The 71,536-nt window shown below is 36.1% G+C and overlaps 1 protein-coding gene across 1 annotated transcript; it reads left to right on the forward strand.

The window, feature by feature from the left end:
* Window positions 1-17,054: 17,054 nt before the first annotated feature.
* Window positions 17,055-59,546, forward strand: LOC117324867 (zinc finger protein GLIS3-like). The gene is made up of 11 exons (XM_033880695.1): window positions 17,055-17,268; window positions 20,666-20,955; window positions 30,091-31,310; window positions 31,342-31,692; window positions 40,099-40,260; window positions 43,595-43,705; window positions 47,138-47,282; window positions 48,497-48,581; window positions 49,314-49,480; window positions 51,688-51,753; window positions 53,266-59,546. Exons 1-11 carry the CDS (start codon window positions 17,237-17,239, stop codon window positions 53,403-53,405), a joined length of 2,769 nt encoding a protein of 922 aa, XP_033736586.1. The 5' UTR covers window positions 17,055-17,236; the 3' UTR covers window positions 53,406-59,546.
* The last annotated feature ends 11,990 nt before the right edge of the window (window positions 59,547-71,536 follow it).

The following is a 71,536-nucleotide window of genomic DNA, read 5'->3' on the forward strand; positions in this document are numbered from 1 at the left end:
ATAATGACATCATTCTCTCTATGTACCTTAAACATGTTTTAAGCTTGCGACATCTGTCTTATAAAACCCCTATCATACTGGGCAGATTTAAAGGACCATATTTTGTCACACACCAATTTACTACATCACTGCTTTTGCTAATTGAGTTTAGTGCCATACTTTATCTTAATGGCACTGGGCTAAATGACAAGGCTATATTTCGGGGATTTCCATTAGAGTTATAAAGCTACAACCTAATGCTACATCATAATTCAGACTCACGGCTTTTGAACAGAAATTAAATAATTAAATTTCTCTCTGAAAAGCTTTTGTCAACTTCCAAAACATCCTGCCCCATCAATCAATTAGTTATAAAAAATGTGCTGTGAAACACTGACATACCACATGGCCCACAAGTGGGCATATACATGTGTGAAACACCAACATACCACACGGCCCACAAGTGGGTACATGTGTGACACACTGACATACCACACAGCCCACATGTACTAGTGGGTTAATGTGTGATACGCGACATACCACAAGTGAGTACATGTGTGGCATTTTTTATCCATTGTAAGATTAGATATCCAAATACCTCAATGACCATTCATTACTTGCCAATTGAATGTCTAGGTCTATTATTATGAACATAGTCTTTCATTTTGGTTGTTCTATTCTTCTGTTTGTGGAATTAAAATTAATTCTGTCTCAAGTTGTTGATCTGAAAAATAACTAAAACTTTACATGATAATATTTTTAGCTCGCCAGGACGAAGTGAGTCTGGGGAGCTGTTGTTATATCCCTAGGTCTGGTATCAGCGGTATCCGTAGAGGCTAGGTAAAAGTTTTTATAAAACAATGTTGTGGCAATACTTATCAGGATACACTCACTGTTAGGTTTTTCACATGTGCTCCCATTAACAATAATTCCTTTCCATTGGTCCTACATTTGTGAACCTGCTGACCTTGACCCTGAACTTTGACCTACTTTTAAAACACTAATTCTAAATTTAAACCTACTAGGCGAGCTATGTTGTCTTCTGACAACTCTTGTTGTTTCTTATGTTTGTGACTTACAGTTTTGAAGTTTTTACAATTCTAAATATATGTACTTTGATATTTACACAGTTTTGTCCAAAACTATGATCTACCAAGTTATCAAAATGAAGAGAAATAGAATAAAGAAACATCTATCAGTAAACATCTAAACATCTATTAGTAAATACTCACACCACAACACTACACCAGGCAGACAACACCACAACACTACACCAGGCAGACAACACTACAACACTACACCAGGCAGACAACACTACAACACTACACCAGGCAGACAACACCACAACACTACACCAGGCAGACAACACTACAACACTACACCAGGCAGACAACACCACAACACTACACCAGGCAGACAACACCACAACACTACACCAGGCAGACAACACTACAACACTACACCAGGCAGACAACACTACAACACTACACCAGGCAGACAACACCACAACACTACACCAGGCAGACAACACCACAACACTACACCAGGCAGACAACACTACAACACTACACCAGGCAGACAACACCACAACACTACACCAGGCAGACAGCACCACAACACTACACCAGGCAGACAACACCACAACACTACACCAGGCAGACAGCACCACAACACTACACCAGGCAGACAACACCACAACACTACACCAGGCAGACAACACTACAACACTACACCAGGCAGACAACACCACAACACTACACCAGGCAGACAACACCACAACACTACACCAGGCAGACAATACCACAACACTACACCAGGCAGACAACACCACAACACTACATGTACACCAGGCAGAAGACAACACTTCAACACTACACCAGGCAGACAACACCACAACACTACACCAGGCAGACAACACCACAACACTACAACACTACACCAGGCAGACAACACTTCAACACTACACCAGGCAGACAACACCACAACACTACACCAGGCAGACAACACCACAACACTACACCAGGCAGACAACACCACAACACTACACCAGGCAGATGATATGTATACTATAACACAAGAAAAGTGTCAAAAATCATTTTTTTAAGGAAGTTGAATATTATATTTGGATACAGAAATCCTGTTTCGTTGCGAAAGATGATTTTGTAACTCTGGTGGACAGTGGAGATACTACAGTCTTACACTATCATAGGTATTAGAGGATAGCTGGCTTTCTTAGTAAGTGGGAAGGGCATGCAGTGAATTTAAAAAAAAAACATGCAGGAGGAAGGTCTTAGAAAACAGAGTTTGAGTCTCATTATAAAAATCTGTGTTTTGTTTGGAGCGTTCCAGAGGAGTTGTAGCTGGTATGGTATTTTGTGTATTGGTTAAGTTTTGGGTCAGTATTGTTTTGACAAGATATTTCCTGCCAACCATTGAGGACAATGAGGTGTCATGCCTTTGACCTTCCCTACCTGAGTACATGTCCCAATAAAGTGGACAGGTAGGTATCAATAGAAGGGGATTATATATAGGTGTATGTAGGGGCGGGGATTAAACTTCAGATAATTCTTGTCCTGTACATTAAACACTGTTTTATCACAGTGAAAGCTGGATGTTTAAATTGTGTTTGACCTTGGCATGTCCTTAACCATACAGGGTCCAATCACGTTCTGGTCAGTACTCTGTGGACTACTGGAGACAGCTTGATAATGGGTCACTAAGTTATATAATATACATAATAATACATAATATATACATGCCAATAAATAGTGAAATATGCACAAAAATAATTTAACACAACATAGATATTGTAATATACACAGGAAATCGTGTAATATATTTTTTTACACAACAATAATTAATGCAATAGACACAAAAATAAATAATGCATTATACACAACAATAAAAATAATGTAATACTCACAATAATAAATATTGTAATATACACAACAATAAATACCCAATAACAAATATTGTAGTATGCACAACAATAAATATTGTAATATACACAACAATAAATCTTGTAATACTCACAATAATAAATATTGTAATATACACAACAATAAATACCCAATAACAAATATTGTAAAATGCAAAACAGTAAAAAATGTAATATGCACATTAGTAGATAATTGTATACAAAGTTTCACAATCATAAATAATAAAATCAATATGAAAATAAATCTATGTAGGAAATGAAATTTTTATATACAGTAAATTAAGTGTTCTGGATTATATATAATACAACATTACTACTAACTCAGTCATTTTCGGATACAATATGTAATTTTGAGGTAGGCCTTTTTTTTTTTTTTTCAAATTTTATGAAGAGTAAATTCTCATGTACATTATCCATCTTCTGTTAAGTCAAAATGTGGGAAAAAACCCAAACATTTCCATACAGCAAAAACATTTGAATTTGAAAAGTTATAACTGTGTATGCATTGCATATATTATAGAACTCCTGGGGCCCATACAGGCTGAGTAATGTAGCAGCAATGTTGATATATTCCTAACCACAACCAAAGGGGTCAAGGTCATTTGTATTTGACCTTGAGTGACCCTACAGGTAGTGAGAAGTTTTGATGTCTTAGTCATAAATATGGGCTACATTTGTGTTGTACACATAACAACATAGAAAATCCTTTTGCCTCAGCATGTTTGTCACCAGTTCACCCACTTAATCAAACCTTGGAGTTGGTTTTGACTGGTTCATGTACAAAGTGTATGACTGGTTCAGGTACAAAGTGTATGACTGGTTTATTTACAAAGTGTATGACTTGTTCAGGTACAAAGTGTATGACTGGTTCTTGGGTTGCTTCAATGATTTATTATCATTTGAATGAAAAACAAAATCACCTATTATTACAATGCTTCTACATATAGCTCTTTATTTTGATATATCTATAAAATGTTGTCCCACTTAAACTATCATATTGAACGCTTCATTGGAGAGAGATCTCTCATTTTAACATTGATAGAGGTTGGTGACCCTATGACCTTTTGGAACAGCCATTTCAGTGAACCTGTTTCACAGTAAACTTATATAAGTGCCATGAGGTCAGTTACCGAAGCTTGTTTCGGTTTGTAAGAAGACATAAGAAGATCACTGGATCATATTGTACCTGTTATTACTGGACCATCATCTTAGTTTTCGATCCTTGTAGATGAAGGCCACAGATCGGTCGCCAGAAGGATCTTACTCGGGGTACATGCGCAGATATATAAAGACAAGCTATAAGCCAAAGACCCTGATATTTACACAGGAGAGGTGATTGCAGATATAGAGTCAATATTGATCTTGGCCAAATGTCCCTATTCCTGTATATATATTTGATGTGTTAGATAGCACCTTTCCGTCACGACACCTGTATGCATTGTGCTGGGTTTGTATGAACCCTGTAGAAAACTTGACAGCGCACATTTGCTTTTAATAGTCTGAACTTCCAAAATTTGTTTCCACTCTTTCATGTTTTAACGGTTTCACTATAATGTTACACGTATTTAAAAGGCCGTGTTGGCAATGCTGTTTTAATTATGTAGAACCTTTGATGATAGTAGCTATATGTATAATAAAACAAGTTGCAAGTCATGATGTTAATATATGAGAAAAACTGATGTTTATTTTGTCACAAACAAACTTGTTTTGGAAGAATTTTAATGGACTGATTATAGTCACAGACATCCTAGGTGTAGAAGAGGATAGTTTCAGAATCAGATTATAACGGCCTGATGGAATGTCTTACTGAGGATAGTTTCAGAATCAGATTATAACGGCCTGATGGAATGTCTTACTGAGGATAGTTTCAGAATCAGATTATAACAGCCTTATGGAATGTCTTACTGAGGATAGTTTCAGAATCAGATTATAACAGCCTTATGGAATGTCTTACTGAGGATAGTTTCAGAATCAGATTATAACAGCCTTATGGAATGTCTTACTGAGGATAGTTTCAGAATCAGATTATAACAGCCTTATGGAATGTCATACTCAACAAATGACTTTTGTTTGATAAATCCAACTGTTTAAATTTCGGTGGATTATGAAAAATATTATATTATGTGGATTGACATGAACTCCTTTTAATATCAAGTTTTATCACCAGTTCCCCAATACCAACAATCACTGTAACGTGACAAGCAGGATACAAGACAGCTTACTTTAATTTGTTGTGTTGGATCGGTCACAGGTTCAAATGATACAATTCTCATTTAATTTTCTAAAATGTTTTCTCTTGTACCTGTTTTTGTCAGAAATCATCAGGTTTGTGTTTTTCACCAGGGTAAATACCAGGTGCCCACCTTTTATGGTACAACTATAAAGTCCAACCCAGTCATTTCTATACATACAAATTAAACCGAACACTTAGCACATGTTGTAATAATTACATTTTTGAAGTTACACAAATGGTTATTGGATCACGGGTACATGATTATCAACAAGTATCAAAGATTAATTAATTTGATAGCACATTGTTTTTAAGAGTTCTGGTGACTTGGATTGCAGGAACAATACGTAAGGTCAGTGTTAACATTGTCTGACGTCATTGGGCGGTAGAACCAGAGTGGATTTCAGTAGGAGTTTTTACCTGGTTTGTTGTTTAGTTTGCCAACATGGATAATATATTTCCTACCCTTTCAGGGACTCTCAAATCCTTGAGATATTTATTGGCTATATTCAGTTTGTTTTAACACATAGATATTGCTATTTACGAGAAATATATCATTTACAACATTCTTAATCAGGATCTTTAAACATAACCTGAATTTATTGTAGCTAAGTAAAGATCATGACTTTGAGTAATAATGATAATAATGATAATCTTTATTTTCCGAGGATTAGTACATGTTAAGCCAGAGTCTTATCTAACATATTGTCCTCTTAAATTTTTGTAGTTAAGCAAAGATCATGAGTTTGAACAATACATGACAATTTTTGTAGTTAAGTGAAGATCATAACTTTGAGCATGATTTTTGTTTTTTTTTGAAGATCATGATTTTGAACATGACATGGCAATTTTTTGTGGGTTAGTGCACTTATTTTGTATGTTTAGATGTATCTGAAAGGATTTTGAAAAAAAAAAAAAAATGCTTACAATTGCTTTAGGTATATTGTGTGAAGATATTCACCATTAAGACCAATTTATGAAAGAACCTCTCTCACCTGTAGTCGAGGGTATATCAAAGCTGTTTGGTGAACACTACACTCAGTGGTGACATTGAACGATCAAAATGAATGCAGTTATGGACAAACTGTGATTACAAATTAAAAAACATTAAAAAGAAATTGGAAATGTACCTCAATACCCTGAGTATTACAGCAATTCACAAAACGTTTAAAGAAGAAGATTATGAAGATTTAAAAGAGACATTTAAATGGTTTAATGTCAAGGTCACTGTGTTAGAGCCACAGCCCAATTTTCTTTGGTAGGATGTAAGTTAGCCTTAATCAGATGTGATACAAACATGATAAAATACGTCTCCCTCAACATCACATAACTTGAAAAATTTCCCTTTTTCAAACACATTTTTAGCTCACAAAATGCTGGAGTTTGAATGAAAATTATCTTGGATGACAGGTTTTAACATTACATGTTAAGACTCAAGATTCAAGAAGTTAATGTGCTTTTTAACCTGAATACAAATTAGGAGATACAGGATAGTTTAATGTTTGGAATACGTTAATATCACCATAAATCTTCATGCAAATAAAAATTTAAGTCACCAAAAACCAATATATACTATGGCCCCATAACCTGAGGAATCCCTCTACTATTGTATATTGGCACCACTGTCTGAGGAAGCTCAATAATCACCCTACTATTGTATATTGGTACTGCTGTCTGAGGAAGCTCAATAATCCCCTACTATTGTATATTGGTACTGCTGTCTGAGGAAGCTCAATAACCCCCTACTATTGTATATTGGTATGGCTGTCTGAGGAAGCTCAATAATCCCCTACTATTGTATATTGGTACTGCTGTCTGAGGAAGCTCAATAATCCCCTACTATTGTATATTGGCACCACTGTCTGAGGAAGCTCAATAATCCCCTACTATTGTATATTGGTATGGCTGTCTGAGGAAGCTCAATAACCCCCAACTTTTGTATATTGGTACTGCTGTCTGAGGAAGCTCAATAATCCCCTACTATTGTATATTGGTATTGCTGTCTGAGGAAGCTCAATAATCCCCTACTATTGTATATTGGTACTGCTGTCTGAGGAAGCTCAATAATCCCCTACTATTGTATATTGGTACTGCTGTCTGAGGAAGCTCAATAATCCCCTACTATTGTATATTGGTACTGCTGTCTGAGGAAGCTCAATAATCCCCCTACTATTGTATATTGGTATGGCTGTCTGAGGAAGCTCAATAACCCCCTACTATTGTATATTGGTACTGCTGTCTGAGGAAGCTCAATAACCCCCCTACTATTGTATATTGGTATGGCTGTCTGAGGAAGCTCAATAATCCCCCCCTACTATTGTATATTGGTACTGCTGTCTGAGGAAGCTCAATAATCCCCCTACTATTGTATATTGGTATGGCTGTCTGAGGAAGCTCAATAATCCCCCCCTACTATTGTATATTGGTACTGCTGTCTGAGGAAGCTCAATAATCCCCTACTATTGTATATTGGTACTGCTGTCTGAGGAAGCTCAATAATCACCCTACTATTGTATATTGGTACTGCTGTCTGAGGAAGCTCAATAATCCCCTACTATTGTATATTGGTACTGCTGTCTGAGGAAGCTCAATAACCCCCTACTATTGTATATTGGTATGGCTGTCTGAGGAAGCTCAATAACCCCCTACTATTGTATATTGGTACTGCTGTCTGAGGAAGCTCAATAACCCCCTACTATTGTATATTGGCACCACTGTCTGAGGAAGCTCAATAACCCCCTACTATTGTATATTGGTATGGCTGTCTGAGGAAGCTCAATAATCCCCTACTATTGTATATTGGTACTGCTGTCTGAGGAAGCTCAATAACCCCCCTACTATTGTATATTGGTACTGCTGTCTGAGGAAGCTCAATAATCCCCTTACTATTGTATATTGGCATGGCTGTCTGAGGAAGCTCAATAATCCCCCTACTATTGTATATTGGTATGGCTGTCTGAGGAAGCTCAATAATCCCCCTACTATTGTATATTGGCACCACTGTCTGAGGAAGCTCAATGATCCCCCTACTATTGTATATTGGTACTGCTGTCTGAGGAAGCTCAATAATCACCCTACTATTGTATATTGGCACTGCTGTCTGAGGAAGCTCAATAACCCCCCTACTATTGTATATTGGTACTGCTGTCTGAGGAAGCTCAATAATCCCCCGACTATTGTACATGTATATTGGTACGGCTGTCTGAGGAAGCTCAATAATCCCCCTACTATTGTATATTGGTATGGCTGTCTGAGGAAGCTCAATAACCCCCCTACTATTGTATATTGGTACTGCTGTCTGAGGAAGCTCAATAACCCCCTACTATTGTATATTGGTATGGCTGTCTGAGGAAGCTCAATAATCCCCTACTATTGTATATTGGTACTGCTGTCTGAGGAAGCTCAATAACCCCCTACTATTGTATATTGGTACTGCTGTCTGAGGAAGCTCAATAATCCCCCTACTATTGTATATTGGTACTGCTGTCTGAGGAAGCTCAATAATCCCCTACTATTGTATATTGGTATGGCTGTCTGAGGAAGCTCAATAACCCCCTACTATTGTATATTGGTATGGCTGTCTGAGGAAGCTCAATAACCCCCTACTATTGTATATTGGTATGGCTGTCTGAGGAAGCTCAATAATCCCCTACTATTGTATATTGGTACTGCTGTCTGAGGAAGCTCAATAACCCCCCTACTATTGTATATTGGTATGGCTGTCTGAGGAAGCTCAATAATCCCCCTACTATTGTATATTGGTATGGCTGCCTGAGGAAGCTCAATAACCCCCCTACTATTGTATATTGGTATGGCTGTCTGAGGAAGCTCAATAATCCCCCTACTATTGTATATTGGTACTGCTGTCTGAGGAAGCTCAATAACCCCCCTACTATTGTATATTGGTATGGCTGTCTGAGGAAGCTCAATAACCCCCCTACTATTGTATATTGGTATGGCTGTCTGAGGAAGCTCAATAATCCCCCTACTATTGTATATTGGTATGGCTGTCTGAGGAAGCTCAATAACCCCCCTACTATTGTATATTGGTATGGCTGTCTGAGGAAGCTCAATAATCCCCCTACTATTGTATATTGGTATGGCTGCCTGAGGAAGCTCAATAACCCCCCTACTATTGTATATTGGTACTGCTGTCTGAGGAAGCTCAATAATCCCCCTACTATTGTATATTGGTATGGCTGCCTGAGGAAGCTCAATAACCCCCCTACTATTGTATATTGGTATGGCTGTCTGAGGAAGCTCAATAATCCCCCTACTATTGTATATTGGTATGGCTGCCTGAGGAAGCTCAATAACCCCCCTACTATTGTATATTGGTATGGCTGTCTGAGGAAGCTCAATAATCCCCCTACTATTGTATATTGGTACTGCTGTCTGAGGAAGCTCAATAATCCCCCTACTATTGTATATTGGTACTGCTGTCTGAGGAAGCTCAATAATCCCCCTACTATTGTATATTGGTACTGCTGTCTGAGGAAGCTCAATAACCCCCTACTATTGTATATTGGCACCACTGTCTGAGGAAGCTCAATAATCCCCTACTATTGTATATTGGTATGGCTGTCTGAGGAAGCTCAATAATCCCCTACTATTGTATATTGGTACTGCTGTCTGAGGAAGCTCAATAATCCCCCAACTATTGTATATTGGTACTGCTGTCTAAGAAAGCCAAGGAATCCCCTACTATTGTATATTGGTACTGCTGTCTAAGAAAGCCGAGGAATCCCCCTACTATTGTATATTGGCACCACTGTCTAAGAAAGCCGAGGAATCCCCGTTCTATTATTACTACTATTTTATGTTAGAGATAAGAATCAATGCTGATTCGATAAAAAGGGGTCATTGACGGGAAGAAAACCTCTATAATTCTTTTTTTTTATATAAAATTGACGTTGTATCATTTTGTATTGCTCGTACAGGTGGCTAGAATCCAAAAGTGTGTCCCTGAGCGCGAGTTCTACCAGCTGCTGTACAGTCTATATGAGTTCTAACAAATATTGACTGGTATCGAAAATTAACAGCTACTTGAAGTTAGATGACCCTCAAAACACATTTACTTACATATTCAATATGATCAGCTAGAGATCGGAGCTATTCCAATGCAATTTGTTAGAAGTTGGCGATTTATCGATCAGTGGATATATAGGATAGATAATTCAGCATAGTTTGAGTTCCAGGCAGAGGAAGGCACTATCTAGTATTTATAGCGTACAAGGCGTGGTGACCAGGCTTTTATACTTTTATATCAACAAGACAAATCAAGAATAATGTCAACCTATGTCTTATAAATGAGGTATACAAAAACACTGGAAATTTGTATATGTACTTTGGTAATATAAACCAGAGAAATTCTAGTATGAATATGAGTGAAGCTCCAGAGGTCAAGGATCAAATCTGATCTACAATAAACACTAACACATATCTCCCCGAAAGGAAATCTTCAAGTTGAAAGGGTGCAACATATTTGTGGTCATCATTTCTACTGGGACAAAGCTGATGTCACTTTGAGTCCTTGTCATAAACATGATACCTAAACAACAGTTGTTGGCCAAGACTGTTGTTTAAACACTTTTTGTTGGCTGAGATTTGGTGTTATATGAAAGAGAAAGTTATAATTACATTTGATCAAATGTACATAATGGTGGCTGAGATTTAAATATTTGTCCTGTGTAAATATATACTGATGTCGTACTACATCCCTTCCTTATAGACAGTGGCACAATGCCTAAACAATTTAACGGGATTTACACAGTTCCATACCTGTTTATCACAGGGAAATCGTTAGTTAATGATGTTGCAATGCATCATTAAAATATTAAATTAATTTTCCTTTTCGATGAAAATTTATAATTTGTTATAAAATGTTCCAGGTGTGTAGTGACGGAGGATTAAACAGCTCTGTTGTCTCTCGCTATACTGGTAGTGACAGAGGATTGAACAGCTCTGTTGTCTCTCACTATACTGGTAGTGACGGAGGATTAAACAGCTCTGTTGTCTCTCGCTATACTGGTAGTGACGAAGGATTAAACAGCTCTGTTGTCTCTCACTATACTGGTAGTGACGGCGGATTGAACAGCTCTGTTGTCTCTCACTATACTGGTAGTGACGGAGGATTAAACAGCTTTGCTGTCTCTCACTATACTGGTAGTGACGGAGGATTAAACAGCTTTGCTGTCTCTCACTATACTGGTAGTGACGGAGGATTAAACAGCTCTGTTGTCTCTCACTATACTGGTAGTGACGGAGGATTAAACAGCTTTGCTGTCTCTCACTATACTGGTAGTGATGAGGGATTAAACAGCTCTGTTGTCTCTCACTATACTGGTAGTGATGAGGGATTAAACAGCTCTGTTGTCTCTCACTATACTGGTAGTGACGAAGGATTAAACAGCTCTGTTGTCTCTCACTATACTGGTAGTGACGGAGGATTAAACAGCTCTGTTGTCTCTCACTATACTGGTAGTGACGGAGGATTAAACAGCTTTGCTGTCTCTCACTATACTGGTAGTGATGAGGGATTAAACAGCTCTGTTGTCTCTCACTATACTGGTAGTGACGGAGGATTGAACAGCTCTGTTGTCTCTCACTATACTGGTAGTGACGGAGGATTAAACAGCTCTGTTGTCTCTCACTATACTGGTAGTGACGGAGGATTAAACAGCTTTGCTGTCTCTCACTATACTGGTAGTGACGGAGGATTAAACAGCTTTGCTGTCCCTCACTATACTGGTAGTGATGAGGGATTAAACAGCTCTGTTGTCTCTCACTATACTGGTAGTGATGAGGGATTAAACAGCTCTGTTGTCTCTCACTATACTGGTAGTGATGAGGGATTAAACAGCTCTGTTGTCTCTCACTATACTGGTAGTGACGAAGGATTAAACAGCTCTGTTGTCTCTCACTATACTGGTAGTGATGGAGGATTAAACAGCTCTGTTGTCTCTCACTATACTGGTAGTGACGGAGGATTAAACAGCTTTGCTGTCTCTCACTATACTGGTAGTGATGAGGGATTAAACAGCTCTGTTGTCTCTCACTATACTGGTAGTGACGGAGGATTGAACAGCTCTGTTGTCTCTCACTATACTGGTAGTGACGGAGGATTGAACAGCTCTGTTGTCTCTCACTATACTGGTAGTGACGGAGGATTGAACAGCTCTGTTGTCTCTCACTATACTGGTAGTGACAGAGGATTGAACAGCTCCGTTGTCTCTCACTATACTGGTAGTGATGGAGGATTAAACAGCTCCGTTGTCTCTCACTATACTGGTAGTGACGGAGGATTGAACAGCTCTGTTGTCTCTCACTATACTGGTAGTGACGAAGGATTAAACAGCTCTGTTGTCTCTCACTATACTGGTAGTGACGGAGGATTAAACAGCTCTGTTGTCTCTCACTATACTGGTAGTGACGGAGGATTAAACAGCTTTGCTGTCTCTCACTATACTGGTAGTGATGAGGGATTAAACAGCTCTGTTGTCTCTCACTATACTGGTAGTGACGGAGGATTGAACAGCTCTGTTGTCTCTCACTATACTGGTAGTGACGGAAGATTGAACAGCTCTGTTGTCTCTCACTATACTGATAGTGACGGAGGATTGAACAGCTCTGTTGTCTCTCACTATACTGGTAGTGACAGAGGATTGAACAGCTCTGTTGTCTCTCACTATACTGGTAGTGATGGAGGATTAAACAGCTCTGTTGTCTCTCACTATACTGGTAGTGACGGAGGATTGAACAGCTCTGTTGTCTCTCACTATACTGGTAGTGACGGAGGATTGAACAGCTCTGTTGTCTCTCACTATACTGGTAGTGATGAGGGATTAAACAGCTCTGTTGTCTTTCACTATACTGGTAGTGACGGAGGATTGAACAGCTCTGTTGTCTCTCACTATACTGGTAGTGACGGAGGATTGAACAGCTCTGTTGTCTCTCACTATACTGGTAGTGACGGAGGATTGAACAGCTCTGTTGTCTCTCACTATACTGGTAGTGACAGAGGATTGAACAGCTCCGTTATCTCTCACTATACTGGTAGTGATGGAGGATTAAACAGCTCCGTTGTCTCTCACTATACTGGTAGTGACGGAGGATTGAACAGCTCTGTTGTCTCTCACTATACTGGTAGTGACGAAGGATTAAACAGCTCTGTTGTCTCTCACTATACTGGTAGTGACGGAGGATTAAACAGCTCTGTTGTCTCTCACTATACTGGTAGTGACGGAGGATTAAACAGCTTTGCTGTCTCTCACTATACTGGTAGTGATGAGGGATTAAACAGCTCTGTTGTCTCTCACTATACTGGTAGTGACGGAGGATTGAACAGCTCTGTTGTCTCTCACTATACTGGTAGTGACAGAGGATTGAACAGCTCTGTTGTCTCTCACTATACTGGTAGTGATGGAGAATTAAACAGCTCCGTTGTCTCTCACTATACTGGTAGTGACGGAGGATTGAACAGCTCTGTTGTCTCTCACTATACTGGTAGTGACGGAGGATTGAACAGCTTTGTTGTCTCTCGCTATACTGGTAGTGACGGAGGATTAAACAGCTCTGTTGTCTCTCACTATACTGGTAGTGATGGAGGATTAAACAGCTCTGTTGTCTCTCACTATACTGGTAGTGACGGAGGATTGAACAGCTCTGTTGTCTCTCACTATACGACAATTATACGACCAACTATTTGACGTGAAGTTGTATCTCAAACCCTTCTCTAATGAGAAGGAATATCAGGCAGCACACCCCTCCAGAACAGTATGGAATAGTCTGTATCAATGAAAGTGTCAGTCTACTTTGAAAATTAGGTGTAGTAATTAATTAACCTTCAGTTCAATGATGAATTAATCCGTGATGATATGCATGTTTTCTGTTAGTTTGTTGAGAGCAGAACACTTTTGTACATGATCAGGCCATTTTGCATGCATCGTTAAATCAGCAATTATCCACTCTTCTCTCAATTCAATTGCTATAAATCAAATATCACGATTTCTAAAAGGTAAAACTTGTCATATCTACTGTAATCAATATATTACATGCACTTAGTAAATACTTCCACACTTCTGAAAGTTCTCATAAAACCTCAATGATCTGTAGAAGGATTTTCTTTATCAAATTCGTTCAGCGTCCGACTCTTCTGCATGATTGGAATGAATGAAAACAGGACTGATAGCTTGTGTCTGGTTTTATAGGAACTTGACATGTGAGGCAGAACTCTTTAAAACTTTGTAAAACATACAGAAATCTTAATTGTATTGAGTTAATGAATTTCTTTCTGGTAATGAATGATGTATGTGTAAAGTAAGGGACAGAAAGCATATTGTGCCAGCTAGGTATGTACTGTATACCATGTATTTACCAAGGCCACAATAGTAACTTGATAGCCTTAGTGTAAATGTGTTGAAACAGAATCAAAAATTTGTCTTATAGATACATATTGGTTTTCTTACCTGCATGTGAATGTAATTTGTGATTCAAGCAGTTTTACTCATATGAATAGGGCATACAAATGGAGCCATTCATTGACCTTATAATGTCAATGGTGTATGGGTGTGAGTTGTGTATGTGTGTGAGTGTGAGTGGTGTATGTGTGTGAGTGGTGTATGTGAGTGAGTGTGAGTGGTGTGTATGTGTGTTAGTGTCAGTGGTGTGTGTGTGTGAGTGGTGTATGTATGTGAGTGTGAGTGGTGTATGTATGTGAGTGTGGGTGGTGTATGTGTGTGAGTGGTGTATGTGTGTGAGTGGTGTACATGTATGTGTGTGAGTGTGAGTGGTGTATGTGTGTGAGTGTCAGTGGTGTATGTGTGTGTGTGGGTGGTGTATGTGTGTGAGTGTCAGTGGTGTATGTCTGTGTGTGGGTGGTGTATGTGTGTGAGTGGTGTATGTGTGTGAGTGTGAGTGGGTGTATGTATGTGTGTGAGTGTCAGTGGTGTATGTGTGTGAGTGGTGTACATGTATGTGTGTGAGTGTGAGTGGTGTACATGTATGTGTGTGAGTGTCAGTGGTGTATGTGTGTGAGTGGTGTATGTGTGTGAGTGTGAGTGGTGTATGTGGTGTTGTGTGAGTGGTGTATGTGTGTGAGTGGTGTATGTGTATGTGTGTGAGTGGTGTATGTGTGCGAGTGTGAGTGGTGTATGTGTGTGAGTTTGAGTGGTGTATGTGTGTGAGTGGTGTATGTGTGTGAGTGTGAGTGGTGTATGTGTGCGAGTGTGAGTGAGTGTGAGTGGTGTATGTGTGCGAGTGTCAGTGGTGTATGTGTGCGAGTGTGAGTGGTGTATGTGTGCGAGTGTGAGTGGTGTGTATGTGTGTGAGTGGTGTGTATGTGTGTGAGTGGTGTGTATGTGTGTGAGTGGTGTATGTGTGCGAGTGTCAGTGGTGTATGTCTGTGAGTGTGAGTGGTGTGTATGTGTGAGTGTGAGTGTGAGTGGTGTGTGTGTGTGAGTGTGAGTGGTGTATGTGTGAGTGTCAGTGGTGTATGTGTGCGAGTGTGAGTGGTGTATGTGTGTGAGTGGTGTACATGTATATGTGTGAGTGTGAGTGGTGTACATGTATGTGTGTGAGTGTGAGTGGTGTGTATGTGTGAGTGTCAGTGGTGTATGTGTGTGAGTGTCAGTGGTGTATGTGTGTGAGTGGTGTATGTGTGTGAGTGGTGTACATGTATGTGTGAGTGTCAGTGGTGTACATGTATGTGTATGTGTGTGAGTGGTGTATGTGTGTGAGTGGTGTACATGTATGTGTGTGAGTGTCAGTGGTGTATGTGTGCGAGTGTGAGTGGTGTATGTGTGTGAGTGTCAGTGGTGTATGTGTGTGAGTGGTGTATGTGTGTGAGTGGTGTACATGTATGTGTGTGAGTGTGAGTGGTGTATGTGTGTGAGTGTCAGTGGTGTATGTGTGCGAGTGTCAGTGGTGTATGTGTGTGAGTGGTGTATGTGTGTGAGTGTGAGTGGTGTATGTGTGTGAGTGTCAGTGGTGTATGTGTGTGAGTGTGAGTGGTGTATGTGTGTGAGTGGTGTATGTGTGAGTGTCAGTGGTGTATGTGTGCGAGTGTCAGTGGTGTATGTGTGTGAGTGGTGTATGTGTGTGAGTGTCAGTGGTGTATGTGTGTGAGTGTCAGTGGTGTATGTGTGCGAGTGTGAGTGGTGTATGTGTGTGAGTGGTGTATGTGTGTGAGTGTCAGTGGTGTATGTGTGTGAGTGGTGTACATGTATGTGTGCGAGTGTCAGTGGTGTGTATAGGCATGAGGTATATGCTGGACATACTCAATGTATTTTCATATATCAAAAAGAACGTGACAATTATCAACAGATCAACAAATTTTACGGACGTTGGTTTATCGGTGAGATCATAAAAGATAACATGTTCCTCTTTTTCTGGTTGTTTGGGTGGTTCATTGAATCATGAACATCGTATAATATCTAAATATCACAAGATGAAGTGTGCCATATCAAAAGTACAGTAATTATTGTGTTGCTCTATAACAAGAACTTGTGCCAACAGCATGCCAGGGCTTTTGACTAGAATAAAATTATATTACAATCTAATATTGCGATGAGAATCTCTTGTAATGGTGACATATCTGTTTTGGGTCAAATCTAGTCTTAAGTTTGATATTTGTAGTCGAGGTAAGAGCGTCCAACCATAACGAGTATATGACAATTGGCTTATCAGCCTTGTGCATGTCAGTAGGTATAAAGAGGGTGAGACGGATGATTTATATGGGTCAAATTGGCCAAAATCATTTTTATATTGATGGGTCACATGACTGTTCTTATCTTGATATTACTGCCAAGATTTGGGTGTTTGGTGAAAAATCCTTTGTCAATTTGATTAAAAAACAAAGCCTATGTGTGTTAGTCAGCGAGCTTCCGAGGGCTGTAAAGGGTTAGTGGCGTTAGTTGTGTGTGTGTCTTTGGAAGGTGTGCAAGTATACAGATTGGCTGTGATCAACATGGTTATTCTGGATACAGTCGCCTTCTGTTAATGAGTGACAGTGTTATCAATGGAGTATTTCTCAGGAACATGAAATACAAGTGTGTTGGAATTCCCGATTTAAATGTGTCTTATGGTTTTAAATGGATGATTGGTCCTGTACTACAGCTAAGGTGTAAGTAGTATTTTTACTGAATTATCGTCTACAATTTATTCTGTTATTATATGTGGATATGATTATATTTTGGAATTGCTTCCCTTCTTTTTGGTTTTGTTTTATTTCATTTCAACATATTTTATTGATAATCAAATGGATTGAACATCAGGCTAAGCCTATATTAAAGTTCTCTCCATAAATTATTACATTTATTTCAAATAATTAGTATTTGGTTATTAGTCAAGAATGGAAATTACAGTATATATATATATAGAAAGAGTATTTGTGAATAATATATAACGATAATCTTATGTATTTTCTTTTTCTTTAATGATAATTATCAAATTATTGTTAAATATTTATGAGAACTCGTTTACTATGCAGGAGAGAGACAAGTGCCTGATCAACAACAGAGTTTCTGACTATCATTTTGTTTTATCATTTGGTTTATTATGTAAATTACCAAGTTATCACAGTCTACTAACCTTGGTACTAAACATTTTTTAACATGTTTTGAATTCCGACCCTTCTGTTTGACAATACTGAATTTGATATGAGACCAGGATAATGTTTCAAAGGTACAAATAAATGTTTGTTGATATATTACAGACTTATATGTTTACATGGCGGCTATGTCTCAGTGATTGGAGTAGTGATTGTCACCGCCAATATATATATACTGGTCTCCTATTACCGTCCTAGGCGATCTATAACCATGTCCTCCCCACCTGACCACTGGTGATTTGGTCAATCTAGAGTTTGAAATTATCCAGTTTGATGACCAGTTTGATGACCAGATGGCTTGGTTAGAGTTCAGAGGTTCAAGGTTCGAGTATTGTGGGGTTTTTTGGTTTTTTTTTTGTCATTTTACATTAACACTGCATGAAAATAAAGTGGGACAACAGTTTTATCTCGTTACCTGTACAAAAAGATTATCTACCTTAGGTACATAGCATTCATAGGAAATTAAGATACAAAATTAAAAGAAACTTTTTGATGATTGATCTTTAGATATATTTTACTGACTATTATCGATTAATAGATTTCATGATTACATTGTTTAGTATACTTTGTAGTGATTTTGAGGCTGCTGTATTTAATGATACCTGTTTGTTATCCACCACTTCCACTGTTTATCAACCCACCTAGATGATTTACCAGATCCAGTTAATTCCTGAATATAAAATGATCCAAAGCATTACTGGAGTAAAGGAAATAAGCTTAGTTAATCTGGCTTAAGATCTGTAATGCTTACAATTTTAAGTCGGAGAATTTCCTTTATTTAAGGAATATTGATGAATCGGAGACCCTGACCATAGGATCAAACTCTATCTGTCCATCCCAACTTTTTTTTTCATTTTAGCTAAAAATTGAGTTAAATTTAGCTTTGTAATAACATGTTAATTTTCAGATCATTATCCCCATTTTGACAGAGTTATGGCCCTTTGAATTGACAGGGGCCTTTAGGGGACATGAAATTGCTTCAGCAATACTCAGTAATGCTTGTTGAACTTGTATGGTGTGTGTATACATGTTGTAGATCTATCCTACCTTCACACATGGTTGATTTTTTATTGGAATTACATACATCAAATCTAAAATAAAAAATCTATTTTCACCTCGGCCCACATTTCTGCGACAGGCCCTATACATCATTTCGTATGCATGACGTAAAAGATTCGGCTGAATATTATACTATCTTGGATTTCAATGGCCTGTCTAATGTTGACTAGGAATCCTGAAAAGCTGGATCAGATAGATAATCAGATTACAGTGATTAATGCCACATGAGCAAAGAGATAGTTTACATCATTTAAGTTTCATTAACACAGTCATCATAATGGTTTTCCACCTTCGCATGCAATATTTCTGAATGAAAGAAGTATTCATTCTTATTTCCTATAAAATATTCTTCATGTTTATTTCAATAAGATTTCAATGATAAAGAAAATCCATTGAGATGAAATGTAGGAAGAAAACATCTAAATCTACCTGTAAACTGAAATCTGAAGATATTTTTTAGGAAAATTGAATTTAAAAAAAAAACCAATGGGCTAATTGCAATTGTTTAATTGACAGTTTGAAGTAGTATTTTTGATATAGCATTTTCAAGAATTGAAATGTCCTTTCTTAAGAATAACAAGAAGTTGGAGACTTTTCTTAGTAAAAAGCTAGCAATGTGCAAATAATTACCTCAGTCAAAATGTTGAAGAGATAGCACAACCATTGTAAATCTTAGCACAACCATTGTAAATCCATATACTAACTAGGTTAGATGTGAGGTTTAAGATGATATACAGATTCAGATAACCTGTCTCCTAACCAGGTTAATTATTACATGGGAGACTGTACACAAACCAGGTTAAAAATGGGGTGGAAAGGCTACAAACCAGGTTATATTTGGAGTTGGAAGGTTATTTTCAGCTGTGGTCAACCTGTACACAAACCAAGTTAAACATGAGATTGAAAGATTATGTTAAGTTGTGGTAAACTTGTACACAACTTGTACACAACTTGTACACAACTTGTACACAAACTCAGGCAGATGTAACCCTGGTATACTAACTAGATAACCTCGGTATACTAACTAGATAACCTCGGTATACTAACTAGATAAGCTCGGTATACTAACTAGATCACCTTGGTATACTAACTAGATAACCTCTGTATACTAACTAGATAACATCGGTATACTAACTAGATAAGCTCGGTATACTAACTAGATAAGCTCGGTATACTAACTAGATAACCTCGGTATACTAACTAGATAACCTCGGTATACTAACTAGATAACCTCGGTATACTAACTAGATAACCTCGGTATACTAACTAGATAACCTCAGTATACTAACTAGATAACCTCGGTATACCAACTAGATGGCATTAGAATACTGTTATTCAGACCTTGTCTGCTTTTGCAAAGTAATTGTCTTTATATCAAAAAAAAAATAAAACAAACGGAACTGTATTGTTGTGGGTAGACCTGAAGTCCTTCCCTGGTAATTGTATCTGTGCCCTGACCATGGACCATTCCACTGTCTTGTTCACTAAAATTATATCTAAGTATTGGTGAGAAAAAAAAATAGACACTGGTAAATAGGCTCATATATATTACCCCCTGCACTTATTAGCTTGCTTCCAAAATTTGTTTTCGGTCTGTTGAATTATTAAACCAGATTCAAATTGATGAACTTCAATGATTCCAAACAATTGGATATGAAATATATTTGGTGACATAGATTTTTCAGCACTGATATTGTGATATATACAAAATATGAACACAATATGGTTATTTTTCTTTTAATGATATCTTCTTAATGTACTATATTACTATTATTCTTTTAAACTATTATTTCAAATAATAATATTCTTAATGAAGGAATTATTTTTTCATGATTCATTTTTACTTTTTCAGAAAAATGAATGGGCTGAACTCTAGTTGTAGTCAGAATGGAAGTGCAATGAAGGGAAATGGCAGTAATATACCTGCATTACGAATACAGCCCGACACTCCTGTACCACCATCATGTGGAACCACGCCCATTCCTCCCCTGGGGCAGGACAAGACAAACGTCCAGCTACCGGCCCTGTCTACAACACGCAATGTTGTGAATCAGGGTAAACCTTCACAGAATGGAGTTACGCCACGAGGCATGGGCCATCACCAAGCTAGTAGCTTCTTCCACAACCGCCATATCAAGTCAGGTAGGTGTTCAACATTTCTGTCACACCTTTAATACGCCTATAGATTGGTATTTCATCAGTTCTAGATTATGGAAAATCTGCTTTTTATTGAATTGAAAAAAAAAAAAAATTACAAAAAAAAAGATATATGAATGCATGTAGATTTTTTTTGTATCATATTTTTATTCGTTGTGCCAAAAAATGTCATATTGATAAAATGAGAAGTGATATAGAGACATTGGTGCTGGTGTCATTGATTTGTGTTGGGAGATGAAGAGCTGCTCATTCTCTATCATTTGTCTGAGTTTTCTTCTCTACATAATTCAAGTGGAAATCAATAGCCCAATTAGCAGAGACAAGTCTCAAAATGAAAGCTAGAATAGTAAAAATTTATTGGAATTTAATGTAAAACAGTTGACTTGGACAATTGAACTGGCAGACATTGAGGTTCTGGCTAAACTTTGATGACTTAATGAAATACGATACAAAACACTAGAGAATGAGAGAGCTTGCTTTACGATTAATCAATGGGGCGAGGATAAAATATTTAACATAGCCGGCCGGTGCCCAGTCGCTCTTCCAGAGATGTCGCTGATATATCAGACATGTTGGGATAAATAATTGATCATTTGATAAGAAGGGATAATGCTGATCAGAAAAACATAAAACAATAAAGGGTCAAAAAAGATGATGACCCTTCATCTTCTTATGGCATTGCATTGTGTCAAAGGTCAATCTGGCTGGTATATAAGTCCTTCGTCTAATTCCGTCTGACTCCGGCGGGTACATTAGTCCTTCGTCTGACTCCAGCTGGTATATTAGTCCTTCGTCTGACTCCAGCTGGTATATTAGTCCTTCGTCTGACTCCGACTGGTATATTAGTCCTTCGTCTGACTCCGGCTGGTATATTAGTCCTTCGTCTGACTCCAGCTGGTATATTAGTCCTTCGTCTGACTCCGGCTGGTATATTAGTCCTTCGTCTGATTCTGTCGGACTCCGGCTGATATATTAGTCCTTCATCTGACTCCAGCTGGTATATTATTCCTTCGTCTGACTCCAGCTGGTATATTAGTCCTTCGTCTGACTCCGGCTGGTATATCAGTCCTTCGTCTGACTCTCTCTGACTCCAGCTGGTATATTAGTCCTTCATCTGACTCCAGCTGGTATATTAGTCCTTCGTCAGACTCCGGCTGGTATATTAGTCCTTCATCTGACTCTGTCTGACTCCGGCTGGTATATTAGTCCTTCGTCTGACTCCGGCTCGTACATTAGTCCTTCGTCTGACTCCGGCTGGTATATTAGTCCTTCGTCTGACTCCGGCTGGTATATTAGTCCTTCGTCTGACTCCAGCTGGTATATAAGTCCTTCGTCTGACTCCGGCTGGTATATTAGTCCTTCGTCTGACTCCGGCTGGTACATTAGTCCTTCGTCTGACTCCGGCTAGTATATTAGTCCTTCGTCTGACTCCAGCTGGTATATTAGTCCTTCATCTAATTCCGTCTGACTCCGGCTGGTACATTAGTCCTTCGTCTGACTCCGGCTGGTATATTAGTCCTTCGTCTGACTCCGGCTGGTATATTAGTCCTTCATCTAATTCCGTCTGACTCCGGCTGGTATATTAGTCCTTCGTCTGACTCTGTCTGACTCCGGCTGGTATATTAGTCCTTCGTCTGACTCTGTCTGACTCCGGCTGGTATATTAGTCCTTCATCTGACTCCGGCTGGTATATTAGTCCTTCGTCTGATTCTGTCGGACTCCCATAACCTTCCATTGTTACAATTGTTTAGGTCAAAGGCTGCAATTCAGGCCAAAGGTCAATCTGTCATCTTGGTTAATGACTTTCTCTTTGATCTATGGAAAGATATTCCATGCAGACCAAATAGATTTTTTCCTGGGATGGTGCTCTATCAGCAGATTTAATTTTCTCAGAAGAAAGTAACTTTTTATTTTATCGACAAAACTTTTTATCAATGGTTTCTCCGCCTACGCTCTGTAAAATTTCGATTATTTTGTCTGGGCCCTGTTTTAGACTGTATGATTTGATTGATTGTGGTACAGACCAAGTAGGTGGAAAAAAGTGTGAGGATGGAAAGCGATTTTGTCGCTTTGTCAGAAGTTTCGTCAGTGCCTCAGCTGTGAGGGTGTGAAGTAAAAAGAATCCTGTTAATTAGTATATTGATTATATGTCAGCGATATAAGACTTGAGAGCTGATTGTTGTATAGTTGTACGACTGTTAAGTGTCTCCTTATCAGCAAGGAAACCCTCTGGACTATTCAAGATGGAAAATGTTTAGTTGAAAACATCATGCTAACTTAAGTGATAAACATATATTTTGAATTTAAGTTTATTCAATCTGATAGATATTTTGATGTTGACGGATATGTCTGAATAACTCAACTAACAGAAAGCGTAACGGACAACAACATCCATCATTTGGAAGTTAAATGAGATTTAAAGTACAACTTCACAGAAAATTTTGTTTTGAGATTTAAACTTTTTCATAGATATCAGTAGATAAAGCATGACAAATCAGATTTTATGCTAACTAAGTTTTTACCTCATACATACAACTTTTTTTTTTGTAATTTTTAAAGAATTCTTTAAAAAAAATTATGATATAAATAATAACATCGATAATTTAAAAGTTTGAATAAAAAGGATGATCAACAATTCCTTTAGTCAGGTTGAATCAAACAGATATACTGTATAACAAACACATTCCCAGTGAGTTGAAAAAAAAACAAATAAACAAACCTTGTATTGGATTCTTTGATTTCTGGAATAAAATGTTTAAAGTTTTAATTGATTTAATAATTACAAACTAGTTTTGCTTTGTTTTTCCAAGTTTGGTCTTGTCATGTTATAGAGGTATAAAAACTGTCCCTACAAAGTTTGGTCTTGTCATGTTATAGAGGTATAAAACTGTCCCTACAAAGTTTGGTCTTGTCATGTTATAGAGGTATAAAACTGTCCCTACAAAGTTTGGTCTTGTCATGTTATAGAGGTATAAAAACTGTCCCTACAAAGTTTGGTCTTGTCATGTTATAGAGGTATAAAACTGTCCCTACAAAGTTTGGTCTTGTCATGTTATAGAGGTATAAAACTGTCCCTACAAAGTTTGGTCTTGTCATGTTATAGAGGTATAAAACTGTCCCTACAAAGTTTGGTCTTGTGATGATGTGGAGAAAAAACCGTAAATGGATTCTACTGTTTCCATGATGTGGTATGTCCAAATTTGATCTCCACGTAAGGTTATATTAAGGATCTAATTAAGTTTCAAATCACTAGTATTTTATATATGTCCCTGTTGCTCTGTAGATAACATCCTCACTCTCCATAATCTGTTAAGAAATAATTTAAAGCTGTGAAATTAGAAATCCATTTAAATGTAGCATTTAATTATCACTCATGAAAAAAATGATAAAAGTTTAATGACAAATTATTGATAGATAGAACGATGATGAAAGTGTTCGTGCTTCCATGCAATGTATCATTAAACATTACTGTGCAGCTGTAGTTTATCTAGTTACCTGGTCATACTCAGATTATCTACAAAAGGATAAAATCGGGATAAATAAAATTGCTTCCAAGAAAGCTTTTATCATCTCATAATGAAAACTGTATGATCAAAGCATTCAACTGAGTCAGATTTAAATTTCGTGACTGAAAATACTGATTTATATGAAAAATCTAACTGTAATCATAATAATCATGGATGACAAAGGAAAGTAGAAGGTCAGAGAAAAACTTTACGATAATCAAAAGGACGGCTCAAATTAAACTTTACGATAATCAAAAGGACGGCTCAAATAATTGACCAGTAGGTGTCCCTGTATACTGTCTTGTACTGCAAATCAGAGCTCCAATCCGCAGCGATCCTGGCCAGCTCGTTACCGCGCTATAGGACTTGATGTTTTATTTACGGGACCATGCTCCAGATAAAGCATATAAACAATGATTTAAATGCAGATTGGACAATAAAACAGAATAATAGAATGGATACAATTGATCTAGTAGTGTTGTTAGTGGATTAACATTCAACATAGCGTCTTATCATTGTAGGATCACTCGTGTAAAAAAACATCCCATTTGGTGATCAAACTGTACATATTCGCCAAGGTTTTTATCACCTCACTTTTGATCTGTTCGTGAAGTGATTCCACTCCTCCCCAGAGATTTTAATTTTGCTCTTTAAAGAAAAAATTAATGACACTTTAGGGATTAGGAGTATTTAAAATGGAAACATTTTATTTGCCTAATCACATTCTCCACAAAAAAAATAAGAAGCAGAATCACTTTAATAATTGTGGTCTCGGGTAAAAAATGTTTCTAACCGTTCTTCGGTGTTAACTGTTCAAAGAGGAGCTCAGTAGCACTCACAATGGTGTTGTTGTTCTATGTGTAAGGGTACTTACAAATCTCCAAATAGTTTACAAGGAATGGCAACATGTTTGGGATTCTTTTGAGAAATTTCAATTGCTGAACTGTTCTTGAAGACACAGAAAAATAGGTCAACAGTATTGTTTTTGGCTTGTTAAATGCTGCTGTCAAAACAAAACCAACCTGCACTGAAAAATATTTGTTTAAATAAGACTGACAATATTACTTTAACAACTTCAGAATTCAATAGAATCAAATAGTTTTAGTATGGCTTCGACTTTTAAACAAACTAACAGAACAATTCGTGGGTAGGCATGATATTGAAACAAGTTTCGTTGACATGATTTGGCAAACGTTCAAAAATGTATGTAATTATTTATTTTTTCTGTGTTTTGATAGAAAAAAATGACAAAGATGATAATTATTCAGCTTCATATTAAGTTGGGTTTGTTTGCCATACTTTTTCGAAATCCAAATTCATTAGATAAACTTATCATATTTTGGCATTTTTTGACTAGTAAAAGTTAAGCTTACCAGACTGGCTGAGATTGTTACTGTTTAAAGATTCTACTTTGATTAAGTCTAGCTGTGAAAGGCTGTGGAATACAATGGAGATTTTCTATGTGTCTTCTGTTGACTCTGATTTGTTTCCATGTCTCACTACCGACATGTTAATTATCTAGCTGGGTTCTGTTGATTAATAGTAACTTTCCCTCAACCATACAAATACAAAAATTCATAAATTTGTCATGTTTTTGCTTTGATGACATCAATTAAGTCCAGTAATTAGAAGAATTGTGCCACATTGTAGGCCTTTAACAAAATTTTGGTCGTCATAAAACTTGCATTATTAAATGTAAAGGTTCAAGATCCTAGAGAAATGTGGCAGGTTTATAGTGGGATGTAACAAATCCTGACAAATATTGAAAGGGGCCCTGATGTCACCTAATCAACACGACATACTTATTTAAGCCATTTTAGAGTCCTATTGCCTATAGTAAGATGAAGCGGATTTTAAGCTTTTCAGAAATGTTTTCTAGAGTGGGGCAACCATACTGCTCCTTAGAACAGTCAGGAATTGGTGATATTTTTAGCTTTAAAATCGATAAACTTTAAACTTATCTATTGTTTGGTGATAAGTTTATACATTGTGTAATGTTTAAATTTCATGTGGTAAACAGCTGATGTTATTTAAATGTAATTTATTTCGGCTAGGTGTTTGTGTCATGTCCAAGCCTGTCAATCTATCTATCTATAAGTACACATTAACACACCTACCTTTACTAGGCTCGCATTAGAGTCACTTTGAATAAGATTTTAACTGTTAAATTAAAATCAGGACAGTTTTTAAAACTGAGATGATTTATAATAGCATGTGTAAATTGTATGATGTTTCTGTGGCCATTAGAAAGTCACAAGTACACTAGCTAAAATATAGGCAAACTTCATCGAGTCTTGACTACCTGTTGGACTGAGCTGATAATTAGGGATATTTAATCAAACTGAACCATTTGAAATCACACAAGTAAATGCTTCATGGGTCAATGGCATTACTCAATCAATGGGACACAAATCAATGGTACTATCAGATGTTAATAACGGGACGCTGAGGAGTCTGTAAAGAAATTATGGCTGTGGGAATGGTTAAGATCAATTAGATGTATTGATTGATAGTAAACGTGTTACAGACGAGTGTATCATAGATTGATAGTAAACATGTTACAGACGAGTGTATCATTGATTGATAGTAAACGTGTTACAGACAGTGTATCATTGATTGATAGTAAACGTGTTACAGACAGTGTATCATTGATTGATAGTAAACGTGTTACAGACAGTGTATCATAGATTGATAGTAAACGTGTTACAGACGAGTGTATCATGGATTGATAGTAAACATGTTACAGACAGTGTATCATTGATTGATAGTAAACGTGTTACAGACAGTGTATCATTGATAGTAAACGTGTTACAGACAGTGTATCATTGATTGATAGTAAACATGTTACAGACGAGTGTATCATTGATTGATAGTAAACGTGTTACAGACGAGTGTATCATTGATAGTAAACATGTTACAGACGAGTGTATCATTGATAGTAAACATGTTACAGACGAGTGTATCATTGATAGTAAACATGTTACAGACAGTGTATCATTGATTGATAGTAAACGTGTTACAGACAGTGTATCATTGATTGATAGTAAACGTGTTACAGACAGTGTATCAATTATTGATAGTAAACGTGTTACAGACGAGTGTATCATTGATTGATAGTAAACGTGTTACAGACGAGTGTATCATTGATTGATAGTAAACATGTTACAGACAGTGTATCATTAATTGATAGTAAACGTGTTACAGACAGTGTATCATTGATTGATAGTAAACATGTTACAGACAGTGTATCATTGATTGATAGTAAACGTGTTACAGACAGTGTATCAATTATTGATAGTAAACGTGTTACAGACGAGTGTATCATTGATTGATAGTAAACGTGTTACAGACGAGTGTATCATTGATTGATAGTAAACATGTTACAGACAGTGTATCATTGATTGATAGTAAACCTGTTACAGACAGTGTATCATTGATTGATAGTAAACGTGTTACAGACAGTGTATCAATTATTGATAGTAAACGTGTTACAGACGAGTGTATCATTGATTGATAGTAAACGTGTTACAGACGAGTGTATCATTGATTGATAGTAAACATGTTACAGACAGTGTATCATTGATTGATAGTAAACCTGTTACAGACAGTGTATCATTGATTGATAGTAAACGTGTTACAGACAGTGTATCATTGATTGATAGTAAACGTGTTACAGACGAGTGTATCATTGATTGATAGTAAACGTGTTACAGACAGTGTATCATTGATTGATAGTAAACATGTTACAGACAGTGTATCATTGATTGATAGTAAACGTGTTACAGACAGTGTATCATTGATTGATAGTAAACATGTTACAGACAGTGTATCATTGATTGATAGTTAATGTTTTACAACGAGTACAACGCCTGTAGCTCTAGGTAAGGACAGTGTATCATTGATTGATAGTAAACCTGTTACAGACAGTGTATCATTGATTGATAGTAAATGTTTTACAAACGAGTGTATCATTGATTGATAGTAAATGTTTTACAAACGAGTGTATCATTGATTGATAGTAAACGTGTTACAGACAGTGTATCATTGATTGATAGTAAATGTTTTACAAACGAGTACAATGTCTTTATACGGCCTGTAGCTCTAGGTAAGGACAGTGTATCATTGATTGATAGTAAACGTGTTACAGACAGTGTATCATTGATTGATAGTAAATGTTTTACAAACGAGTGTATCATTGATTGATAGTAAACGTGTTACAGACAGTGTATCATTGATTGATAGTAAATGTTTTACAAACGAGTACAATGTCTTTATACGGCCTGTAGCTCTAGGTAAGGACAGTGTATCATTGATTGATAGTAAACGTGTTACAAACGAGTGTATCATTGATTGATAGTAAATGTTTTACAAACGAGTGTATCATAGATTGATAGTAAACATGTTACAGACAGTGTATCATAGATTGATAGTAAACGTGTTACAGACAGTGTATCATTGATAGTAAACGTGTTACAGACGAGTACAATGTGTTTATACCGCCTGTAGCTCTAGGTAAGGACAGTGTATCATTGATTGATAGTAAATGTGTTACAGACGAGTACAATGTGTTTATACCGCCTGTAGCTCTAGGTATAAGGACAGTGTATCATTGATTGATAGTAAACGTGTTACAGACGAGTACAATGTCTTTATACCGCCTGTAGCTCTAAGTAAGGACAGTGTATCATTAGGTAAGGACAGTGTATCATTGATAGTAAACATGTTACAGTGTATCATTGATAGTAAACATGTTACAGACGAGTGTATCATTGATAGTAAACATGTTACAGACAGTGTATCATTGATAGTAAACGTGTTACAGACAGTATATCATTGATAGTAAATGTGTTACAGACGAGTGTATCATTGATTGATAGTAAACGTGTTACAGACAGTGTATCATTGATAGTAAACGTGTTACAGACAGTGTATCATTGATTGATAGTTAACGTGTTACAGACGAGTACAATGTCTTTATACCGCCTGTAGCTCTAGGTAAGGACAGTGTATCATTGATTGATAGTAAACGTGTTACAGACAGTGTATCATTGATAGTAAACATGTTACAGACGAGTGTATCATTGATAGTAAACATGTTACAGACAGTGTATCATTGATAGTAGACGTGTTACAGACAGTGTATCATTGATAGTAAACATGTTACAGACAGTGTATCATTGATAGTAAACGTGTTACAGACAGTGTATCATTGATTGAAATATTCTGATCGATATCAAACTCGGTACAGCAAGTTATTTTATTTGCTTTATATTAAGAAAACAAACAGAGACTTTAAATCAGTCTAACTAAATGTTTAAGATAAAAACATCTATAAAATCATGATGGTTATGTACATGTGATAAGGTTCAGCCTTCTAATGAACTCACTGTACTCAAAACCTATGTTTTCATTTTTCTGCCCCTTTTTTGTCTCTCGATCCTTTAGATAGTCAGACATATATCTTGTAACATTTGATACTAGAGAAGGAAATACTTATTGTTGTGAAGTAAGAAGGGAACAGGTTTTCATGAAAAGTTTCACTATTTTCTTTGCAATCTTTTTCTGTTTTACATAATTTCTCCAGTTTAGAAAGACCATTTTGTTGTCTTTGCAGATTTGAATGGAATGATGGGGCCTATGTGTATGGGGATCAATCCACGCAACCGTTCTATGGGGCATCAGATCCAGCCATCAAACCAAGGTGTACAGCAACAGAGTCAAAATCTACACATCCCTAACCGGCTGGAGACGTCCACCCCTACGCCCAGTGAAGTCTCAAGTATCAGGTCAACACCACGACCGTCTGCACAGACTCCAACCTTGACAGAGCGTGTGACAACGCCATCCTTCAATGGGAATGACAAACATGTTTTCCTAGAGCCATTCCCGGTCACTAAGAGTGAGTGGAACCCTTACAAGCCTTTACCCCATGTCCATAATGGTAGCAATGGCACCTCTGTAACTACAGCCAGTGAAATGGACCGCCAATCCAACTGTTCTAACGGCATGATCCCAAGTGCTACCTGCTCTTTATCACCTTACCAACACATGGAGACATCGCCCTCCGGTTCCAATTTTACGTCCAGTCCTCGTAACTCGGCACATGTACGGATGCATGGAACAAAGCGTGCCCTGTCCATCTCCCCGATTGGCTCTGATGGAGTGGACCTGTACTCCCTTATAAGGACATCTCCCACTTCGTTGGTGGCATATATTAATGGATCACGTAGCTCATCCACAAGTGTGTCACCACAGCCGGGTGTCCAGCCTGGCCACTTTGGTCATTTAATTGCACACAGGAGCAACAGAGGCGGTAGTTCTGGTAGCCCCTACTCCAACTCTGGGTCATCCAGACCCAGACACAGCTTTACCCCACACAGTGGTTTCAAACGTGAGCCTGAGTTTGGCATCAATGAGAACCTGTCTGACATATTCCCTGACATCGTCAGTAACCAGGTTGTGGTACAACAGAGTGATGTCACCTCCTTTGAGCAACGAGCAATGGAGGATATGCGTTATTCTCAAATGAATAATTTTGCACATCATCAGCATAACAGCCAGCCTAACAACACTACATCGGGCACCAACATCAGCAGTAACTTGGCTGTGGTTGGCCGTCCACCCCCACCCTATGAACAAGCTGTTCAGAACCCTGCCGGGCCAACCCCAACCTCCCAACAACAACAGATGCCACATATGCCAACAACACAACACCACCACATGCACTCATCACCACCTCAGCAACAACAACAACATGTAACACAGCCTCTCCAACAACACAACTTCCAGCACAACAATATGGCACCACAAGTGGCTCCAGCCCTACAACCACTTCCAGCACAACAATATGGCACCACAAGTGGCTCCAGCACTACAACCACTGTCCCAGCTGAACACCAACACTAATAATATGGTGAACAACAGTAACATTATCAATGAGAATAACTATCTGAACAGTGACATGTGTGAAGATGGAGAACTTGATGAGAATGGCGAGAAACAGAACATGTGTAGGTGGATAGACTGTAATCTTATGTTTAAGGAACAGGATGAACTTGTTCGTCATATAGAAAAGGCCCACATTGACCAGAGAAAGGGTGAGGACTTTACATGCTTCTGGTCTGGGTGTCAGCGCCGGTATAAACCCTTCAATGCCAGATACAAGCTACTGATTCATATGAGGGTACATTCCGGGGAGAAACCAAACAAATGTACAGTAAGTATCTGAAACAAATATACAGTAAGTAACTAAAACAGTGTAGCCAAACAAATGTACAGTAAGTAACTAAAACAGTGTAGCCAAACTAATGTACAGTAAGTAACTAAAACAGTGTAGCCAAACTAATGTACAGTAAGTAACTAAAACAGTGTAGCCAAACAAATGTACAGTAAGTAACTAAAACAGTGTAGCCAAACAAATGTACAGTAAGTAACTAAAACAGTGTAGCCAAACAAATGTACAGTAAGTAACTAAAACAGTGTAGCCAAACTAATGTACAGTAAGTAACTAAAACAGTGTAGCCAAACAAATGTACAGTAAGTAACTAAAACAGTGTAGCCAAACAAATGTACAGTAAGTAACTAAAACAGTGTAGCCAAACAAATGTACAGTAAGTAACTAAATCAGTGTAGTCAAACAAATGTACAGTAAGTAACTAAAACAGTGTAGTCAAACAAATGTACAGTAAGTAACTAAAACAGTGTAGTCAAACAAATGTACAGTAAGTAACTAAAACAGTGTAGTCAAACAAATGTACAGTAAGTAACTAAAACAGTGTAGTCAAACAAATGTACAGTAAGTAACTAAAACAGTGTAGTCCAAACAAATGTACAGTAAGTAACTAAAACAGTGTAGCCAAACAAATGTACAGTAAGTAACTAAAACAGTGTAGTCAAACAAATGTACAGTAAGTAACTAAAACAGTGTAGCCAAACAAATGTACAGTAAGTAACTAAAACAGTGTAGCCAAACAAATGTACAGTAAGTAACTAAAACAGTGTAGCCAAACAAATGTACAGTAAGTAACTAAAACAGTGTAGCCAAACAAATGTACAGTAAGTAACTAAAACAGTGTAGTCAAACAAATGTACAGTAAGTAACTAAAACAGTGTAGCCAAACAAATGTACAGTAAGTAACTAAAACAGTGTAGTCAAACAAATGTACAGTAAGTAACTAAAACAGTGTAGTCAAACAAATGTACAGTAAGTAACTAAAACAGTGTAGCCAAACAAATGTACAGTAAGTAACTAAAACAGTGTAGTCAAACTAATGTACAGTAAGTAACTAAAACAGTGTAGCCAAACTAATGTACAGTAAGTAACTAAAACAGTGTAGCCAAACAAATGTACAGTAAGTAACTAAATCAGTGTAGTCAAACTAATGTACAGTAAGTAACTAAAACAGTGTAGCCAAACTAAATGTACAGTAAGTAACTAAAACAGTGTAGCCAAACTAATGTACAGTAAGTAACTAAAACAGTGTAGTCAAACTAAATGTACAGTAAGTAACTAAAACAGTGTAGCCAAACAAATGTACAGTAAGTAACTAAAACAGTGTAGTCAAACAAATGTACAGTAAGTAACTAAACAGTGTAACAGTACAGTAAGTAACAAAAACTAATGTACAGTAAGTAACTAAAACAGTGTAGCCAAACAAATGTACAGTAAGTAACTAAAACAGTGTAGCCAAACAAATGTACAGTAAGTAACTAAAACAGTGTAGTCAAACAAATGTACAGTAAGTAACTAAAACAGTGTAGCCAAACTAATGTACAGTAAGTAACTAAAACAGTGTAGCCAAACTAATGTACAGTAAGTAACTAAAACAGTGTAGCCAAACTAATGTACAGTAAGTAACTAAAACAGTGTAGTCAAACAAATGTACAGTAAGTAACTAAAACAGTGTAGCCAAACAAATGTACAGTAAGTAACTAAAACAGTGTAGCCAAACAAATGTACAGTAAGTAACTAAAACAGTGTAGCCAAACAAATGTACAGTAAGTAACTAAATCAGTGTAGTCAAACAAATGTACAGTAAGTAACTAAAACAGTGTAGCCAAACAAATGTACAGTAAGTAACTAAAACAGTGTAGCCAAACAAATGTACAGTAAGTAACTAAAACAGTGTAGCCAAACAAATGTACAGTAAGTAACTAAATCAGTGTAGTCAAACAAATGTACAGTAAGTAACTAAAACAGTGTAGCCAAACAAATGTACAGTAAGTAACTAAAACAGTGTAGCCAAATAAATGTACAGTAAGTAACTAAAACGGTGTAGTCAAACAAATGTACAGTAAGTAACAAAAACAGTGTAGTCAAACAAATGTACAGTAAGTAACTAAAACGGTGTAGTCAAACAAATATACAGTAAGTAACTAAAACAGTGTAGCCAAACAAATGTACAGAAGTAACTAAAACAGTGTAGCCAAACAAAAGTACAGTAAGTAACTAAATCAGTGTAGTCAAACAAATGTACAGTAAGTAACTAAAACAGTGTAGTCAAACAAATGTACAGAAGTAACAAAAACAGTGTAGCCAAACAAATGTACAGTAAGTAACTAAAACAGTGTAGTCAAACAAATGTACAGTAAATTACTAAAACAGTGTAGCCAAACTAATGTACAGAAGTAACTAAAACAGTGTAGCCAAACAAATGTACAGTAAGTAACTAAAACAGTGTAGTCAAACAAATGTACAGTTAGTAACTAAAACAGTGTAGCCAAACAAATGTACAGAAGTAACTAAAACAGTGTAGCCAAACAAATGTACAGAAGTAACTAAAACAGTGTAGTCAAACAAATGTACAGAAGTAACTAAAACAGTGTAGCCAAACAAATGTACAGTAAGTAACAAAAACAGTGTAGCCAAACAAATGTACAGTAACTAAAACAGTGTAGCCAAACAAATGTACAGTATTACTAAAACAGTGTAGCCAAACTAATGTACAGTAAGTAACTAAAACAGTGTAGTCAAACAAATGTACAGTAAGTAACTAAAACAGTGTAGTCAAACAAATGTACAGTTAGTAACTAAAACAGTGTAGCCAAACAAATGTACAGTAAGTAACTAAAACAGTGTAGTCAAACAAATGTACAGTAAGTAACTAAAACAGTGTAGCCAAACAAATGTACAGTAAGTAACTAAAACAGTGTAGTCAAACAAATATACAGTAAGTAACTAAAACAGTGTAGCCAAACAAATGTACAGAAGTAACTAAAACGGTGTAGCCAAACTAATGTACAGTAAGTAACTAAAACAGTGTAGCCAAACTAATGTACAGTAAGTAACTAAATCAGTGTAGCCAAACTAATGTACAGTAAGTAACTAAAACAGTGTAGCCAAACAAATGTACAGTAAGTAACTAAAACAGTGTAGTCAAACAAATGTACAGTAAGTAACTAAATCAGTGTAGCCAAACTAATGTACAGTAAGTAACTAAAACAGTGTAGCCAAACAAATGTACAGTAAGTAACTAAAACAGTGTAGCCAAACAAATGTACAGTAAGTAACTAAAACAGTGTAGTCAAACAAATGTACAGAAGTAACTAAAACAGTGTAGCCAAACAAATGTACAGTAAGTAACAAAAACAGTGTAGTCAAACAAATGTACAGTAAGTAACTAAAACAGTGTAGTCAAACAAATGTACAGTAAGTAACTAAAACAGTGTAGCCAAACAAATGTACAGAAGTAACTAAAACAGTGTAGCCAAACTAATGTACAGAAGTAACTAAAACAGTGTAGCCAAACAAATGTACAGTAAGTAACTAAAACAGTGTATTCAAACAAATGTACAGAAGTAACTAAAACAGTGTAGCCAAACAAATGTACAGTAAGTAACTAAAACAGTGTAGTCAAACAAATGTACAGTAAGTAACTAAATCAGTGTAGCCAAACAAATGTACAGTAAGTAACTAAAACAGTGTAGTCAAACAAATATACAGTAAGTAACTAAAACAGTGTAGCCAAACAAATGTACAGTAAGTAACTAAAACAGTGTAGCCAAACAAATGTACAGTAAGTAACTAAAACAGTGTAGCCAAACAAATGTACAGTAAGTAACTAAAACAGTGTAGCCAAACAAATGTACAGTTAGTGTCTGTATCAGTCTGTCTAGTCTTCATCCTGTCAAAGTTTGTTGTAATCAGAAATTTTCAATTATTTTCGGAATGAATGTTAACTTTTTAGAGTTCAGAGAACAAATATTTAATGACATTTTTTTAAGGTTGTGCAAACATTTGTTGTGAACAGTGAGATGTATTGTTTCAACACTGTGTTGTGTGTCACATCAACATGTATAATTAAAAAGTCATACACTAATGCTTTCCCCAATACACAGCTAATCTGTTTCCACACATGTATTTTTAACCAAAACAAATTCTAAAGGTCAGAGTGTACAGGGCCCATGCCTGGCTCTGTAAGTACCTGTGGCCTTGGGCAGTGCTCTCCAGTCAGATCAGAGAGTTTCCTCCTGACAGCTATACAAGTTTTATGTTACAGTCCTTTTAGAAAGTAGGTTTGTATTTCCTGATATCATGTTGGACAGTAGATTTAATTATTGATCAGCTAGCCCTGAGTCGGACTAATTGGAGTAGACCTTTGTTGATTAAGCCGCTATGACCGATTGCTAACAACCCCAAATTCATTGCAGTTCCACACATGCATTGCACTTCCGTCCCAAAGATTTATAGCAGGTTAATGGAGATTTTGTGTTGAACATGACAAGAAATAATTATCTTTTGTCTGGTTTTAGATTGATTCAGATACAAAGTTCAAAGTATTAACTATTTTGCCAGGTTTAAATGTCTCAGATTTTATTGACCAGATTCAGATAACCTATAGGGAAGAGAGGAGACTTCAGAAAAGAAATAGAAAAGTTTTCTTCTGAGCATTATCTTAATTACTTTTCCAGTGACAACATCAAAGTAGCTCTTCAAGCAAAATTACCCACAATACATCATTGTGTCCCTGCTGTCCCACAATGCACTAGATGGGCACTCCCCAGTGGTAACTTTACACGCATTGAAATGTCTCCAAAAGTTACAACTTAGAAATATGAAACTAATACATTAAAAATCTATGACCTACTGGCAATACATGTGTGTAAGCTTGTACATTGAAACATAACATGATTATAAAACAAATCTGGTGTCAAAGACCAACATTTGAAACACATATGTTTTTCAAGCTGTCTCTTTACATGAGTATACTGTTTCAGTTTTGTCATGTGACCTTTTTCAAATTTGTGACAGCTGGTATGAGGACAAAGTTTGTGTGGATATGAATTCTGTTTAGTAATTAGTTTAGAACAACACAATGATATAAATTCTGTTTAGTAATTAGTTTAGAACAACACAATGATATAAATTCTGTTTAGTAATTAGTTTAGAACAACACATTGATATAAATTCTGTTTAGTAATTAGTTTAGAACAACACATTGATATAAATTCTGTTTAGTAATTAGTTTAGAACAACACATTGATATAAATTCTGTTTAGTAATTAGTTTAGAACAACACATTGATATAAATTCTGTTTAGTAATTAGTTTAGAACAACACATTGATATAAATTCTGTTTAGTAATTAGTTTAGAACAACACATTGATATAAATTCTGTTTAGTAATTAGTTTAGAACAACACATTGATATAAATTCTGTTTGGTAATTAGTTTAGAACAACACATTGATATAAATTCTGTTTGGTAATTAGTTTAGAACAACACATTGATATAAATTCTGTTTGGTAATTAGTTTAGAACAACACATTGATATAAATTCTGTTTAGTAATTAGTTTAGAACAACACATTGATATAAATTCTGTTTAGTAATTAGTTTAGAACAACACATTGATATAAATTCTGTTTAGTAATTAGTTTAGAACAACACATTGATATAAATTCTGTTTGGTAATTAGTTTAGAACAACACATTGATATAAATTCTGTTTGGTAATTAGTTTAGAACAACACATTGATATAAATTCTGTTTGGTAATTAGTTTAGAACAACACATTGATATAAATTCTGTTTAGTAATTAGTTTAGAACAACACATTGATATAAATTCTGTTTAGTAATTAGTTTAGAACAACACATTGATATAAATTCTGTTTAGTAATTAGTTTAGAACAACACATTGATATAAATTCTGTTTAGTAATTAGTTTAGAACAACACATTGATATAAATTCTGTTTAGTAATTAGTTTAGAACAACACATTGATATAAATTCTGTTTAGTAATTAGTTTAGAACAACACATTGATCTAAATTCTGTTTGGTTACTAACTAGTTTAATGCCATATTGATCTAAATTCTGTGTGGTCATACGTTTGTGCCACATCTGACGGTAAGGAATACTGCAATTTTACTACCGTCAAATGCCTGCCAAACTTTTTATTTATATAGTGCAAAAATTTCATCATAATGGTTTAATTATCTCATTATTCTCTAACCTAAAACTACCAAATATGTCTTTATTCAATCATTATTATTTGATCTGAGGTCTGTTAGCAGGAGCTTAAGTTTATATATAAGAAAAACAGATAAATTGACAGGTATGGATATTAATACATGTGGTCAGTGTTTGCATTTTATGTACAATTTGATTAATTTTGAGAAATGTTTTGTGGGTGTATATTTGGTAAAACATTGACATTGTCTGAAAAGATTGATGATGATGGATAACAAGTCACAGCCCATGTATGAAGATTGTAAAAATTACCACAATTTTTCTGTTGCTGTTCAAATTAGCTGGAAAAGTGAAATGATTGTCTGGCTTTATGTTTGATTTCTCGGCCTTGTGGGTTAAGTCAAGGGTAAGCTAATATAAGTAAACATTGGACTGGATTATGATAGATAGTCTCTCACCTTTACCTGACCTCACCAGTCACTCTAGATATAAGTATATTATAATGGTATATTACCGGAATATTTTTTTTCAAATTGTTATGCGATGTTGTTAAACTTGAACTCTTGAAAATACCCAAGAATTGTGCAGTGACAGAATTTTGTAAGAGGAAGTTACACAGGGGGTACACACTTAAGTTTATCAGTGTTATTGGGAAACTTGAGGGTCGGACTGGTTAATCTGTCCTGTTAACAAAGCAACTTGTATCAATATCCACGACATTCAACAATCTTTAATTTAAGAAGTATTTTTATTACAAAAACATTGAATTATTACAAATGACCACAGGTTGTTGTACGGCTATGTTCCTTGTAATGTAGGTAGCAATCACAAAGGTCTGTAGTCACAAGATCGTAGGGATAAAATATGTGAAGTGAACCAAACTTGGTGTTAGATTCGTGTTTTATCAGAGGTTTACAAACATGTGTCCTGTGTAGGTCATTACAGCGGCTATGAATCAGCACATATTGAACAACAATGCAGCATACATGTTTCCACATAAAACTAATATCGAGAGTATTCATACACATAGCTTGAAATATTAACTTTATAGACTTAGCTTCAAAAATGTTTGTATAAATGCATTTTGTGATGGAATACCTTGTTTTTTTAATTTTCAGAACAATTTAATATTTTATATCTACAAACAATATAAATCCACAAAAATGTACACATAATTAAGTCCATATACATGTAATGAATAAGTGGTCAAATTCCCTTATTTGGAAATATTTGTTAAAATTCTCTGCTACTATTTATTGTTCCATGTAAGAGCCAGAGACATATGAAGGATATAAATTGTCCATGAAGTAAGAATATTTATGTGCTTTATCAGAAACTAAGATCAGACCCCGAACAATAAATACTATAGTTAATGGCTTCAATCATCACACCTTAAAAGGTCTTCTGTTTCCTAACAGCTTGTCAATGTGTACCAGTCTTCCTCAATTTTAGCCTCCTCCTGACCCTGACATGCTTGTGTGATAAATCAGGTTATTGGTTTAGTCATTAAAACTGTCAGATGCGGGTGAATACTTCTGTTTTTATCAAATTACAAGATTTTATAACAAAAATGGAGGAATCAAAAAACAAAACATTAATTAAACAGTCTTAAATGACAAGTTTTCTCCTACACAGTTTTCACCTGTCTAGGGTCGACATATATACTCCAACTGTTTTCACTGATCTAGAATTCGAATCTGAAAAACTCCCAACACAGTAACACTGATCTAAAGGGTCTAAGAGAAAGTTTTGAAAAACTCCAATACTGTTTTCACTGTTCTATAGGGTCTAAGAGCATGTTTTTAAAAACTCCAATACTGTTTTCACTGTTCTATAGGGTCTAAGAGTATGTTTTTAAAAACTCCAATACTGTTTTCACTGTTTTATAGGGTCTAAGAGCATGTTTTTAAAAACTCCAATACTGTTTTCACTGTTCTATAGGGTCTAAGAGCATGTTTTTAAAAACTCCAATACTGTTTTCACTGTTCTATAGGGTCTAAGAGCATGTTTTTAAAAACTCCAATACTGTTTTCACTGTTCTATAGGGTCTAAGAGCATGTTTTTAAAAACTCCAATACTGTTTTCACTGATCTATAGGGTCTAAGAGCATGTTTTTAAAAACTCCAATACTGTTTTCAATGATCTGGGGTCTGACAAAAAAATTGAGCATGTCGATCCTGATTTTGGTTTACATCTAATTTATTTGCATTTCAGTTTGAGGGATGTAACAAAGCATTTTCACGTCTAGAGAACCTGAAGATCCATCTGAGGTCGCATACAGGGGAGAGGCCATATGTATGTACACATATAGGATGTACAAAAGCCTTCAGCAACTCCTCAGACAGGGCCAAACATCAACGAACACACCTCGATACGGTGAGTATCTCATCATTAAAGCCAGCATTTCATTGGAGATTCTTGGAACCGAGATAGTTTCATTGTTAATGCTAGGAAATAGAATATTTAATTTGTTTTGAAGATTGTTGCTGTACAGTTGGCCACATTGAAATACATTTTTTGCTATAAATCATAATAAAAATGAGTCAAACTTTGAACAGATCCATTTACACAACCAAATTGTTTAACTTGTCAAAACAGCACACGTTTAGTGGACTGTCATTTGTATCCGGTTCAATTTAACATAATTTAAATAGCGTCATTGTCTGGGGGAAAAAATTGTTTAAATCCTGAAACTGATCTGAGAAAATAAAGTTAAATAGGTGCACATACAAAAAAAAAGTGGGGAGATTGATCACCCAAAGAAGATTTAAATGACATTGACCTCTGTAAATGGAAGCATACTGGTAGTGCCTGGTTTGCTCTCGTCAATAGGAATTTGTAAACAAAGTTGTAGGTTTTCTTTAAACCAAAGCTATTATGATCCTTAGAAAATTTCTTATTTGTTTACAATTACGTGGAATTTACGTAGCAGGAAACCTGATCCCAAAACTCATCGGAACCTATGGATTATTTACTAGCTAATAAAAATGATGATGGCTCAAGATAATGGATTTCTGATGAAAATTAAACAAAGGCTTGTGATTGATTTGATGGAATACCGCTGTCACGGGAAGATTGTTGACGGCCATATTGTGTAGGGCAATATTAAATTATATTGTGCACTTACAATGTGTATTGAAGGTTGCACAATGTGTGTTATAAAACCGCGGGTATTGTACAGGTGAAAACAGACACCTGTCTCATTGTAACGGGAAGTACAATTTGGACAACTTGATAGGAATAATTGGAGTCTGTCAGTAACGGTACCATGTACAGCATTAAAAAACGTCATTTATCACTTCAAGCCAGTAGAGCATGAAATTATGAAAAAAAGAAACACATTTTTCACTTTTAAATTTGCCTTGAATTTGTTTTTCTCACAAACTTGATTGTGTCATGTATTATACATCTGTGGCCAATTCTCCTACACCTTCTACACTTTCTCAAACAAGACAGAGGCTACTGGAATCAGGATGTCTGATCGTCTGTTAACAGAATTCTCAGTTTTGATGGGAGTTTAGTCTTTGTTTTAGCTTCCATTTATAAGTATTTTTGGAATGCAACACAAAAAGTAAAGAAATGAAATAAAGTACCACACAAAAACAGTCTCTCAGAAAGTCATACTGTTGAAATTTGTTTCCATGTTAAGTATTCAATTAAAGCATGTTGTGTTTCCCCCCCCCCCCCCCCCCCCCCCCCCCCCCCCCTAAATTTGATTACACTTTTCCACAAAGAGGCTGTTACCTTAGTTCATCTGATAATCATTGTCCACACATTGAGGGGATACTTTGTGAATGATATTTATAAAATAAACCCATCACAAGGCATTACCCTGTATAACTTACACATGTAGTTGTCAACTTTTGCAATCGTAACAAAATTCAAAGTTTTACTTTATGCTATCAGATGGTTTGTTTAAAATGATTGATTAGTTTTGGTTAAACCAGAAATCTAGTGCTAGCTAATTTTCATATAGAACACAATCTGTTTGTCATTGTGGGACGAGTGCGGAATCCTTGACCAAGGTTTATGTTGAGTAAAGCACTTTTGTTGTAAATGACACATGCTGCACAATGCTCTGTCGTTAATTAAAGTCAAGCTGTATTTACTAACGGCCTTAGAGTTTTACCTCACTTCCTTTATTTCGTACTTTATTCTGACAGATGTGAGGAAAGTAAATGGCTTCATTTCAGGTGTTATTTGAATAGGATATATTGAGTAGATATTCCACACAGTGTAGAGGTTCAAAAATCAATCATCACCATCAGCTAGAGTAAAAAAGGAAAAAAGTGGGAAAGCATTCTGATAAAACAACCATAAAATAGAAATAGGCTGTGAATCATTAGCTGTGATTGGGCTTCACTCGTTTAAATTTCCTGATAGACGCAAAGATTGGAATCAGTAGAAATTTAACCCAAAAAACAAGCAAGAATACAAAAACAATAATGAAAAATTCTGTTAAATCAAAACACATTGGTAGGTAATGTTGATATGTGGGTACACATTAGAAATATTTTACAAACATAGAGCAGAACTTATTCTTGACTTAATACAAGATGAGATACAACAGGTTTATAGGATGTGTGGTGTGTTTGGGCTACCGTCAGATAAGATGGCGGTAATGTTGACTTACATTGATCCCAGTACTCAAATAGCACAATGCTTCCACTAGTCACTGGCACAATTTCAAATAATTTATTTAATTTAACAAAAGATTTTTAAAGCTTTATTTAACTTTCTAAATAAAATCCATTTATCTTGATACGTAAATAAAATGCTGTAGAAGCGTTTGTCTCATGTGTAACAAATGATGAGAAATTAGAGCCACACCTCACTCAGGTAAATACAGGACAGGTGTGCTCACTAGACATGTACTTTACTAGATAGTTAAACACTATATCTAATAAAAAGAAACTACATATAAAATATCAATAACAATATGTTAATGCTGTGTAACTTTTTTGATATTTACATACATGTATACATACAGGGCCTATCTCAGTGACAGCAGGAGTATGCTTTGTGTAAATTCACATTTAAAAGAACAAAAACTTTTTTTAAATCAGAAAAAATAATCTTTTTGATAAATAAATTATCCAGTGTTATTAGTTTGTCACTAATAAATACATGTAACCAGGTATTTTTCAGTCAGTCACCAATGAATATATGTAACCAGGTATCTGTCAGTCAGTCACCATTGAACACATTAACCAGGTATTTGTCAGTCAGAGTAATTCACCAATAAAAACATATAACCAGGTACATTGTATTTGTCAGTCAGAGTAAGTCACCAATAAACACATGTAACCAGGTATTTGTCAGTCAGTCAGAGTAAGTCACCAATAAATACATGTAACCAGGTATTTGTCAGTCAGAGTAAGTCACCAATAAATACATGTAACCAGGTATTTGTCAGTCAGAGTAATTCACCAATAAATACATGTAACCAGGTATTTGTCAGTCAGTCACCAATAAATACATGTAACCAGGTATTTGTCAGTCAGTCACCAATAAACACATGTAACCAGGTATTTGTCAGTAAGAGTAAGTCACCAATAAACACATTAACCAGATATTTGTCAGTCAGAGTAAGTCACCACTCTATTGTAGACCCTTTTTACTTTCAAATCATGGATATTCTGGACTATCACATTACCAAGTTCCAAGTAATATTGCTGTAGTTATTAATGATGGTGTTTGAACATTTCAGAAACCGTATGCGTGCCAGGTAGCTGGCTGTAACAAGAGATACACTGATCCCAGTTCTTTGCGCAAACATGTCAAGAATCACAATCAAAAGGACCCACAGATAAAAAAGAAGGTGAGTTGTCTCCTGATACAGCTGCTGGTGTCTGAAACAATTGTCTGTAGGTATTGTAACAATGTCTGTAGGTATTGTAACAATGTCTGTAGGTCTGTAGGTATTGTAACAATGTCTGTAGGTATTGTAACAATACCATTGTTTGTGTCTCCTGATACAGCTGCTGGTGTCTGAAACAATGTCTGTAGGTATTGTAACAATGTCTGTAGGTATTGTAACAATGTCTGTAGGTATTGTAACAATGCTATTGTCCTAGTGTATTATTCATAATTAATTTCATCTACATTTCATTTTTCTGCATTTTTGAAAGAAGTCATGATTAATTTAAGAGTATGCATTTGTTGAAGTGTTTAGTTAAAATAGCTTATTAATGAATATGTTTGACAGTGCAGAATAATGGGGAAGTTAACTTATATTTCAGGAGAAATTTTAAATTTTTAACAGAAATTAAAGAAAGCTTATGAAAATGTATTATATGCTATCAGAAATAAGGTGTTGCTGGAAATTATGAAATATTGTTATTTAATAGTGCCATATTGTTTACTTCTGAACTTTTAATTCAATTAAGATTTTGATGAATTTGTGCTATGTCATGTTTTCAATGAGCTTTCTGCAGACTGTCTATCAAAACTTTGTTGGTTTTGAAATATTGGGTATGTTATCACTTAAATCTAGAAACTCCACTTGAATGCCATTCTCCTATGATAAAAGGGCATTGATTTTGAGTCGTTTGACAAAATGTTGACCATTGAAAGCTCGGAAAGCTTTTCTACAGAATAAGTACATTTCTATCATCTTTTGTGTAGAAATTTTCCAGCAAAAAAAACATAAATAATTTATAAAGGTGTATTAACAAATATGATTTTATTTTTTCTGTACTCAAAATTGTTTTAAAACCCCGCCAAAATGTGAAATATTTAAATATGAGTAAGCTAGCAAGTGCTTGAATTGGAGCCTAATCTGTAGTTGATCAGGAAGCCATATTGGTTTATTTGAGGTAAATAAAGGATAGGTGTAGTGGTTCTGTGTCCAATGTTTACCTGTATATTTATGTGATGTTTATTATTGTATAGGTAACAAATAATCCTTATCTTCTAACATACTGAAACAAACAAGTCTATAGAGAATGGTTTGTACCATATGTATGTGGAATTGTCAATGTCCATTCTTTACATGCCATAGCAGTTTAGACCTCTTCAGTAAAAAACAAACAAAAACAAAAACAAAAAAACAACTGCTAATCAAATTATCTTACTGATTAACATTAGCAAGAAGCAACCTCATTATAATTTGGAATACTTGTCAGATGTGTAGAACTGAATTACAGCTGTTTACCAGTACTAGGTGTATCTCTTAAACAAATTTGAAGTGAACCTTGATTAATTTGAAAAAAAAGTACCGTATCTTTGTTTTGTTTTACAAGCAGGCTTGGTTGATATATAGGTAGCTCTGTTATAAAATAACAGTTTATAATTGTGTTAGAAATAAATAACATAGTTTATAATTGTGTTAGAATGTTATAAGATCAGATAGTTTATGTGTTAGAGTGTCATAAAATAAGATAGTTTATGCGTTAGAGTGTCATAAAATAAGATAGTTTATGCGTTAGAGTGTATGATATTTGCTCTATTGTCTAACGGGCATACATACGTCTGTGACAAGGCGGTTTTATATACTAATCTGGTAATCATTTACTGTAGTTTTAATGACCATCTAGAAATAAATGTGAAAAGTCAATCCGTAAAAGGCATTAAATTTAAATTCCTGCTGATATTCAGAGTAACTAAATCAAATGTGCCATTTAAATTTGGCGTCATGAAAATATTCATTGATACCAAAACATAATAGAACATTTTTCATTCTTTGGTACTCTCAGATTTCTAGATTTATAAAAGAAACTATTCTAATGACACAATTATGTTCAAAAAAACTATTAAGTGAAAAAAGTAAACACAGTTTGACTCCTGTTACACCATCCAATGATGAATTTTAAACTTAATAACATTTAAAAGTTTAACAAATTTCAGTCTGAATACAATCTACAAATTTTTCTTTCTGTAAAATGATATGCTGAAAACAAATTTCCAACAATTCAAACCATTTGATATAGGTCATTGATCTGATCAATGAGGAAAAACAGTAATGGACCATGTGAATTCTTTGTACCGAGCAAAAATGCTAACCAGGGATATTACGGTAGTAACATTTCATTATAATTTATTTGGTCAGTTTGTATCGTTGTCATAGAGAAAAAGATGTTTAACTGGTGATAAATATGGTCCTAATACAGGGGGATGTTTATTTATGGTACCAATATAGAAATACAAATCCTAATATTAAGATAAAACAGAGGATTCAAACTTTCTCCGTCCTGTATGATAGTATCCACTTACTTTAGGTCCTGTTTGATGTCCCTGTACAAAGATGTCTGTTATTATCAGAGAAATAATAAATATTGAAAAATTGTATAAAATGGTCCAATTTTTTAGGGATATTTAAATTTATTAAGAAATTTGGTGTTCTGTTTGAATAGAGTAAGAAATGGTGGATTGAATGAAGGATACTCGCCATTGTGAGCTTTGTTCTCATTTGTGTGAAGACGTTGACTGCCAACAAATAAATATTTAAAAGCAATTTCTTTTTCAAGTCGCATCATAAATAACCTTGTACCTACTTCTGTACAAACAAATTAATGGCCTTATGCGTGTCACATTGCGATACACAAATCTTGAACTTTCATTACAAATTAACACCATTGGTGTTTTAAAGCAGCACTAGACTTTTTATTACACACACTTCACATTCTTCACCTTTGTAACAGGAGAAGCTAAAATTCAAAACATTTTAGACTAAAATAATTTAACAAAAGCTTTTGAAGTCAAAGTAACTTACATCTGATAATCAAACTGTAATTCTGATATCATACCTTTAGGCTTGTACTGATAAATATATCGTAATTCTAATATCATATCCTTAGGCTTGTACTGATAAATATATCGTAATTCTAATATCATATCTTTAGGCGGGTACTGATGAATATATCGTAATTCTAATATCATATCTTTAGGCTTGTATTGATAAATATATCGTAATTCTAATATCGTACCCTTAGACTTGTACTGATAAACAAACCGTAATTCTAATATCGTATCCTTAGACTTATACTGATAAACAAATCGTAATTCTAATATCGTATCCTTAGACTTATACTGATAAACAAATCGTAATTCTAATATTGTGTCCTTGACTTGTACTGATAGATAAATCATAACTCTAATATTTTAACCTTAGGCTTATATTTTTTTCATGCGTCAAACCAAAGATAACTTTGCTTAGGCAGAATAAAAAAAACAATGATCCAACTTGACCAGGAAAATTATTAAGGTAGGAAGAAAGTGAGGAATTGTGACCTGTATTTGTTTGTTGTTTCAGATGAAGAAGGAAGGAGATTCAATGGCGGGACATGGCATGTTGTCCAACTGTTTAACGGTACAACAATTACATGTGGACAGCACACAGACGGAACCACAGGAAACAAGACAGGGTGTCACTGGGCCCACCACCGACCTCTACACTAGTCAGTTATCTTTACACCACCATTTTATCTTTTTGAAATGTTATCTGCCGTTAATGGCTGCCGCGTGTTCTTCCCTTGATTTGATGACCCCTGATAGATAATATTTACCAATAAGAATTATCATCTCCAGATAATTCAGATGTTAATAGCACTGCACTTTAATTCTGAAAAAAAAAATGTGTAAGAATTTGAAATGAGAAATAATATTGGAATGCTTTTTAACAACATGAACAAGTATAGCTACATATAGAATTTTAATATCAAAGAAAGGCTTAACTTAGAAAGAAATTTGATACATTTGTCTGACAAAATTTGGCACTGAATGAAAGGGCTTGAGTAACCGGTGTGCTAATGCTGTTCATTACAAGTTTCGTGACAGAATTCCTTGTTATACTAACTGATGTCATGTGATCTACAATACTTAATTATTTTTTCACTTTTACCTTATAAGAAAAATGTTAATGCGTTCTAAAAGTAGTTTTGAACAACATTGGTAGTTGTTTGTACCTGGGGAGCCCGTGATACGGATCTGATAGGCAGTCTATATAGGGCAGTCACCCTGATAAGTGATAGGACACCTATTGGAGGACTCCTGTTATTGCTGGTGTTCATTTCCATCTCTGACGTCAATGCAAGCTAGACAATGGCGTAGCATTGTTCTTGACCTCTCTTGCTTTACAGACAAATTATTCTGAATATAAAGACTTTACTTTTCTGCCATATTTGTGGAGATTTGTATTGATGTGAGAACAAGATTTATTAAAAAATAAGGAAACTGTTTTAAAGATTTGTACTTAAATTAAATATTCCTCGAAATATTCATGAAATATATATAGACCAGTATTACTGTTGGTATGACGGAGACTTAATGCGCTTAATTATTTAAGTTGACTAATGTTTCCAAGCCAATTCAGTTTGGATACTTTGTTGAAAAAGAAAATAAATGTAGAGGGGCAATTAATTTGAGTAAAAAGGAAAAAAAACAGAAACTATATATTACTTTAGGTTTTAGTGTACATTCAATAAGGCAGGTTGTCAAATGAACATTTTCTTGTCTACTTTTAATAGAATTTTATTAATTAAATTATACATCTAGGCCAAATAAGGAGGTACATTTGATTGTATTCATCTAGGCCATCCTTTGTCCTTGATACTATTATTTGTCTAGAAATTGTTAGTGCTGTTTGTGATATTTTCTATTATTTTTTTTTTAGTTGGTTTGTCGGACCATTCTCCGGGTCCAGTTACCATGGGAAGTCCAATGCCAAACTCCAACCTGAGTGTAGTGGAGGAGGAACAGTAAGTCACTCTCCTACTATAGGACTCACGGAATTAGGGCTAGTCAGTTGTTTTAATAAGGAAGATTTAGACATGGAAATAAGTTTGAAATTGTTACTGTAAATTACAGTATTACAAGGATTTAAAAACTTGTGATAACAATGGAAGACTTGTTTAAATAAACAGGAATTATGTAGCGTTAATTCTGTATCCATTTTACTATTCAGAGTAATTCTCAAAATAAGAATCCTATACACTCACAGCTTTCCAGTACACAGTTGACTGTACAAATGTAGGATGTGTCTGAAGGAAATTTGATTGATTAGAAATACTTCAAGCAGAAAGTAGAATATAATAAAGGATTATTATCGCTTGTGTATTTTTGACACTATACACTGTTCTTGGACACTCCCTGATCTCTTGCCAAAGTAATCCACCCCACTGTGTCCCATTACCACAGCTAATTACCTCTAATTACATTGTGTCTTCGTCTCTAAATGAGGACAAAACAAATTAAAGATTCTCATAATTTGCAGTTTGACTGTTTTTTTCCATAAGGAAATTCTTTATTACAAAAACATTCTTTTTCTAAATTGTTATATCTGTCGAAAAGTATTCATTTATTTGTTGAATTTCTTTGTTGGTACAATTGTAATTAGAAATGGCAGCTGCTAGAATGTCTTGAACAAAATACATTAGTATCAAGTGAAAGTCTTGTATTTATTTTTCAAATGTAATTGTGTGATTTTTCAGATTTGGAACCTATTCTCCTGTACCACCACCAACACAGTTTATGAGTAAACGACCATACCCATCCATCCGTCCTCCTGGCTTGCCTGCTAGTATGCGCCAGAATATGGCCCAAGCATACCATGATCCGGTGCAGCAACAATATCTGGATCACATGAGTGATATCTACGGTAACTCTTCCTTTACATTTAACCTTATATGGTTACCAGGGTTGGTTCGAGAGACACAGAATTAACCTTAATTCCATGTGGTTACCAGGGTTGGTTCGAGAGACAGAATTTAACAGAGATTGAATCTGTAACAAACCATAAAATCAGTCTATAACTTAACCACATAAAACACTAGTTATTGTAAAACACATTCGGATCAAGAAGCTCTACACAAATGGAAGTGAAGAACGATAATTGGCCAACCCAATTATTAGGTTTAAAGGGTTTTCTTTGTAACAATTACCAAGTATTTATCAACTCATTAGAAACATTTTGATTTAAAAAGACATTAATACTTAATTGGTTAGGTGGAAAACTGATCTTTATATTCAAAGAATAGCATTACTCCTACAAGTTAGGACTCAGAAATAAGGCAGGAAAAGTGCAGATCATCATATCAGTGAGTAAACAGGCTAGACTAGGCATCTCTACTACACATTACTGGGTAAAGTATTCATACATTAGACATCTCTACTTCACATTACTGGGTAAAGTATTCATACATTAGACATCTGTACTTCACATTACTGGGTAAAGTATTCAGACACCAGACATCTCTAGTTCACATTACTGGGTAAAGTATTCAGAACTTAGACATCTCTACTTCACTCTTCACATTTACTGGGTAAAGTATTCAGACAAACCCCAGACGTCCTCTACTACACATTACTGGGTAACTAGTATCATACATAGACATCTCTACTTCCATTACTCCTACAAGTTAGGACTCAGAAATAAGGCAGGAAAAGTGCAGATCATCATATCAGTGAGTAAACAGGCTAGACTAGGCATCTCTACTTCACATTACTGGGTAAAGTATTCATACATTAGACATCTCTACTTCACATTACTGGGTAAAGTATTCATACACCAGACATCTCTACTTCACATTACTGGGTAAAGTATTCATACATTAGACATCTCTACTTCACATTACTGGGTAAAGTATTCATACACCAGACGTCTCTACTACACATTACTGGGTAAAGTATTCAGACACCAGACATCTCTACTTCACATTACTGGGTAAAGTATTCATACACCAGACGTCTCTACTACACATTACTGGGTAAAGTATTCAGACACCAGACATCTCTACTTCACATTACTGGGTAAAGTATTCATACACCAGACGTCTCTACTACACATTACTGGGTAAAGTATTCATACACCAGACGTCTCTACTACACATTACTGGGTAAAGTATTCATACATTAGACATCTCTACTTCACATTACTGGGTAAAGCATTCAGACACCAGGCTAGACCAGGCTACCGATTTACTTACTTGTAAGGCATGACCTGGTGTAGAATGGGGCAGGAAAGCCAGCAAGAGTTTATAAGTGAGGGTTAACTGTGGTGATTATGTTTAAATGTCCCTAAACTTTTATTTCTGATTTCTTCTGATGTGACATTTTTGGGGTCTGTTAATCATTGTAGTCAGAGATCTGGAAACCTAACCCCCATTTGTTATATTTTGTATCAGTTGATCTGAAAAACGTGATTCTAGAGATAACTATGATCGGTCACATACACCTAATTAATGTATTTAAGTAAAATATAATTATAGCTTTAAGTTTAGATTTTGTAGATGAGATTTCACTTAAAAGCTAATAGAGTTTATAAAGACAATGCTTTACTGGTGCAAAGTTTTTAACATGAAACTGGAATCAATGTAATTATATACGGATAGAAACATTTTAGGGCATGTACAAATATAAATGTAATTATATACGGATAGAAACATTTTAGGGCATGTATAAATATAAACGTAATTATATACGGATAGAAACATTTTAGGGCATGTACAAATATAAATGTAATTATATACGGATAGAAACATTTTAGGGCATGTACAAATATAAATGTAATTATATACGGATAGAAACATTTTAGGGCATGTACAAATATAAATGTAATTATATACGGATAGAAACATTTTAGAGCATGTACAAATATAAATAAGACAGTACTGTACTTCCAAATTTCAGTAGGCTAAGAATATTTTTGCAGATGTTTATCTTTATTGAAATGTTTAAATATGTGTAAGTTTAGTTTTGTTGTGAAGTTGATTATTATGATGGTAAAATATTTACAGATAATGTTTAGATATGTATGAGTTTAGTTTTGTTGTGAAGTTGATTATTATAATGGTAAAATATTTACAGATAATAACAGCGGGAACCTCAATTCATACCAACATGGTGGAATGGATATTCAGAGGGCAAATTCAGGTAGGTTAATTATTATTTGAAAAATTGTCACACTTTGAAATTATGCCTTAAAAGCCTTCATGAAATATTGTCTTGTCCATTGTATAAAAACTCATAACAACCATATTTTGGCTAAACTTTTGTCAAGCCATTGTCTTGAGCCACGTTGGTTTTGGAATCCTGAATTGCTAGTGGAGGTATCAAGTTTCTGGTTGTTTGCCAAAGATTTGAACGCTTCCTCCAAGTCATGTCCTTTACAAGCATTTCAGAGCCCCGAGAACAACCAAAAGCCGGGTATTATTTGATATTAAGAACGATAAAACTGTATAAAACACGTCATTAAATACACATGTGTTGTTGATCATGTGTACTGTCTGTTGGTCATCTGGACAGGTAAATATTCTTATCTAAAACACGGACTCGTCCTCTCAGTCCCCATTGCAAAAGTATATTGACTCTCACTTCAAGTACAAAGGGAAATCAAACATGTGACGGTAATAAAAGATTGATTGTTCTTGGTCTTCGTGTGTGTTGCTTGGTGTACTGTAGTTTTGCACATATCTAAAAAAAATTGGCAACAATTACAAATATGAGACCCCATGGATTATTAATATGAGACTCCATAGATTTCTAATGTGAGACCCCAGAGATCTGTATCAATGTGAGACCCCAGAGATCTGTATCAATGTGAGTCCCCAGAGATCTGTATCAATGTGAGGTCCCAGAGATCTATATCAATGTGAGACCCAAGAGATCTGTATCGATGTGAGTCCCCAGAGATCTGTATCAATGTGAGACCCCAGAGATCTGTATCGATGTGAGTCCCCAGATATCTGTATCAATGTGAGACCCCAGAGATCTGTATCAATGTGAGTCCCCAGAGATCTGTATCAATGTGAGTCCCCAGAGATCTGTATCTATGTGAGGTCCCAGAGATCTGTACAATGTGAGTCCTCAGAGATCTGTATCAATGTGAGTCCCCAGAGATCTGTATCAATGTGAGACCCCAGAGATCTGTATCAATGTGAGACCCCAGATATCTGTATCAATGTGAGACCCCAGAGATCTGTATCAATGTGAGACCCCAGAGATCTGTATCAATGTGAGACCCCAGAGATCTGTATCAATGTGAGACCCCAGAGATCTGTATCAATGTGAGACCTCAGAGATCTGTATCAATACGAGAAAATTTCCTTTTCAAACAAAATTTTTTCAAAGCAATATGCAAATGTATTGGAATAAAACTTGCTCTGATAAAGACAATCATTATGGGCCACACAAGAACAGGACCATGTCTCCATGAGAAGATAGTGATATTTGTTTTAATTCGACTATGGGTTGTTTTTTTTGTCTGTTTCATTGTAATTGAGTTAGAATAAGGTTTTTATTGAAAAAAAACCCATAATGAATGTCCTATAAATACATACTGCCCTGACGAAATGTTCGAAATGGTTTGGTGTAACTATCTATCAAATCTTACATAGATATTTCAGTCAGTAGAAATGTAGTAACAAAATCCTATTTTATCCACAGGCTACATAGATTTCCCAGAGGACTATATTGCCATGCCTTGTGCTGCAGAGGACGCGCAGGCCAAGCAGTACCTCCAACACACAGCCATCCACCGCTGCAACAGTAGAGTCAGCGCCATTTATGCCGATGGGACTAACTGAGACCCCTTAGCTTTATAGGAGTGTGGCACTAGTGCATATATAGCCATGTTATAGATGAAGGTCATGGAGTAACAACCAATCAAAAAAATGTGCACAGATTTTAAAAGCTACAGACTTTTTAGTAGTCATCTTTATTGCTATGTATTAAATATAAAGAACTGTGATATCATTGTGATTATTAGAAAGAAATCTTTAACACGATTAGGGCTGTTAATTAGTGATTCAGTCAAAATTAGAACAATTATGAGTATGTGATTTGTCAGAAACATATTTCACAGAATCCTACGGCTGGCCAAGTATTGTGAACATTTTACCAGGTGACTGGGCCCAGCCCTGGAGTCAACTGGTCAAGGATTCGTCATCCATACAAGATGTGAATAAGACAAGGGACCACTTTTTCACTTGCAGATGAAACATGGAATTACCATGTTTTGTGTTTTTCAAGGAAATTATGAAGAACATCTTGACTGGTTCTATATGATTGATGAAAACAAGAAAAAAATAGTGAAATGTATAAAGATTTTGCAGGTTAGAGATATATACTTTGTGAACTATAACTGTATATGGTTTTTGTCACAGTCTATTTACAAAACATTCCACTCATATTCTGATAAGTTATATCATTGTGCCATATGGTGTATAAATGTTAAAATCATGTCTTTAGTTATATCATATCTCCTTCATATCTTTATTTATCTTCACTGCAGCAAATACACAACTGTTTAGAAAAATTACTGATCATTCCGAAATTAACCAAAATTGTATACGCAATTTATTTTATATTTGTGACTGAAATCCTTAGATTAATTGATATCTAAGTTAATCAGTAGAAAGTCTTCTCATGATGCAGTATTCATTTAAAACTTTGCCAAAATATTTATTATTTATTTGTAATTTGAACATAATGTGATACTGTATCATTAAGTACCCCAGCTCCCACAACTTACAGCAATGAGAGCGGACTGGTCATACCTCCCTGGTGTGGCTCGAAAGTCAGCTATATCCAAGCCAAAATCATGTTTTTATCAGAAATATATTCATTATATGATGAATAAGTGCACCAGCATATCTTAGAAACAATGTTTTTATACAGCAAGCACTTATATTTTGATGAAGATATGAGATATCTAAAGAAATAGCAAGCTAGGTAATAGTTTTGAGCAGCAAGTAAAAATAGGTAAATATTTTAGAATATCAAATAGAGGTATGGAGAATGTAAAGGGCTCTTCATCCAACTAGCAGGATATTTGCAGCAATATCTTTTATTCATTTACTTTGTACTTTTGTTTTGAAAGTGAATCATCAGTTAAATGTTTTTTTTGTGTTTAAGTAACTACACAGAATCCTTAAAGGGTTTCTTAAACATTTTTCAAGCATACGCCAAGAATATTTCTCTCTATAGCAACTTTGGTCCTTTTCAGCAATTTAAATTACAGCATTACATTTGGTACTTGTTTCAATGTAGTTAGTTATACATGATTTATAGAGATAATCAAAAGGCTGTCCTATATGGTCTGTAAATTCCGTCCGTCATTGTTTAGCTGTTATAACATTCCACTATATGTTGTGTATTCTTTATGGAAATTCCAGACCTTCACCTGTACAATCCTGATCATTTAGGAGCTTGTCTAACAGGCAGGTCAGATGGTTAAAAAGTTCTTGACCTTGACTCATATGATCAGGGTCAATTTGAGGCTGATTCTAAAGGTAGGTCAGTGGGTAAAAGAGAATTCCTTGACCTTTATGATCCTTATCAATTAGGAGCTTGTCTATTAGGAATGTTTGGCGGCTAAAAGAATTGCTGACCTTAGCCTCTATGGTCCTGATCAGAAGGTTTAGAAAATATATATTTAAAACAAAGGCAGTGATTGTACTTTATATTCCATTGCTTACTTATAAACTATGGTGACTGTTGGATTATATATAGTAAGCTTTGAGCTGCAGTTGACTGAAGCTATCAAGTGGTGATATATACAGATTATATATAGTAAGCTTGAAGCTAAAGTTGACTGTAGCTATCCAGTGGTGAACTATACAGATTATATATAGTAAGCTTTGAGCTGCAGTTGACTGTAGCTATCAAGTGGTGATATATACAGATTATATATAGTAAGCTTGAAGCTAAAGTTGACTGTAGCTATCCAGTGGTGAACTATATGGATTATATATAGTAAGCTTGAAGGTATAGTTGACTATAGCTATCAAGTGGTGATATATACAGATTATATATAGTAAGCTTGAAGCTAAAGTTGACTGTAGCTATCAAGTGGTGATATATACAGATTATATATAGTAAGCTTGAAGCTAAAGTTGACTGTAGCTATCAAGTGGTGATATATACAGATTATATATAGTAAGCTTTGAGCTAAAGTTGACTGTAGCTATCAAGTGGTGATATATACAGATTATATATAGTAAGCTTGAAGCTAAAGTTGACTGTAGCTATCAAGTGGTGATATATACAGATTATATATAGTAAGCTTGAAGCTAAAGTTGACTGAAGCTATCAAGTGGTGATATATACAGATTATATATAGTAAGCTTGAAGCTAAAGTTGACTGTAGCTATCAAGTGGTCAACTATACAGATTGGTGCAGTGAAGTTTTATAATATTACATGTTATTTTTATGTTGCATTTTGAGATATTTATTCACGTTTTTGTATATAACACAGCACTCTATCATTATTGTTGTTTTTTGTTTACTTTGGGTGCACACATTTTAGATCACACCTGTATATATTTCCACTGTTATCCCGTCAAGCTGTGATGTTTTCCTTTCGCCTGTTTTCATTGGCTGATATACTGGGAAACTCAATCTGGAAAAGATACATTAATACAGTGTACATTGTAGTTAACAAAGATCCAACTTTTCTCTTGGCCATTATATTTATTGTCAGTTAGTGTTGTATGGGTCCAGAACACAAGATACCAGTATTGGAGAGTTTTGGGGAAGTTGTATTACTTCATCTTTTGCAATGTTATTGCTAATGAAAATGATTATATATGTGGAGATTTATGATGATGTGAAACTCATTTTGGACAGAAATTGATCATTATTAATCAATAATGATAAGATTTGTAAATCCTGCATGAGCTGTATACATACATATTGCCATGTGAGGTTTTTCGGCTCTGAAAGACAAGAAAAATATCATGCAAAATACACGTACACTAATTTATTATGTTTGCAGAAGTTTCATTGTTGATTTGCATATTTTATTTTTCAAATTAAAGCAATTTCAGTGTCCAAAAACTTGCATATCAAAGGTGAGAGGAGAAAAATAGACTAAAAAGATAAATTTGTCATTTATAATGATAAAATAAGATCAAACTAATTAGAGTTAAGTAAATGATTAGTAGATATTAGATTTGTAACCATCTTTATTTGCTGTCAATATGGGAAGACTTAACCAAGAGACAGTGACATTGTGCTGGACATTATATGGTACATTTAGATGGAATTTAAGTGCTTACTTTATTATATTATATTTTTATTTAGTTTTTAAATCTTATGTGATCATGAAATTCCAGTCCTACAGGTTTAAATTCCTGTATTGGTTAATCAAATATGAGTTATTGTGATCCGTCCACTCCTAATTGTTTTATATTATAATGCTTTGGTACCAGTACTGTTTTAACAACAGAATGCTGGACTGTATATATGTATATATTTGTCAAATATTTAATTATCGACTTTCTGAAATCAAACTGTTGGTATATTTCACCATCTGTAGGTGTTAATTGATTTTTTTTAAAGAAGACACAATTAATCTCCATCATTCCTGGTGATTTAAAGAAGACACAATTAATCTCCATCATTCCTGGTGATTTAAAGAAGACACAATTAATCTCCATCATTCCTGGTGAAGTATCCACCTATATGAGACAAACATTTCAGCTCCCCATTGCAATTATTTTCATTCTAACAGAGCCTGTCTAAAGAGACTGTCTCTCATGGGAGACGCCTATCTGTTCGTTTAGGTGTCTCTCACGGGAGACCCCTATCTGTTCCTTTAGGTGTCTCTCATGGGAGACCCCTATCTGTTCCTTTAGGGGGTCTTTAAACACTAACTGAAGAATGGTATTGATAAAGTAACATTTCTTTGTTATTGCACAAGAAAATACGCACAATCATGTAGACGATATTGGTCATTGTGTTCTACTATACAGAAAAAAGCATAAAGGTATGCATCTATTTTTACATTAACAAAACAGATGACCAGTATTTCAAGAAAAAGTAAACATTTGCATCCAACAAAGTTTGAGATTGGGAGTGCGAGTAGAATATCTGACAAATTTCGTCTGTGACAGATTATAATATAACTTCTGATGAATTCTGTGACAGATTATAATATAACTTCTGATGAATTCTGTGACAGATAGGGAGTTCTAGTACAAACATCTGATGAAATCTGTGATAGATTGGGAGTTTACAAACATCTGATAAACTCTGTGACAGATTGGGAGTTTATGAATATCTGATGAAATCTGCGACAGATTGGGAGTTCTAGTACAAACATCTGATGAAATCTGTGACAGATTGGGAGTTTGAGTACAAACATCTGATGAACTCTGTGACGGATTGGGAGTTTGATTACAAACATCTGATGAACTCTGTGACAGATTGGGAGTTTGATTACAAACATCTGATGAAATCTGTGACAGATTGGGAGTTTGATTACAAACATCTGATGAACTCTGTGACAGATTGGGAGTTTATGAACATTTGGTAGTTTTATAAACATGCAGACATTGAAGACCTCCTTCCAGCCAATTTATTTAGAAATGAATACTATAGTGTCATATTTTTAAAAAATATCTTTCGTGTGACATCAATTTTCTTTTTCCTATCTAAGGAAAATGAAATATTTGATTAAATTACCTGGGAAGGAAGTCTTTTGGATGTCGAGGTTTCGTGGAATACACCAGGAGTTGAGGTGTTTATGTTATACAACTCAGTCCCATTTACATTTAGTATTATTTCAGCAAGTTGTGATATTTTTTTAAAATGTATTTAGCAAAGTAAACAAATCCGTCCACATTTTATTTAATTTTAAGTTAAAGGCCAAACATCATTCATTTAATATTAAGGATGTATTTGTAAAAAGTAAATGTTTTTGTACTAGATGAAAAAAGGAGAATGCCATTTTTTAACGACACCTACCTTGGGTACAGGTAGAGAAATTCCAACAGTTATATGTCTATCATTATTTCCTTTTGTCATCTTTGTTTAAGGATTAGTACATGCTACAATCAAACTATGTAACTTACCTGTGTATTTCACCCTCCACATAGCCGTTCAATCAACTAGGATTGTAAAGTGTGACTTAGGCCGCATCCGTATTAATCCTGCTTTTAGAATGTTTGAAATGCATAGTCCAAAGGAAAACACCCTTTTTATATAAAAACTGACCTCTGATTCCACTCTTTTCTTCAACTTCCTTCTCTTTTCTTTTTTTTTTAAATTCCTCCTGTTTCCTCTTTTCCCCGACAAATCTTACCGTTTTGGCCCTGTTTGAAAAGCAGTAAAACCCCATTCAGTGTTATGGTTGTTGCTATAGAATTTGGGCTGGAGGGGTGGATTTTTTTTTTTTCATCTTTCTTATGAATGGAACAATAATTCCACCAACTTTGTGTCGGCTACTTTGTCCTATGGGGACCTGTATCGAAGGCTGTCGTGTTTAACAATAGTATTTAATGATATTTGGAAGATGAAGTCTTCACACAGCAGCAATGCCTAATATCTTCATGCTTTGTTTTGATTGATGTTGTTAAGTAAAACGTACCTCTTAATCAAATTTTTGGACAATTTAAACAGGTTTTTAATTTGATGTTAAGTTGTTATTCTAAGTTAAGTATAAGTAATTTTGTTATTTCTTGTCTTAAATGATGCTGATGTTTTCAGCTGGCAACTGTTCAACTACTACGGATACTTGCTCTTATTTAGACAACTTGTGTTGTCTTTGTTGAGCAATGTTCAGTGCACAATTTGAATTGATTGTGGTTGCCAGGCGATAGTGCCTTACCTGATAGGTTTGTATGGCTGTCCAGTTGGTACGGAATATTATCAGCTATAATGTACAGAGTCTGTGTACTGGGATTTTGTTAATCATTGTTCATTAAATGGTCTTGGAACAATACTATTGGTTTGTTGTTTTATCATATCATTTCTGTGACTATCGCTGGTATCCTTAGCAAAGTAATAATTCCCCTTGTTTTATAAAAGTAATGTTTGCCTTTGTTTTGAATTCCAAAGACCGACACAGCATTCTTGGATATCAATGCGCCTGTTGACACATGTTGCGGTAGTATTGACGGACTCTGATTATCTAATTCCTTTCTGCAAAGTATTTTTGTTTGTACACAGATAGATACTCCAAACTTTCACTTCACAGCTCAGGCGACTTTTCGTTCGCAAATTCTTTTCGTCAGTGTTGACTTTCATCAAAGCAATGATGAAACTATAGTCTGATGCAACAAGGGACATCTGATGAAAGTGTTCAGTGAAAATATTTACTTGTATCCAACCAATAACCACCATCGTGTCATACAGAGAGATTACCAGACAATGTCGTACAGAGAGATTACCAGACAATGTCGTACAGACAGATTACCAGACAATGTCGAACAGAGATAACCAGACAATGTCGTACAGAGATAACCACACAATGTCGTACAGAGAGTTTACCAGACAATGTCGTACAGAGAGATTACCAGACAATGTCGTACAGAGATTACCAGACAATGTCATACAGAGAGATTACCAGACAATGTCATACAGAGACATTACCAGACAATGTCGTACAGAGAGATTACCAGACAATGTCGTACAGAGAGATTACCAGACAATGTCATACAGAGAGATTACCAGACAATGTCATACAGACAGATTACCAGACAATGTCAGACAGAGAGATTACCAGACAATGTCGGACAGAGAGATTACCAGACAATGTCGTACAGGGATTACCAGACAATGTCATACAGAGAGATTACCAGACAATGTCATACAGACAGATTACCAGACAATGTCAGACAGAGAGATTACCAGACAATGTCGGACAGAGAGATTACCAGACAATGTCGTACAGACATTACCAGACAATGTCGTACAGAGAGATTACCAGACAATGTCGTTCAGTGAGATTACCAGACAATGTCATACAGAGAGATTACCAGACAATGTCGTACAGAGAGATTACCAGACAATGTCATACAGAGACATTACCAGACAATGTCGTACAGAGAGATTACCAGACAATGTCGTACAGGGATTACCAGACAATGTCATACAGAGAGATTACCAGACAATGTCATACAGACAGATTACCAGACAATGTCAGACAGAGAGATTACCAGACAATGTCGGACAGAGAGATTACCAGACAATGTCGTACAGACATTACCAGACAATGTCATACAGAGAGATTACCAGACAATGTCATACAGACAGATTACCAGACAATGTCTTACAGAGATTACCAGACAATGTCGTACAGACAGATTACCAGACAATGTCGTACAGAGATTACCACACAATGTCGTACAGAGATTACCAGACAATGTCGTACAGACAGATTACCAGACAATGTCGTACAGACAGATTACCAGACAATGTCGTACAGACAGATTACCACACAATGTCGTACAGATAGATTACCAGACAATGTCGTACAGAGATTACCAGACAATGTCTTACAGAGATTACCAGACAATGTCGTACAGAGAGATTACCAGACAATGTCGTACAGAGAGATTACCAGACAATGTCGTACAGAGAGATTACCAGACAATGTCGTACAGAGATTACCAGACAATGTCGTACAGAGAGATTACCAGACAATGTCGTACAGAGAGATTACCAGACAATGTCGTACAGAGATTACCAGACAATGTCGTACAGAGATTACCAGACAATGTCGTACAGAGATTACCAGACAATGTCGTACAGAGAGATTACCAGACAATGTCGTACAGAGAGATTACCAGACAATGTCGTACAGAGAGATTACCAGACAATGTCGTACAGAGATTACCAGACAATGTCGTACAGAGAGATTACCAGACAATGTCGTACAGAGAGATTACCAGACAATGTCGTACAGAGAGATTACCAGACAATGTCGTACAGAGAGATTACCAGACAATGTCGTACAGAGAGATTACCAGACAATGTCGTACAGAGAGATTACCAGACAATGTCGTACAGAGAGATTACCAGACAATGTCGTACAGAGAGATTACCAGACAATGTCGTACAGAGATTACCAGACAATGTCGTACAGAGAGATTACCAGACAATGTCGTACAGAGATTACCAGACAATGTCGTACAGAGAGATTACCAGACAATGTCGTACAGAGAGATTACCAGACAATGTCGTACAGAGATTACCAGACAATGTCGTACAGAGATTACCAGACAATGTCGTACAGAGATTACCAGACAATGTCGTACAGAGAGATTACCAGACAATGTCGTACAGAGAGATTACCAGACAATGTCGTACAGAGAGATTACCAGACAATGTCGTACAGAGATTACCAGACAATGTCGTACAGAGAGATTACCAGACAATGTCGTACAGAGAGATTACCAGACAATGTCGTACAGAGAGATTACCAGACAATGTCGTACAGAGAGATTACCAGACAATGTCGTACAGAGAGATTACCAGACAATGTCGTACAGAGAGATTACCAGACAATGTCGTACAGAGAGATTACCAGACAATGTCGTACAGAGAGATTACCAGACAATGTCGTACAGAGATTACCAAACAATGTCGTACAGAGAGATTACCAGACAATGTCGTACAGAGAGATTACCAGACAATGTCTTACAGAGAGATTACCAGGCAATGTCGGACAGAGAGATTACAAGACAATGTCGTACAGAGAGATTATCAGACAATGTCGTACAGAGATTATCAGACAATGTCGTACAGAGATTACCAGACAATGTCGTACAGAGAGATTACCAGACAATGTAGTACAGAGATCACCAGACAATGTCGTACAGAGATTACCAGACAATGTCGTACAGAGAGATTACCAGACAATGTCGTACAGACAGATTACCAGACAATGTCGTACAGAGATTACCAGACAATGTCGTACAGAGAGATTACCAGACAATGTCGTACAGACAGATTACCACACGTCTTACAGAGATTACCAGACAATGTCGTACAGAGAGATTACCAGACAATGTCGTACAGAGAGATTACCAGACAATGTCGTACAGAGAGATTACCAGACAATGTCGAACAGAGATAACCAGACAATGTCGTACAGAGATAACCACACAATGTCTTACAGAGAGATTACCAGACAATGTCGTACAGAGAGATTACCAGACAATGTCGTACAGAGATTATCAGACAATGTCGTACAGAGAGATTACCAGACAATGTCATACAGAGACATTACCAGACAATGTCGTACAGAGAGATTACCAGACAATGTCGTACAGGGATTACCAGACAATGTCATACAGAGAGATTACCAGACAATGTCATACAGACAGATTACCAGACAATGTCAGACAGAGAGATTACCAGACAATGTCGGACAGAGAGATTACCAGACAATGTCGTACAGACATTACCAGACAATGTCATACAGAGAGATTACCAGACAATGTCATACAGACAGATTACCAGACAATGTCTTACAGAGATTACCAGACAATGTCGTACAGACAGATTACCAGACAATGTCGTACAGAGATTACCACACAATGTCGTACAGAGATTACCAGACAATGTCGTACAGACAGATTACCAGACAATGTCGTACAGACAGATTACCAGACAATGTCGTACAGACAGATTACCACACAATGTCGTACAGATAGATTACCAGACAATGTCGTACAGAGATTACCAGACAATGTCTTACAGAGATTACCAGACAATGTCGTACAGAGAGATTACCAGACAATGTCGTACAGAGAGATTACCAGACAATGTCGTACAGAGAGATTACCAGACAATGTCGTACAGAGATTACCAGACAATGTCGTACAGAGAGATTACCAGACAATGTCGTACAGAGAGATTACCAGACAATGTCGTACAGAGATTACCAGACAATGTCGTACAGAGATTACCAGACAATGTCGTACAGAGATTACCAGACAATGTCGTACAGAGAGATTACCAGACAATGTCGTACAGAGAGATTACCAGACAATGTCGTACAGAGAGATTACCAGACAATGTCGTACAGAGATTACCAGACAATGTCGTACAGAGAGATTACCAGACAATGTCGTACAGAGAGATTACCAGACAATGTCGTACAGAGAGATTACCAGACAATGTCGTACAGAGAGATTACCAGACAATGTCGTACAGAGAGATTACCAGACAATGTCGTACAGAGAGATTACCAGACAATGTCGTACAGAGAGATTACCAGACAATGTCGTACAGAGAGATTACCAGACAATGTCGTACAGAGATTACCAGACAATGTCGTACAGAGAGATTACCAGACAATGTCGTACAGAGATTACCAGACAATGTCGTACAGAGAGATTACCAGACAATGTCGTACAGAGAGATTACCAGACAATGTCGTACAGAGATTACCAGACAATGTCGTACAGAGATTACCAGACAATGTCGTACAGAGATTACCAGACAATGTCGTACAGAGAGATTACCAGACAATGTCGTACAGAGAGATTACCAGACAATGTCGTACAGAGAGATTACCAGACAATGTCGTACAGAGATTACCAGACAATGTCGTACAGAGAGATTACCAGACAATGTCGTACAGAGAGATTACCAGACAATGTCGTACAGAGAGATTACCAGACAATGTCGGACAGAGAGATTACCAGACAATGTCGTACAGAGAGATTACCAGACAATGTCGTACCGAGAGATTACCAGACAATGTCGTACAGAGAGATTACCAGACAATGTCGTACAGAGATTACCAGACAATGTCGTACAGAGAGATTACCAGACAATGTCGGACAGAGAGATTACCAGACAATGTCTTACAGAGATTACCAGACAATGTCGTACAGAGATTACCAGACAATGTCATACAGGGATTACCAGACAATGTCGTACAGAGAGATTACCAGACAATGTCTTACAGAGAGATTACCAGACAATGTCGTACAGAGAGATTACCAGACAATGTCGTACAGAGAGATTACCAGACAATGTCGTACAGAGATTACCAGACAATGTCGTACAGAGAGATTACCAGACAATGTCGGACAGAGAGATTACCAGACAATGTCGTACAGAGATTACCAGACAATGTCGGACAGAGAGATTACCAGACAATGTCGTACAGAGAGATTACCAGACAATGTCGTACAGAGAGATTACCAGACAATGTCGTACAGAGAGATTACCAGACAATGTCGGACAGAGAGATTACCAGACAATGTCGTACAGAGAGATTAACAGACAATGTCGTACAGAGATTACCAGACAATGTCGTACAGAGAGATTACCAGACAATGTCGGACAGAGAGATTACCAGACAATGTCGGACAGAGAGATTACCAGACAATGTCGGACAGAGAGATTACCAGACAATGTCGGACAGAGAGATTACCAGACAATGTCGTACAGAGACATTACCACACCATGTCGTACAGAGATTACCAGACAATGTCGTACAGAGATTACCACATAATGTCGTACAGAGATTACCAGACAATGTCGTACAGAGATTACCAGACAATGTCGTACAGAGAGATTACCAGACAATGTCGTACAGAGATTACCACATAATGTCGTACAGAGAGATTACCAGACAATGTCGTACAGAGAGATTACCAGACAATGTCGGACAGAGAGATTACCAGACAATGTCGTACAGAGATTACCACCCAATGATGTACAGAGATTACCAGACAATGTCGTACAGAGATTACCACCCAATGATGTACAGAGAGATTACCAGACAATGTCGTACAGAGAGATTACCACACCATGTCGTACAGAGATTACCACCCAATGATGTACAGAGAGATTACCAGACAATGTCGTACAGAGAGATTACCACACCATGTCGTACAGAGATTACCAGACAATGTCGTACAGAGATTACCACCCAATGATGTACAGAGAGATTACCAGACAATGTCGTACAGAGATTACCACCCAATGATGTACAGAGAGATTACCAGACAATGTCGTGCAGAGAGATTACCACACCATGTCGTACAGAGATTACCAGACAATGTCGTACAGAGAGATTACCAAACAATGTCGTACAGAGAGATTACCAGACAATGTCGTACAGAGATTACCACCCAATGATGTACAGAGAGATTACCAGACAATGTCGTACAGAGAGATTACCACACCATGTCGTACAGAGATTACCAGACAATGTCGTACAGAGAGATTACCAAACAATGTCGTACAGAGAGATTACCAGACAATGTCGTACAGAGAGATTACCAGACAATGTCGTACAGAGAGATTACCAGACATTGTCGTACAGAGCGATTACCAGACAATGTCATACAGAGAGATTAACAGACAATGTCATACAGAGAGATTACCAGACAATGTCATACAGAGAGATTACCAGACAATGTCGTACAGAGAGATTACCAGACAATGTCGTACAGACAGATTACCAGACAATGTCGTACAGACAGATTACCAGACAATGTCGTACAGAGATTACCAGACAATGTCGTACAGAGAGATTACCAGACAATGTCGTACAGACAGATTACCAGACAATGTCGTACAGAGATTACCAGACAATGTCGTACAGACAGATTACCAGACAATGTCTTACAGAGAGATTACCAGACAATGTCGTACAGAGATAACCAGACAATGTCGTACAGAGATAACCAGACAATGTCGTACAGAGACATTACCAGACAATGTCGTACAGAGAGATTACCAGACAATGTCGGACAGCGAGATTACCAGACAATGTCGTACAGAGAGATTACCAGACAATGTCGGACAGCGAGATTACCAGACAATGTCTTACAGACAGATTACCAGACAATGTCTTACAGACAGATTACCAGACAATGTCTTACAGAGATTACCAGACAATGTCGTCCCTGTTACTGTGATAGGGTGAAACACTGCGTCCAAGAACAGTGACAGCGTCTCTAACGGACAGATTAGACAGAAATTATAAAACATTGTTAATAAAGATTAAATCTTTTGTACTTCAAGATACTACGGTATTAATCATACTTAAAGGTAGTTACTGAAGATCATTCAGCATTTCTCTGTATTAAGGTTGTAAGTAAAGAACAAAGCATTTTGGCAAAATGCTTGATTTTAAATGCTTAATGTGAAATGCTGAAAGTGAAGTGCTTTATAGATCGAAAATGCGGGAAAATATAATCTTTGAAGCAAATCAACAATGGACACTTTGTTAACATCTTTGCCTTTTTGTGCGATTATCTTCGATAACAAAGAAATGTTTTTCCTTCAGGATTTCCGCAATAAGCATTTCACATAAAACCTTTCAGATAAAAAAAAATTTTGCAATAAAGCACTTCGAATGTCGTATCGGCTTTCCACTTATGTTCAAATAGAACTTGATCAACGATTGTACGTGTCGGAAAACATGTTATCTTAAAATGTTTTAATTGGAGGGGGTATCATATCCCCAGATGTGTTACTTGTACTGTTTTAAGTAACTGTTTGGGAGAACCATCTTTAACTGCTTCTCATTAACGTAAATCCCAGCCAACCCCTCGCCTCCGAAGGTCAGGTTACGATTCTATATTTACCATTATAAAGAATCCACGTCAAAGACTATAACCTTTTAGCCGGCCATTAACTGTTAGAAACAGTATAGCACATTAAGTCACACGTGTCACTGATATAAATAACGCCAAAAAGGAGAATTTGTGTTCTGTTGCCAAAAATGTAACATGATCCGTCCATCTCGACTAGAATGTCTGTGGTTAACCATGTCAGCAATGCCATATTGAGTTATACTGACTCAAACTATATTAGCACAACCTCCAGTTATGTACAAATCTACATGAAAGAATATTTTTTGCTCTGTGTCCCATGGCAAGGAAAAACTTACTCCACTCCTTTTCCATATAATGTATAAATACCTTAAATGCTGAGAGCTTTGTTTGATTTATATACAGATGACAATGACACAAAATCATGGCAAAACATTTGGGCTCACCTCTGTGGGTGGCCTTCAATATCATTTTATTAAAATGAACTTAAAAACACATAAATATACATATAAAAAGCAAAGTGAGCGGCAAAAGTATGCCAAACACCAATAAAAGGCAAATATGAGCAGCATACGCCCATACAAGTGTTAAATTATATATGAAGAGATAGCATTTGCTCAGATGGGAGGGAGGGAGGTTTTCGTTTTCAAAATTAGTCACTTTAGTTAATTTTTTTCCAAAAATGTCTCATCAAAATTTCTTAAAGATGGCGACAGTGAAAAAAAAATTCTGGTGAAGATGTGGGCACTAATGACCAATCAAGTTTGACCTTTAACCACTGACCCGTATGTAATACCAAATAAGGTAATGTGGGCGGAGTCCAAGCTATGTATCCGAAAGATTGGTGGCGTGAGCAAAAATGTGTTTGTAAACAAACTTTTATTTATATCAGTTTTGCAAAAATCTGTCAAAAAAAGGCGATAGAAAGTCCATTAGGCGAAAACCGGGGAATTGGAGCCTAATGACTGCGTTACAGAAAGACGAATTGCAAGCCGACGCCCATTTATGAAGAATGTATTTTTAATTTAGAATGTTCTTTTCTAGAGAATAGTATTGATGGAAATTGTAAATTAGATTTTATTTCAGTAATTACAGTATATGTCCAATAAAACATAAATCTACATCACATACGGCTATTTCGGCCATCTAGATCAATACTGGTAATGATTGGAGGAAAGGCATGAACATTCGAAACGACCCCTGATAGAATGTATCTAACCTCAGGATTCGTAACTGATTGGAGGGCTGAGTAGTGATGGTCATTATAGAATGAGGAGCCCTAGGGAGTCAAATGTACAAGTTTGTTTATGTTGTTCCGAGTCTTAATGACACAGCGATGTTGTATAGACCAGTGGTGTCAATATATATGTATTCTCATTGTGAGAAAAGCCTCCAGAGTTGTCGGACATTCCCGATTTTATATGAACAAATCAAAACACTAAGACTGACCTCATTGATGTGTTTTAATGATCAATAGTAAAATGTACTTCAAAATCATTATCAGACTTGAAAACATTTAATTCTTAAACGAAGAACAATAAGGCCATGCTGCGAGACGATGTCATATAACATGTAGTCCAAATTTTCTGATCTGACGATTTGCTTCGAACAAGTGTATGAGTGATAATTATTTTTTTAATTAAATCTTTACAAATCTCACTTAATAATGCCTTGGGTTGATAACTGTGATATTCCATTTTCAGGGGTTGATTCATTTATGACGGCGGCATTGTAAACTGGCTATGAGGAGTGTATTTATACCGAATACTGTGTGATATTATCACGGTAAGTCACGGTTAGATAGGCTGTCCGGGTACTGTTTGATAAAACAGATCTGTCAAACCATTTAATTATAAATTTATATCCACACCTCAACAATGCATCTGTGTTAATATCAATTCAGGGCTAGAGCTGCAAATACATCGACCATTTTCAGGTTCACCGACCCCTTTATTCATACTAGTGTAACTACCGACTTATATGCTCTGTATTGGAGTTGATATTTTAGCTATAAAGCCCAGTAAAAAAATCTTCAAAGGAAGGTTATGTATTAAAATTTGAACATTAATTGGTCGTATGATAATCACATCTTATTTAAATCGCATATATTCTATAAGGCAAATCAAGTAACGCACAACTGGCATTAAACACATCATTACCAATCACACAAATTATTTAAAGATATTTTTGTCGTTTAAAGATCGGTTCTAAGACTAACAGAACAATGAAAATGAACAAAAACAATAATAACCAAATGAGGATGACCTCTAACGAAATATTTGACCTTGAATGCCAGCCTCGCCACAACGTAGTACAGATACCAATAACTTCACTCTTACACCAACACAGTCAAATAAAGTTAATGCTACCTTAAATAGAGGAATTCCACCTACTTTCATATTTAGTAAAGTTTTTGATAGTTTTTATAGTTATATTATTCAGTACATATTTTAATTGTTTAATTCACAAAATAATCTATGGAAATTACAAAACATGATACAACCGAGGTACAGAACAAAGGGGAGACATAGTGACGTCACATACCAGACCAGACAACGACCAGGGATACAGAACAAAGGGAGACATCGTGACGTCACATACCAGACCAGAAAACGACCAGGGATACAGAACAAAGGGCGACTTCGTGACGTCACATACCAGACCAGAAAACGACCAAGGATACAGAACAAAGGGAATACATCGTGACGTCACACACTCGGTACCAAATAATGACAGATGATACATGACCTAGGGAAGACGTCGTGACGTCACACACCATAACAGACAATGACCAAGAATACATAACAAACGGAATACACCGTGACGTCACACACCATACCAGACAACGAACGAGGATACATAACAAAGGGAATACATAGTGACGTCACACGCCATACCAGACAACGAACAAATAATACAGAACAAATGGCTACATCGTGACGTCACATACCATAACAGTCAATGACCAAGGATGCAGAACAATGGGAAGACATTGTGACGTAACTCACAATACCAGACAACGACCAAGGATACAGAACAAAGGGAAGACATTGTGACGTAACTCACAATACCTGACAACGACCAAGGATACAGAACAAAGGGAAGACATCGTGACGTAACTTACAATACCAGACAACGACCAAGGATACAGAACAAAGGAAGACATTGTGACGTAACTCACAATACCAGACAACGACCAAGGATACAGAACAAAGGAAGACATTGTGACGTAACTCACAATACCTGACAACGACCAAGGATACAGAACAAAGGAAGACATTGTGACGTAACTTACAATACCTGACAACGACCAAGGATACAGAACAAAGGAAGACATTGTGACGTAACTTACAATACCTGACAACGACCAAGGATACAGAACAAAGGAAGACATTGTGACGTAACTTACAATACCTGACAACGACCAAGGATACAGAACAAAGGGAAGACATTGTGACGTAACTCACAATACCTGACAACGACCAAGGATACAGAACAAAGGAAGACAGCGTGACGTAACTCACAATACCTGACAACGACCAAGGATACAGAACAAAGGGAAGACATTGTGACGTAACTTACAATACCTGACAACGACCAAGGATACAGAACAAAGGGAAGACATCGTGACGTAACTTACAATACCTGACAACGACCAAGGATACAGAACAAAGGGAAGACATTGTGACGTAACTTACAATACCTGACAACGACCAAGGATACAGAACAAAGGGAAGACATTGTGACGTAACTACCATACCAGGACAACGACCAAGGATACAGAACAAAGGAAGACATTGTGACGTAACTTACAATACCTGACAACGACCAAGGATACAGAACAAAGGGAAGACATCGTGACGTAACTTACAATACCTGACAACGACCAAGGATACAGAACAAAGGAAGACATTGTGACGTAACTCACAATACCTGACAACGACCAAGGATACAGAACAAAGGAAGACATTGTGACGTAACTTACCATATCGGACAACGACCAAGGATACAGAACAAAGGAAGACATTGTGACGTAACTTACAATACCTGACAACGACCAAGGATACAGAACAAAGGAAGACATCGTGACGTAACTTACAATACCTGACAACGACCAAGGATACAGAACAAAGGAAGACATTGTGACGTAACTCACAATACCTGACAACGACCAAGGATACAGAACAAAGGAAGACATTGTGACGTAACTCACAATACCTGACAACGACCAAGGATACAGAACAAAGGGAAGACATTGTGACGTAACTTACAATACCTGACAACGACCAAGGATACAGAACAAAGGGAAGACATTGTGACGTAACTTACCATACCTGACAACGACCAAGGATACAGAACAAAGGAAGACATTGTGACGTAACTTACAATACCTGACAACGACCAA

The sequence above is a fragment of the Pecten maximus genome, chromosome 4, assembly GCF_902652985.1.
Source record: "Pecten maximus chromosome 4, xPecMax1.1, whole genome shotgun sequence".
Classification (NCBI taxonomy): domain Eukaryota; kingdom Metazoa; phylum Mollusca; class Bivalvia; order Pectinida; family Pectinidae; genus Pecten; species Pecten maximus.

Bases quoted from the DNA above. Each gene is read 5' to 3' on its own strand.
- LOC117324867 (XM_033880695.1), top strand. From the start codon at position 17,237: ATGGATGATTGGTCCTGTACTACAGCTAAGGT. The intron at 31,693-40,098 runs GTAAGTATCTGA...TTTGCATTTCAG, and splicing joins AGAAACCAAACAAATGTACA to TTTGAGGGATGTAACAAAGC. The intron at 40,261-43,594 runs GTGAGTATCTCA...TGAACATTTCAG, and splicing joins AACGAACACACCTCGATACG to AAACCGTATGCGTGCCAGGT.